Source organism: Arvicola amphibius, chromosome X (assembly GCF_903992535.2).
Source record: "Arvicola amphibius chromosome X, mArvAmp1.2, whole genome shotgun sequence".
NCBI classification, from domain to species: Eukaryota; Metazoa; Chordata; class Mammalia; order Rodentia; family Cricetidae; genus Arvicola; species Arvicola amphibius.
The window spans coordinates 22,360,304-22,432,392 of record NC_052065.1 but is presented as its reverse complement, the minus strand read 5'-3'; the positions used below and the strand labels follow the sequence as shown (position 1 = coordinate 22,432,392).

Genomic DNA, 72,089 nt, shown 5'->3' with positions numbered 1-72,089 from the left:
TCGGCTCAGCCATGGATGTATTTCCCCAGACTCACCTTACACTCTGAATTTTCTTAGAAGTAGCTATTGTACAGTTTTAGGGAGCTGAACTTGATGATGAACCAGAGACTTGTCTATCCTCAAAAGGAAACACGGGTGGTGCACGACTTTAATCCTAGCAGTCGAGAAGCAGAGGCAGGTAGATCTCTGTGAGTTCAAGGCCAGCCTCGTCTGCAGAGTGAGTTCCAGGACAGCCAGGACTGTTACACAGAGAAACCCTGTCTCAAAACAAACAAACAAACAAACAAAAGAAACAAATAAACAAAATGTTATTTATGGATACACAGATTTGATAAGTAAACTTTCATTCAAAGCTTCTGGTATTAACTGCTGAGCCATCTCTCCAGCCCCACGTTTTTTAAAATAATTAAAATATTTTATCATTACAGTTGTGTGTGCACGCACGCTCGCACGTGATTGAAGGTCAGAGGAAAACCTGCAGGAGTTGGTTCTGTCCTTCAACCATGTGAGTCCCTGGATTTGAATTCAGGTCCTCAGGTTTAATGGTAAGCGACTTTCTTCTCTGAGCCATCCCAGAAAACCTCAGTTTGGTTCCCACACACAGCTCAGGTGTCTCAGAACTACCTGTAACTCCAGCTCCAGGGAAGCTGAGGGCCTCTCCTGACCTCCACATATCTGCACATGCATTCACAAACCCACATGAGACACACATATATACATAATTATAAAAAGATAAGTTACTGGGTGTGGTGGGGGACACCTTTAATCCCAATATTAGGGAAGCAGAGACAGGCAGATGTCTGAGTTTGAGGCCAGCCTAGTCTGCACAGTAAGTCCCCAGGCTATCCAGGGCTAAATAATGAGACCTTGTTTCAGACAAACAGGTAATAAAAGTAAAATAAAATATAAAATCTTTTTTAAAGTATATGAAAAACATGTAGAGAAGAAAGCAAAAATTCCCCATATTAGGAGATAAGGAAGGACTGGATGCAGGTAATAGACATGAGTTATGTAAGAGGAGCGAAAGTTAACTGTTTTCTAGTTCTAACTCATCATGAGTTTTTTTGAATTTGGTGATGGATAAGTGCATAAAAATATATTTATTAGTGAAAGTATAAAATCCATTATGAAGTTCCACAGCTTCCCTTTCAAATGGCTACTCTGCCTGTGTAGAACTTCCCTGAGACCTACAGTCTTTGAATCTGGTTACTGTCAGAATGTAATTGTATTATTATTATCAGCGACCTCTAAATGATAAAGTTTAAACATTTTTAAAGATGCTCTGAGTAACCACATATACCATCAGTGAAATCTAAATTAAGAGAACAATGGCATACCTACTGAAATAACTGAACTCCAAAATGCTTCCGCCAAACGCTGAAGATGTGGCAAACCAGAACTTAGGTCCTCTGTCGCTGGTAGGAATAGTAAAACAGCACCTTCACTTTGGAAAACATCCTCTTACTGTGACTATCCAGCAGTTTCATTTCTTGATAATTAACTTGTGAGTTAAAACTTATATCCACAGGAAAATCTGCACACAGATATTGATAGCAGCCTTATCCTCAATTGTTCAAACTCGGGCCTGGTGGCATATACCTTTAGTCCTAGTACTCAGGAGATGGAGAAAGAATTACAAATTTGAGGCCAACCTGGGATACGTAGCGAGTGCTAAATCACCCCAGGTACTATGCCGGAGCAACGACACAAAAGTAAACACACTTTGAAGGCATGAAAGAATTCTTCACTAGGTAAGTGGATAAAGAAATTATGGCATATCCAGCCAAGAAAGTATTAGTTTTTTGATTAAAAAAAGAAACAAGCTATCTCGTCATAAGGAGACATAGAGCAACTTCCAGAATCCTCCCCCCCTCCCCCTGCCTCATCCTCCCGTCTTTGGGGCCACAAAATCCCACAGCTCAGCCTGTTTGGGCTCTGGGGACCTGGAATTGAGTGCACCCAGGCCGGTGGGAGGTCCCCTCCTTCATTTGACTGCCCGGAGCAAGGTAGGCCTTTGTCTGAGAGCTGCTTGGCCTGCAAGGGGACCTGAAAGTCTGCAGGAGGATCCATCATTCTTTGGGGTGAGTGAGGAGTGAGTGCCCGAACCGCGGCAGCTGCCTGGAGAGGGACCACCGACTCTCCACAACTCCCCCTGCCACCAGCACACTTCCTGCTCTTCCTGCAGGGGTTATTCTCCCCGGATACCGCCTCTCTCTCCCTGTCCCTTCCCAGCTTGCACCCAGAATCCTCCCCCCCTCCCCCTTCCTCATCCTCCCGTCTTTGGGGCCACAAAATCCCACAGCTCAGCCTGTTTGGGCTCTGGGGACCTGGAATTGAGTGCACCCAGGCCGGTGGGAGGTCCCCTCCTTCATTTGACTGCCCTGAGCAAGGTAGGCCTTTGTCTGAGAGCTGCTTGGCCTGCAAGGGGACCTGACAGTCTGCAGGAGGATCCATCATTCTTTGGGGTGAGTGAGGAGTGAGTGCCTGAACCGCGGCAGCAGCCCGGAGAGGGACCACCGACTTTCCACAACTCCCCCTGCCACCAGCACACTTCCTGCTCTTCCTGCAGGGGTTATTCTCCCCGGATACTGCCTCTCTCTCCCTGTCCCTTCCTAGCTTGCACCCAGAACCCTCCCCCCCTCCCCCTTCCTCATCCTCCCGTCTTTGGGGCCACAAAATCCCACAGCTCAGCCTGTTTGGGCTCTGGGGACCCGGAATTGAGTGCACCCAGGCAGGTGGGAGGTCCCCTCCTTCATTTGACTGCCTGGGGCAAGGTAGGCCTTTGTCTGAGAGCTGCTTGGCCTGCAAGGGGACCTCACAGTCTGCAGGAGGATCCATCATTCTTTGGGGTGAGTGAGGAGTGAGTGCCCGAACCGCGGCAGCTGCCCGGAGAGGGACCACCGACTTTCCACAACTCCCCCTGCCACCAGCACACTTCCTGCTCTTCCTGCAGGGGTTATTCTCCCCGGATACTGCCTCTCTCTTCCTGTCCCTTCCCAGCTTGCACCCAGAATCCTCCCCCCCTCCCCCTGCCTCATCCTCCCGTCTTTGGGGCCACAAAATCCCACAGCTCAGCCTGTTTGGGCTCTGGGGACCTGGAATTGAGTGCACCCAGGCCGGTGGGAGGTCCCCTCCTTCATTTGACTGCCCGGAGCAAGGTAGGCCTTTGTCTGAGAGCTGCTTGGCCTGCAAGGGGACCTCACAGTCTGCAGGAGGATCCATCATTCTTTGGGGACACCAAACACCTCCGCGCTCCTTTTGAAGGAAGAGATGGGCAGGCGCCAATGCAGGAGCTCCTCCAACAACATGAAAGGCAACATGACATCACCACAAGCCAGACATCCCGAAACAACAAGAATTGAACACCCTACCCCAGAAGATATAGAAGAAACCGACATTAAACAGTACTTTATAAAAATAATAGAGGACCTTAAACAGGAGGTAAAAAACTGCCATAAAGAAATGGAGATGACAAACAAAAAGGTAGACGAAATAAATAAATCTCTCAAAGATACCCAAGAAAAACAAGAAAAACAAGAAAAAGCAATCAAACAGGTAAGGGAAACAGTACAAGACCTGATAAATGAAATGGAGGTATTGAAGAAAACACAATCTGAGGGACGACTGGAAATGGAAACTCTGAGTAAACGAACAGAAACTTCAGAGACAAGTATTTCCAACCGAATACAAGAGATGGAAGAAAGAATCTCGGACTCTGAAGATACTATAGAGGAAATAAACTCACAGATTAAAGAACTAAACAAATCTAACAAATTCTTAACACAAAACATTCAGGAAATCTGGGACACCATGAAAAGACCAAACCTAAGAATAATTGGGGTAGAAGAAGGAGAAGAATTACAACTCAAAGGCCCAGAAAACATATTCAACAAAATTATAGAAGAAAACTTCCCCAACCTAAAGAAGGATGTTCCTATGAAGGTACAAGAAGCCTACAGAACACCAAATAGACTGGATCAAAAGAAAGCATCCCCACGCCATATAATAATCAAAACACAAAACATACAGAATAAAGAACAGATATTAAGAGCTGCAAAGGAAAAAGGTCAAGTAACATATAAAGGGAAACCTATCAGAATTACACCTGATTTCTCAATGGAAACCATGAAAGCCAGAAGAGCTTGGATAGATGTGCTACAGACACTTAGGGAACATGGATGCAAGCCTAGACTATTATACCCAGCAAAGCTTGCATTCACCATTGATGGAGAAAACAAGATATTCCAGGACAAAAACAGATTTAAACAATACGCAGCCACAAATCCAGCCTTGCAGAAAGTAATAGAAGGAAAATCACAAACCAAGGAGTCCAACAACGCCGACAATAACTCAGGCATCTAGCGACCCTTCACCAGCACAACTAGAAGAAGGGAAACACACAAACTCTACTACTAAAAATGACTGAAGTTAACAACCACTGGTCATTAATATCACTTAATATCAATGGACTCAATTCACCTATAAAAAGGCACAGGCTAAGAGACTGGATACGAAAACAGAATCCAACATTTTGCTGTTTACAAGAAACACACCTCAACCACAAAGACAGGCACCTACTCAGAGTAAAGGGTTGGGAAAAGGTTTATCAAGCAAATGGCCCTAAGAAACAAGCGGGTGTGGCCATACTAATTTCCAACAAAGTTGACTTCAAACTAAAATCAATCAGAAGAGATGGAAAGGGACACTTTATACTCATAACAGGAAAAATCCTTCAGAATGAAGTCTCAATCCTGAATATCTATGCCCCTAATATAAAAGCTCCCACTTATGTAAAAGAAACACTTCTAGAACTCAAGGCAGCCATCAAACCACACACACTAATAGTTGGAGACTTCAACACTCCTCTCTCACCAATGGACAGGTCAATCAGACAGAAACCTAACAGAGAATTGAAAGACTTAATGGAGGTAATGAACCAAATGGACTTAACAGACATCTATAGAACATTCCACCCAAATAGGAAAGAATATACCTTCTTCTCTGCGGCTCATGGAACCTTTTCGAAAATTGACCATATACTTGGTAACAAAGCAAACTTCCACAGTTACAAAAAAATATTAGTAACCACCTGTGTCTTATCGGATCACCATGGATTAAAATTAGAATTCAACAACAATGCTACCCCCAGAAGGCCCACAAACTCATGGAAACTGAACAGTCAACTACTGACCCACACCTGGGTCAAGGAAGAAATAAAGAAAGAAATTAAAGTCTTTCTTGAATTTAATGAAAGCAGTGCTAAGAGGAAAGTTCATAGCACTAAGTGCCCACTTAAAGAAAACGGAGAAAGCACTCATTGGTGACTTAACAGCACACCTGAAAGCTCTGGAAAAAAAAGAAGCAGACTCACCTAGGAGAAGTAGAAGACTGGAAATAATCAAACTGAGGGCAGAAATCAACAAAATAGAAACACAGAAAACAATCCAAAGAATCAATGAAACAAGAAGCTGGTTCTTGGAGAAAATCAACAAGATTGACAAACCCTTAGCCAAACTAATCAAACGGCAGAGGGAGAACACGCAAATTAACAAGATCAGAAATGAAAAGGGGGACATAACCACAGACACAGAGGAAATTCAGAAAATCATTAGATCTTACTACAAAAGCCTGTATGCCACAAAATTGGAAAATGTAAAAGAAATGGACAGTTTTTTAGATAAATACCATATACCAAAGTTAAACCAGGACCAGGTAAATGCTCTAAATCGTCCTGTTAGTCGCGAAGAATTAGAAACTGTTATCAGAAACCTCCCTACCAAAAAGAGCCCAGGACCAGATGGTTTCAATGCGGAATTCTACCAGAACTTCCAAGAAGACCTAATACCTATACTCCTTAAGGTATTTCATAATATAGAAACACAAGAGTCACTGCCAAATTCCTTCTATGAAGCTACAGTTACCCTGATACCTAAACCACACAAAGACTCAACCAAGAAAGAGAATTACAGGCCAATCTCACTCATGAACATGGACGCAAAAATTCTCAATAAAATACTGGCAAACCGAATCCAAGAACACATTAGAAAAATTATCCATTACGATCAAGTAGGCTTCATCCCAGAGATGCAGGGCTGGTTCAACATACGAAAATCTATTAATGTAATCCATCATATAAACAAACTGAAGGAAAAAAACCATATGGTCATCTCATTAGATGCAGAAAAAGCATTTGACAAAATTCAGCACCCTTTTATGATAAAGGTCTTGGAGAGATTAGGGATACAAGGGTCATTCCTAAATATAATAAAAGCTATTTACAGCAAGCCGACAGCTAACATCAAATTAAACAGAGAGAAACTCAAGGCTATCCCACTAAATTCAGGAACACGACAAGGCTGTCCACTCTCTCCTTATCTCTTCAATATAGTGCTTGAAGTTCTAGCAATAGCAATAAGACAACATAAGGGAATCAAGGGGATTCAATTTGGAAAGGAAGAAGTTAAACTTTCATTATTTGCAGATGATATGATAGTATACATAAGCGACCCCAAAAACTCCACCAAAGAACTCCTACAGCTGATAAACTCCTTCAGTAACGTGGCAGGATACAAGATCAACTCCAAAAAATCAGTCGCCCTCCTATACACAAAGGATAAGGAAGCAGAGAGGGAAATCAGAGAAGTATCACCTTTCACAATAGCCACAAATAGCATAAGATATCTGGGAGTATCGCTAACCAAAGAAGTGAAGGATTTATTTGACAAGAACTTTAAGTCTTTGAAGAAAGAAATTGAAGAGGATACCAGAAAATGGAAGGATCTCCCCTGCTCGTGGATTGGGAGGATCAACATAGTAAAAATGGCAATTCTACCAAAAGCAATCTATAGATTCAATGCAATCCCAATCAAGGTCCCATTAAAATTCTTCACAGAGATTGAGAGGACAATAATCAACTTTATATGGAAAAACAAGAAACCCAGGATAGCCAAAAAAATCTTATACAATAAAGGTACTTCTGGAGGCATTACCATCCCTGACTTCAAACTCTATTACAGAGCTACAGTATTGAAAACGGCTTGGTATTGGCATAAGAACAGAGAAGTTGACCAATGGAATCGTATAGAAGACCCGGATCTTAAACCACAAACCTATAAATTCTTTTTTTAATTTTTTATTTTTACATACAAAATTCTAAATGGTGTTCTGGAAAAAACTATGAGGACAATAAAAAGATGAGAAGGTGAAAGGATTGGCCAAGGATTTGGTGGAAAGGAAAGATGGGTTGGTGGAACACAGGACTTTTAGGGCAATGGAATTATTCTGTATAATGCTATAATGATGAAAATATTAATGTAAGTTTGTCAAAACCCATTGAATGGACTACACCAAGAGAAAATTCTTTTGGGGGTGGGGAGTGAGACAGGGTTTCTCTGTGTAGCCCTGGTTGTCCTGGAACTCTAGAGACCCTCCTGCCTCTGCCTCCCCAGTGCTGGGATCAGAGGTATGTACCACCACTGCCAGGCAAGAGCAAACTCTTAATGCAAACTACGGACTTGCCAGTGTAGATAACTGGATTTTAAGAATATGTACCATTGTGAGATTGAGATAGTGGGAGAGGTGGTGCCTCTGTGGGGACAGGAAGTATATGGACACTCTGTACTTTGTAAAGCTTACTTCAGTTTGCTGTGACCCCAAAACTGCTTTAGTTACTTATTCATTTATTTGTTTTCAAACTTTTGCGTGAGGTTCTTGCTATGTATCTCTGACTGGCCTCAAACTTATGGCTCTCATACTTTGGCCTCCTAAATTCTGGGATTACAGGTATGCACCACCACACCTAACACAATCCTGCTTTTAAAAAAATAAATGCTGGTTCAGTCTCTGAGCCCCTATGAGCCTGGTTAGTTGATTCTGTGGTTTTCTTGTGGAGAGTCTCTGACTCTTTCGCCTATTTTGGAGACCCTTTTTCTCCTACTAGGTTGCCTCATCCAACCTTAATATAAGGGGGTGTGGGTGTCTAGTCTTATTGCAACTTGATACGCCATCTTTGGTTGCTATCCCTGGGAGGCCTGCCTTTTTCTGAAGGGAAATGGAAGAGAGGTGGATCTGGGGGAGAAGGGAGGTCAGGGAAGGGACTGGGAGGAAAGAGGGAGGGAAAACTAGTCGGGATGTCATATATGAGAGAAGAATTTAAAAAAATTAGGCATCAGCGAGATGGCTCAGTGGGTAAAGGCTGACGAAATGAGCGCAATCCCCAGGACCTGTGTGGTAGAAGGTGAAAACCAGCCCCCACAAGTTGTCATCTGACTTCTGCATGCTCATTGTGACATACATACCCACACACATGCACACAAAATAAAATGAAACGATAAAAAATAAAATTTAAATTTGGCATAGTAGCTTATGCCTGTTGTGGTGGCATTTCATTTGTATTTTAATAAATAAAGCTTGCGGGCTGGAGAGATGGCTCAGTGGTTAAGAGCTTTGCCTGCTCTTCCAAAAGTCCTGAGTTAAATTCACAGCCATCTGTAATGAGATTTGGTGCCCTCTTCTGGCCTGCAGGGATACATGCAGGCAGAACACCGAATACATAATAAATAAATAAATCTTTAAAATATAAATAAATAAATAGAGCTTGCCTGAAGATTAGAAAGTAAAACAGCCACTCTAGTCAACCTTACAGACCAAGCAATGGTCTTTAATCCCAGTAGCCACACTAGTTTGACAAAGAAACAGGATGATAGTGGTGCACGCCTTTAATTCCAGCCCTAGTAAGGAATATAAAACGGGAGGAGACAGCTCTCAGACACAGTCTCATTCTGAGGTTCCTGGAGGCAGGATCGCCATTTCGGACTGAGGTAGAGGTAAGAGCCAATGGCTGACTGTTTTGTTTTTCTGATCTTCAGGTTGAACCCCAATATCTGTCTCTGGGTTTTTAATATTCGTGCTACAGCCTGTAATTTTGGTATAGGGCAGGCAGAAGCTCAAAGATTGCCAAGAATCCACGCTAAACAATTAAGACCATCTCAACAAAGCCCAAATACTAAGGTTTTAAAAGAAATGCATGCATTTATTTCAAGGAAAGGGGGATAGAATACAGGTAATATGAAAGGACAAGGGGGAATAATAGAACGGGGGGTTTTAAATGGGAGGGCAGTGTAGAGGAGGGTTATAGGGAGGGATTAACAACATTAAAGACATTTCAAAAAGCCATGCAGAGACCTGCTGCTGTAGAAGCTTCCTAAAATATGCACATATGCATATATAAGAGGGATTCAAATGGAGTCACCCTCTAAAAGGAGGCCAACGCCTCTTCCAGCCCTCCTGTAACAGAGTTGCTGGTGACCCACTAAAGGATGGACAAAGGTTTAATCCTACCTCAACATGATGTGCCATGCTTTGTTGACACCCATGGGAGGCCTGCCCCTTTCTGAACAGAAATAGGACGAGTAGATTGAGATGAGGGATAGAGGGGAGATGGGAGGGGGTAAAAATGCAGTCGGAATGTAAAAGAAACAAATAAATTTAATTAATAATAATAATAATAATAATAATAATAAAAGAATTGAACATGCAGGAAAGAAAAGAACAAGCTGAAGAGAAAGAGAAAGTACCAGCTTTTTCCCTTTGGGGCCCCAAGGCATGGAATCCACTCTGGCTTGGGTACTTCTCATGTTCCTGGATCCTTCCTTTTCTGTTATTAATCCTGTTTCGATGCCTGCCCCCATGCTTTCCTGACTTGTCTCTTCACAGTGGCTTTCACAAACAAGAAGCTGCCGTCCAGGGAGCTTCATTTTCCACATGTCCTTAGATCCTTATGTTATCTATGTCCCTCCGACTCTGCTTCAGGTCCCACTCTCAGAGATGAATACTGAATGCTGTCAGGGGGAAGAGGACCTTTCTAGATGCTTCATGCTGAGAGGGAGCTAGCAATCCAAGAGAGAAGAGATTCTAATGAAGTGGGCTCCTGAGACCCATCCAGGGGCCATGGTAAGATTCTGGTGGGAAGTGCCTCTTGGGTTTCATCTCCAGGACCATCTCTAGAAGCATAAGGGCTTATGGAGTATAGAAGTGAGTGCTAGGGGCCATTATAGGGTTGCCCAGAGTAAGCCAATGATTTCCAGAAAAATTCCACCAGCAATTGGTCCAAGGCTATCCTCAAGAGTGACGAATACAGCATGTGCTCTCAGGCTCCTTGGCAGCTGTTGGAGTGGCTAGAATCACAGTGTTTGGTCCCTTCCAGATGGCTTGTAGAGAGGTAGAGAGAAAAGAAATTTAACCATCATTTAATTTTTAGGAGAAAATAATAGTGGGCTTATCTCTCTTGGCTACAGATAGGCACTACAGTATTTAATTGAGCCAAGGTCACTCAGGAAAGGGGTCTTTGTAGGAATTTTGAGACAAATGTGCTTGGATGTAAGGTGCCAGATGACATCTCCAGAGCCTGCTTGCCAGTGAGCTCGAAAATCATATGACAGTTTACACAAAAGGCACTTGTTCCTCTATAGCGAAAGTCTATGGTTACACTGAACGGGGACTTGCTGTTGAGGGCAGTGACAACTGGCTGAACCAGAGCACCTGTCCTCCTACTCAGTGGCTCTCAATCTTCCAAATGCGGTGACACTTTACTACAGCTCCTCCAATGCCAGTGAAGGGATGGACTTGCTAGACAGGCAAGAACTAGCAAGCAAAGAAAACTTCCTTTTTCCATATTTTCTTTTGTCTTTTTTTTGGGGGGGGGGGTAATACCCCAACCATAAAATGATTTTCATTGCTACCTCATAACTGTCATTTTTGCTATTGTTATGAATCATAATGTAAACATCTAATGTACAGAACTTCTCATATGCAACCCCTGTGAAAGGGTCATTTGACCGCCAAAGGGGTTGCGACCCACGTGTTGAGAACCACTGTCCTGACTGCTGTAGATTTGTCCAAATGAGTCTTATCATGAATTAAGTCATGCACAGGGAACAGGGATTAACAAAATTTCTTTTTAGGGTAACTTTGTAAGATCATGAGTGAGTAGCAGTAAATACCCATAGTCAAGGAGGATCAAGCCAACAGAACTGTCTGCTTTTACCAGTTTCTAACCTGAGAATTAGAATTAGCAATCTCTAGAGTAACAGAATTTATAGAATGACTCTCTCTCTCTCTCCCTCTCTCTCTCTCTCTCTCTCTCTCATCTTAGTTTTTGAGACAGGTGTAGCCTCTGGTTGTCCTGGAATTCACTCTGTAGACCAGGCTGGCCTCAAACTCAGAGATCCTCCTGCCTCCGCCTTCCAATTGCTGGGATTAAAGGCATGTGGTGTCACTGCTGGGCCTTTTCCATGTTCTGATGTAGACTTCCCCAGAAGGCATGGCCCAGTTTAGAGGTGGGTTTTCCCAGCTCAAATGATATGGATTCAAGGTGTACTTCAAAGATTCAGATTAGAAGTGGATCTTGCCACTTCAAATTAAGCACAATTCCCTCACAGGTGTGCCCTCATTTGGGGTTTTAGTGAATTACAAATGTAGTCAAGTTGTCAACCAAGATTAGCCATCACACCCTTCCTGGCTAGATTTGGGGTGACCAACTACTTAGAAGCTTGTACCTTGTGACCTTAATGAATTATCCACCATCCAAAAACAAAACAAAACTCTATAGAGTAAACATCTCCTTTGACCCTTCTTCCTCAAATTTATCATCTGTAAGCAAGCACAATAAGCACTCAGGGTGAATAATTTGCCACATGTACCCATAATCTGGAGAATATGGGACACTCTTTTCCTTGGTCTGTTTATGTCACAACCCCTGGAAAATAACAACAAAAGCAGCAGGACCCAGACTACCATGGGGCAGAAACAAGAGCAGGTGGCAAGGAGAAAAAACATATCGTATCTCAATGAGAGCAAAACAGACTTAGAGATGCTGGATAGAAAGAGCCAGCATTAAGACCCAGTAGTGCCCTCGTCTTCAGCCTCCCAGTCTAGTGGTTACTAGAGCAGTTTTGTCTGAGCTGCTGCAGATTTATGTACCCTTCCGTAGAGGCACACGGCTGGGGAAAAGAAACTCTTAGCCGGGCGGTGGTGGCGCACGCCTTTAATCCCAGCACTCGGGAGGCAGAGGCAGGCGGATCTCTGAGTTCGAGGCCAGCCTGGTCTACAAGAGCTAGTTCCAGGACAGGCTCTAGAAACTACAGGGAAACCCTGTCTCGAAAAAAAAAAAAAAAGTTTCTTTTTTTTTTTTTTTTGTTGGATATCAGTTTTTTTTCTTTTTTTTTCTTTTTTTCCAGTTTATTTATTTTTTATTAAAAATTGCCATCTCCTCCCCTCCTCCTCCCCCCTCCCTCCCCCCCCCCCCCCCCCCCCCCCCCCCTCCCTCCCTCTTGAGGCCAAACAGCCATCAGGGTTCTCTACACTATGTTGAGTCCAAGGTCCTCCCAACTCCCCCCAGGTCCAGGAAGGTGAGCAACCAAACTGACAAGGCTCACACAGAGCCCGTCCATGTCGTAGAGACCAAGCCCATCGCCATTGTCCTTGGCTCCTCGGTCAGCCTCCACCATCAGCCACCCTCAGAGAGTCCGATTTGGTCGCATGTTCCATCAGTCCCATTCCAAGTGGACTTGGTGGTCTCCCATTAGTTCTGTCCTGCCGTCTCAGTGGGTGAACGCGTCCCTCATGGTTCTGACTTTCTTTCTCATGATCTCTCTCCATCCGCTCCTCATCAGAACTTTGGGAGCTCAGTCCGGTGCTCCTATGTGGGGCTCTGTCATTTTCTCCATCCAATGCCAGGTGAAGGTTCTATGGTGATATGCAAGATATTCATGAGCATGGCAATAGGATCTGGACATTTCTGGCACCCTCTCCTCAGCTGCCCAAGGACCTAGCTGGGGGCGTCTTCCTGGACACCTGGGAACCCCTCTAGAGTCAAGCCTCTGCCAACCCTAGAATGGCTCCCTTAAGATATATAATTCCTTGTTCCCATATCCACCCTTCCTATATCCCAACCATCCTATTCCCCCAAGCTCTTCCCATCCTCCACTTCACACTTTTCTCGCCCCATCCCCCCTCCCCCCATCCCACCCCACCTCTATGTTCCCATTTTTTGTCCGGCAATCTTGTCTACTTCCAGTATCCAGGAGGATAACTATATGTTTTTCTTTGGGTTCACCTTCTTATATAGCTTCTCTAGGATTTTTACGAATTATAGGCTCGATGTCCTTTATTTATGGCTAGAACCCAATTATGAGTGAGTACATCCCATGTTCATCTTTTTGGGCCTGGGTTACCTCACTCAGTATGGTGTTTTCTATTTCCCTCCATTTGCATGCAAAATTCAAGATGTCATTGTTTTTTACCGCTGAGTAGTATTCTAGCATGTATATATTCCACACTTTCTTCAACCATTCTTCCACTGAAGGGCATCTAGGTTGTTTCCAGGTTCTGGCTATTACAAATAATGCTGCTATAAACATAGTTGAACAGATGCTTTTGTAATATGATTGGGCATCTCTTGGGTAAATTCCCAAGAGTGGGATTGCTGGGTCCTGGGGTAGGTGGATCCCAAATTTCCTGAGAAACCTCCACACTGCTTTCCAAAGTGGTTGCCCAAGTTTGCATTCCCACCAGCAATGGATGAGTGTACCCCTTACTCCACATCCTCTCCAGCAAAGGCTATCATTGGTGTTTTTGATTTTGGCCATTCTGACAGGTGTAAGATGGTATCTTAACGTTGTTTTGATTTGCATTTCCCTGATTGCTAAGGAGGTTGAGCATGCCCTTAAGTGTCTTTTGGCCATTCGAACTTCTTCTGTTGAGAATTCTCTGTTCAGTTCAGTGCCCCATTTTTTAATTGGGTTCATTAGCATTTTAAAGTCTAGTCTCTTGAGTTCCTTATATATTTTGGAGATCAGACCTTTGTCTGTTGTGGGGTTGGTGAAGATCTTTTCCCAGTCAGTAGGCTGCCTTTTTGTCTTAGTGACAGTGTCCTTTGCTTTACAGAAGCTGCTCAGCTTCAGGAGGTCCCATTTATTCAATGTTGCCCTTAATGTCTGTGCTGCTGGGGCTATACGTAGGAAGCGGTCTCCTGTGCCCAAATGTTGTAGAGTACTTCCCACTTTCTCCTCTAACAGGTTCAGTGTGTTCAGATTGATATTGAGGTCTTTAATCCATTTGGACTTGAGTTTTGTGCATGGTGATAGACACGGATCTACTTTCATTCTTCTACAGGTTGACATCCAGTTATGCCAGCACCATTTGTTGAAGATGCTTTCTTTCTTCCATTGTGTGCTTTTAGCTCCTTTATCAAAAATCAGGTGTTCATAGGTTTGTGGGTTAAGATCTGGGTCTTCTATTCAATTCCATTGGTCGACTTCTCTATTTTTATGTCAATGTAATCCATCATATAAATAAACTGAAGGATAAAAACCATATGATCATCTCATTAGATGCAGAAAAAGCATTTGACAAAATTCAGCACCCCTTTATGATAAAGGTCTTGGAGAGATTAGGGATACAGGGGTCATTCCTAAATATAATAAAGGCTATTTACAGCAAGCCGACAGCTAACATCAAATTAAATGGAGAGAAACTCAAGGCCATCCCACTAAATTCAGGAACGCGACAAGGCTGTCCACTCTCACCTTATCTCTTCAATATAGTGCTTGAAGTTCTAGCAATAGCAATAAGACAAAACAAGGGGATCAAGGGGATTCGAATTGGAAAGGAAGAAGTTAAACTTTCATTATTTGCAGATGATATGATAGTGTACATAAGCGACCCGAAAAACTCCACCAAAGAACTCCTACAGCTGATAAACTCCTTTAGTATCGTGGCAGGTTACAAGATCAACTCCAAAAAATCAGTCGCCCTCCTATATACAAAGGATAAGGAAGCAGAGAAAGAAATCAGAGAAGCTTCACCTTTCACGATAGCCACAAATAGCATAAAATATCTTGGGGTAACTCTAACCAAGGAAGTGAAAGACCTATTTGACAAGAACTTTAAGTCTTTGAAGAAAGAAATTGAAGAGGATACCAGAAAATGGAAGGATCTCCCTTGCTCTTGGATTGGGAGGATCAACATAGTAAAAATGGCAATACTACCAAAAGCAATCTATAGATTCAATGCAATCCCCTTAAAGATCCCATCAAAATTCTTCACAGAGATTGAGAGGACAATAATCAACTTTATATGGAAGAACAAGAAACCCAGGATAGCCAAAACAATCTTATACAATAAAGGAACTTCTGGAGGCATTACCATCCCTGACTTCAAACTCCATTACAGAGCTACAGTATTGAAAACAGCTTGGTATTGGCATAAAAAAGAAACTGTTAAGGCTCCTCTAGCTACCCGGGCTGATTGTTGCAGGGCTGCGGATGGAAGCCAGGGCCTGTTGTGGCCTCCCAGCCAGCACTCTCGCTGTCGTCTTCTCCACTCACCCAGCAGCCCGGGAACCTCCACAGCTCAGCTTCTTCTGGAAGGCCAGCAGAGAGCTTCGTACTACCACAGGGACATGAGGGGAGCATAAAGACATGTGTGGGGTGAGCACGTGTCCTTACGGCTCCCCTATGTAGTACTTCAGAAGTAGCCATGTGGATTTTGGACAAACAGCTAAAGCCCTTCATGACCACTTCCGAGTCCTCCAAATTTTTCAGTCAGGTGTAGACCTGGGTGGAGGTCTTCTCAAATCCCAGATGAGAGAAATGTAATGGGGGTGCTGGGGGCTGTCTAGGGGATCATTTACCTCATTTCCTGGGATGGACAAAGAATTGAGCATCCAGGAAATACAAGACAAAACTACAGAGAAAAGGGAACTAACAGATTTTTCTCTTTGTATGGGAGGGGCCGTAATGCTTGGAGTCTGCTCTGGTTTAGATACTTTATAGGACCCCTGGCTCTTCCTCTTTCCCTGTTGCTCCCTTTTAGATGCCTGTTCTCATGAGGAAACAAAACAAAACAAAACAAGGAAACCTAAGTCCTAAGGGAGAACCTAATGCTATTATTCTCCTGGATGAGCATAATAATAAGCTTCCTCCTAAGTCCTTAACTTTTTACCCATAGATTAGGGCATTTTTCATCCCTCATCAGAGAAAATCTTTTTTGCAGTAGACGGTGACTTACAGAGACCTGTGTAGAGAATAAGAGTCTGTGGTGTGCTCAGCTCTACATGGGACATGCATATCACATCCCTTCCCTCAAGGTTCAGGGATCACCACGGAAGAGAGGGGAGAAAGACTGCAAGAACTAGAGGAGTGGTTGGCAGCAGCAAAACAGTATTTGCCTTGAACAGCAGTGATTGAACATATAGAACGAAAGCTGCTGCGACTACATGCTAGAGACCTAAGCAAGATCAAATTAGCAAAAATCTCAGCATGGAAGGAGAAGGGCTCATGAAGCCCCAGCCCTAACTGAAAAGCTATTAGCAATTGCCGGCTGATGTCAGAATGAGAATCGTTTTGTTTGTTTGTTTTTCCAAGAATGTGTCTTAGAGTTGCTCCCATGCTCCAGCAGATGCTCCCACACCTATGCCCATACAAGCTATACTGAGTGGACAAAGTGGATTCCAAAACAAAGTGTATGAAGTTGGGAAGGGAAGGTGGTGGAGAAATAGGAGAATGATTGGAGGGGGGAAATTAGGGATGAATTTGATTGATCCAAGCACACTAAATGCAGGATTATGAATTTCTTAAATACCAAAAACAATGAGACAGGTATGGTTGTGCACACCTTTAATCTCAGCACTTGGGAAGCAGAGGCAGGTGGATCTCTATGAGTTAAAGGCCAGCCTGGTCTACAAAGTGAGTTCCAGGACAGTTGGAGTTACATGGCGAGACTCTATCTCAAAAACAAACAAACAAGCAAAAAACACTTTTAGGGTCATCATTAGTTAATTGAAGATATAAGAAGCATCTTTTTGTTTGTTTCTTTGGGGTATTTTTTTTTTTGAGACAGGGTTTCTCTGTGTTGCTTTATTTAGAGCCTGTCCTGAAATTCACTCTAGACCAGAGTGCTGGGATTAAAGGCAAGAGTCACTAATGCCCAGCTGGTTTTGTTTTTTTCAAGATTGGGTTTCTCTGTGTAACCCTGGTTGTCCTGGAATTTACTCTGTAGACCAGGCTGGCCTCGAACACAGAGATCCACCTGCCTCTGCCTCCCAATTGCTGGGATTAATGGTGTGCACCACTATCATCCAGCTAAGAAACATCTTTATCACACACACAAAAAGTTTAAGTATGATCCTTATGCAGAGCTTAAGAAAAAAAAGTAAAAATAGGCAGAAGAAAACAATTTTGATACTGTAGTAATTATCGTTTAAAGAGGTTTCAGTAAATCTTTAAAAATTTGAAGGATGCTTAACAGTGGGAGTGGGGGTGTCTCTGACTCTTTAGCCTACTCATGGGACCCTTTTCCTCTTACTGAGTTGCCTTATCCAGCCTTGATCTGAGGTCTTACTGCATCTTGTTATGCTGTTTTGGTTGATATTCCTGGGAGGCCTGTTCTTTTCTGAATGAAAATGGAGGAACAGTGGATCTGGGGGAGAAGGGAAGAGGCACACTGGGTAGAGGGGAGAGATGGAAGATTGAGGTCAGGATGCATTGTGTGAGAATAAAGAAAAACAAAACAAAATAGATTTGGCAATCTTTCTCAGTCATCAAGACTGAGTCTTGAATGTCTCAGAAGTAGAATCCAAACCACGAGGGAGAAAACGTACACATATACACACAAATAATGACGGACTGAGAGGAACCTGGCATGGGTGGGAACTGATTCCAAATGAGGAGAAAGAAACATAATATTAGATTGAGCACAGCATTGTGTGTGTGTGTGTGTGTCATTTTAACAACTTTTGATTGTACAACTATGTGGCAATAGTTATTTTTTTTAAAGATTTATTTATTATGTATACAATGTTCTGCCTGCAGGTGTCCCTGGAGGCCAGAAGTTGGCACCAGATTTTATTACAGATGGTTGTGAGCCACCAAGTGGTTGCTGGGAATTGAACTCAGGACCTGTGGAAGAACAATCAGTGCTCTTAACCACTGAGCCATCTCTCCAGCCCCCTGTGGCAATAGTTATATTCAAAAAGTTTTGCATTCATCATTTTAGCTAGTTCTAAAACCTTTTATCCCTCCAAACAAAAACCCTCAAACAGAAACTGCAATTTTCCCACCATATTCCCAGGCTCTGGTAACCTCTAATCTATTTTCTGCCTTTGTGAATTTGCAAGATCAAATAATATCACTTAAGGGGCTGGAGAGATGGCTCAGAGGTTAAGAGCACTGGCTGTTCTTCTAAAGGTCCTGAGTTCAATTCCCAGCAACCTCATGGTGGCTCACAACTGTCTGTAATGGGGTCTGGTGCCCTCTTCTGGCCTGCAGGCATACACACAGACAGAAAATTGTATAATAATAAATAAATAAATATTAAAAAATAATATCACTTAAATGAAATCACATTTTTTTTTGTCCTTGGAATCTGGATTACTTCATTTAGAATATTTTCAGGGTTCATCTGCGACAGCCCCATCTCTCCCTGGAATCCTCGAGTATGCTGGTAAGCATTGTTAAACACTAGCAATACTGTTAAATGCTATTAGGAGTGTCGCGTCTTCCATTAAATCTTCATTCTAAAAACCTTTAATGTTTAACATTTTGTGAATTGTTAATACTTTCGAGATCAAGCTGTTTGAGAGGCCCTTCCTTCCCTTATACCTGGCTATGGAAAACAGAGGCAGCCAAACTCTTTGGCAGCTGGATACTTTACACACGCCTCAGCCTCTTTGCTTTGAAAACCCCATGGATGCCTAAAGGAACCAACACTGTAAGCACAGCCACTTACTATATGGAAAAACAACTCCAGCCCCAGAAGACACTGTCTTGTCCAACAGCTTTCAAATAGTTTGTGCTGCTCCTTTTATTATCACAAGCCTTGGGGAACTCCAGCAGTTATCTTCATCCACGCTAGATAGGGAGCACCTCTTCTAATGTCCCAAGTAGGCCTGTAATTTATGTCACACACCTCCTGTGCTTATTGCAAACTGTTTGGCTCATTTTTCAAATTAGCAGGGAGAAAACTTCCTGTGCTGTCCCTCTAATGTTGTAACATTAAAAGTAGTGGTATAGGGGCTGGAGAGATGGCTCAGGGGTTAAGAGCACTGGCTGATCTTCCAGAGGTCAATTCCCAGCAACCACATGGTGGCTCACAACCATCTATAATAAGATCTGGTGTCTTCTTCTGGTGTGCAGGCACAACACTCTATACATAATAAATAAACCTTTTTTTAAAAAAAAAGTAGCGTTGTGGTTTTTTTTGTTGTTGTTGTTTGGTTGGTTATTGTTGTTTTGGAATATCATCAGGAGAGTGGCCAATGTATATTGAACTAGGTGTATGCTTGTAATCCCAACATTTGGAAGACTGAGCCAGAAAGATCCAAGTCTAAGGCCAGCCTTGGATACACACAGCAAACTCCAGGGCAATCTGAGCTACACAGAAACTTCATCTCAGAAAAAGAAGTGTGTGTGTGTGTGTGTGTGTGTGTGTGTGTAGCACTAAGAATCTTTTTTTTTCCTTTTTTGGCTTTTCAAGACAGAATTTCTCTGTGTAACAGCCCTAGCTGTCCTGGAACTAACTCTTGTAGACCAGTCTGGCCTCAAACTCACTGAGATCTGCCTGCCTCTGCCTCCTGAGTACTGGGATTAAAGGCATGCACCACCACTACCCAGCTGACACTAAGAATCTTTTAATGTGCTTCTTGGTATTTTCATATCTTCTTTGGAGAAATACCTATTCAAATTGTCTGCTCTTTAAAAAAATTAAATCTATGCATGTAATGGTCTGCCCTGTCCCTTTAAGGGACAAGCCACCCCCCCACTCCTCACCCCCATCCACCCTGTCTCAAAAAACCAACCAACCAACCAAACAAACAAACAAATAAATAAAGACAGTTTCTCTGTAGCTTTGGAGTCTGCTCTGGAACCAGCTCTTGTACACCGGGCTGGCCTTGAACCCACAGAGGTCCGCCTGGCCTCTGCCTGCAAGTGCTGAGATTAAAGGTGTGCACCACCGCTGCCTGGTTCCAACTTCATTATTTCACACGTGGAAATTTCCAGCATCCTACGTGAGGGAGACTATTTTCTTCCTTACTGTATAGTCAGAAACTAACTGGTTGGCTGGGAGAATTTAGATGACTTCAATCTCCAGCATCATTTGTTCCTTTTCAAAATTATTTTGGCTATTTATTATATTGATCCTTTGCAAGTCCATGTGAATTTGAGGACTGGGTTTTCTATTTCTTATAAAAGCTGTTTGATTTTTCATAGGACTACATTGAATTTGTGGCTCACTTTGGCTAGTATTACATTTTAACATTGTCTTCCAATCCATGAATATGAGTGTCTTTTCATTTCTTTAGGTATTTTAATTTATCTCAACAACTTTTAAATATTTTTCACAAGATGCTTTTTGTATTAGTGTTCTGCCTGCATGTATGCCTGTACTTGCATGTTTGGTGCCCTTGGAGGCCAGAAGAGGGTACCAGATCCCCAGAACTGGAGTTACAGACAGTTGTGAACTGCCATGAGGGTGCAGAAACTGGGTCCTTTGGGAAGAGCAGCCAGCTCTTACCCAGAGTTCTCTCTCCAGACCTTAAATTTTTTCACTATGTATTTCTCCTCCATAATTAAGTGCACTCCTAGGCATTTGTTCTTTCAGATGCTACTGGAAATGGAATTGCTTTTAATTTCATTTTGAATCATTATTAACGTGTAAAAACTGATTTGCATGTATTACTCTTGCATCCTGCAACTTTTTGGAATGTACTAGCTTTACATCTTTCCTCATCTGAAATATATTTTCTGGATGAACTGAGGTGCTCATGTTTTTTCCTTTTGTTCTGTTAATGTTATTTTCTTATAACGAATCACTACAGCATTTCTACTTGTCATTGTTGCTCGATTTGACTGAAGATTTTGTTTTTATATTCATTAAAGATGTTTTGTAGCCATCTTCTCTTGTGATATCTTTGTTTTTGATACCTTTTAAAATGGAAATAGACATTAGAAATCCTATATACATTATACATATAATACTAAGTATACTTTATTAGTTGAAGCAGCTCTTATTTCTTGGGGCTTTTTTTTTACTATTTATTTGTTTGTTTGTTTATTTATTTATTTATTATGTATACAATAGTCTGTCTGTGTGTATGCCTGCTGGCCAGAAGAGGGTACCAGACCTTATTACAGATGGTTATGAGCCACCATGTGGTTGCTGGGAATTGAACTCAGGACCTTTGGAAGAGCAGGCAATGCTTTTTTTTTAAAAAAATTATTTATTATGTGTACAATATTCTGTCTGTGTGTATTTCTGCAGGCCAGAAGAGGGCACCAGACCCCATTACAGATGGTTGTGAGCCACCATGTGGTTGTTGGGAGTTGAACTCAGGACCTTTGGAAGAGCAGGCAATGCTCTTAACCTCTGAGCCATCTCTCCAGCCCTCTTGGGCCTTTTTTTAAAAAACTGTTTTTTGTTTGTTTGTTTTATTTTTCCATCCATAAATTTACACTTCCTCCCCTCCTCCCATTCCCCTCCGGCTCCCCCTCCCCCTTCTCCCTCCCCCTCCTGCCCTGTGGGAAGTCCAAGGCCCTCCCCACGACATCCAGGCCTATTTAAACTGGTTTTTTTTTTTTTTGTCGTTGTTGTTTGGTTTGGTTTGGTTTTTGTGACACAGGTTTCTCTGTAGCTTTTGAGCCTGTCCCTGGAATTAGCTCTTGTAGACTAGGCTGGCCTCGAACTTACAGAGATCCCCCTACCTCTGCCTCCCTAGTGCTGGGATTAAAAGTGTGTGCCACCACCGCCTGGTTCCTTGGGCTTTTTGTTTTATTTAGAAAGGGTCTCACTATGTATCTTGCTATCCTGGAATTCACTATATAGACCAGGCTGGCCTCAAACTCAAGAGATCCACCTGCCTCTGCCTCCTGAGTGCTGGGATTAAAGGTATGTGCCACCATGCCCGGCGCTATGAGTATTTCTAAAAATTGTTTTATTGGTTGTTCAAAACTTATGCTCAACAATAGTTTGTTAATGAGTCATTTTATTGGCTCAGGGGATTTTTCCAGTTTCTGGATACATTAAATATATACAATATACATGGCATAAAAGAAGAGAAGGGCCCTACAGGGAGGAACAGTCATTTTTCCTTTGGTGGTATAGCCACTTGTGGGTTGCCCATACTCCAGTAGTTGGCCCTACACCCATGCACATCCAGGCAGCACTAATTACACTCAATTGGTTGTTTTCAAAAGATAAGGTTGAAGAAACGGCTCAGCGGCTAAGAGCACTTAATGCTCCTGCAGAGGACCTGGGTTCATTTCCCAGCACCCATATGACAGCTTACAATTGTCCAACTGTCTGTAACACTAAGTTTGTAAAATGAAGTTAAGATGCCAAGACTTCTGTGAACAATGTAGAGAAATGCAAATGTTTAGGGCAAAAGAATCTTAGAGTTGATTAGCTATAGAAAACCACTCAACTCATTCACTACATTACCATCCCTTTCACAAGAACTGTGGAAAGTATGAAGTGTAGCTGAGACTGGCCTGGTAGCCATTAAGTCATTTTCCTCTCTTTCCTGAGGATAAATTCAGACTACACTTTAGTGTCTTCTGCAATTGGGTAGGTATGCCCAGTGTCTGACTTTCTAAAAACCTCTCCCTTAGTCATTTCCTCTTTTGAATGACTAGGATGTAGATGATAAAGACTACAATGATTGATGATTTCAGTGGAGACTATAAGATCACCTCCAGAGGCAGATTGAGTTTGGTTTCTTTAGTGGAAAGCAGAGCCATTGTGGTAACCAGAATTTATTGACCTGTGTAGATCTGTAGTAATAGTTAATTCAGTATGGTTTTCCTAGCACCAAAACTTATGGCAGCCTGAAAATGTTAGTCCTACTTGTGCTATTCTCTGCTGGTCCAGACTATCATTATGGTCCACCAACTAGAGTGGGATCATATTATAAATGAAGTTTTATCCTAAGTCATTTTATTGGCCCAGGAGATTTTTCCAGTTTGTGGATACTTTATTTAGATACACACAATATACATGATATAAAGAAAAAAAGGGCCCTGCTAGGGGAGGAAGAGTCATTTTTTGGCCACTTGTAGAAAGCTCATGCTCCACATCCATGCACATACAGGCAGCACTAATTGCACTCAAAAGTATTTTTAAAGACAGGGCTTAAGGGATGGCTCAACAGTTAAGAGCACTTACTACTCTTGCAGGGTACTTGGGTTCGAGTCTCAGCATTCACATAGTGGCTCACAACCATCTGTAGCTCCAGTTCTAGAGGATCAGATAGCTTTTCTGACCTCCAAGGGCTCCTGCATACATGTGGTGCACATACATAAAGCATACACATAGACATAAAAAAGATGTGGTTTGGAGGTAGATATATTGGGGAGGTTAGAAGTGGTAGTAGAGGTGGATATAATCAAAATATATTGCATACATTTATAAAATTCTCAAAGAATAAATAAAAATACTATATTTTAAAAAAAACAAATACAAGGGGCATGGCAGAAGAACAATTAGTGAGTTGAAAGATCAGACTAAGAACTTCTAGGAAATAACAGAAAATAAAGAGATACAACATTTTAAAATTATTTTTATTACATCTATGTATGTGTGTACTCACACACAGAGATCACGACAACTTGCACAAGTTGATTCTCTCATACCACATGGGCCCCCGGGATTGAAATCAGGTCACCAGTCTTGAGAAGCAAGAGCTTTTACCCATCAGGCCATCTCACTGGCCCAAGATACAACATATTTATTAGACAAAACAAACAAAAACAGAGGATAAAACTGCAAGTGGCAAGATCTCAGAAGCAAAGAAAAATAAAAATAGAAAAGCAGACCTATTTTTTCGAATGAACATCTGAGCATATGACATCAAACAGCAATGTGTGAACTGTTGTACCAGGTCCAGTAAGTCACGTGCAGTTCTGGAAGCTCACACCTGCAACATTGTCATCCTGTTCTCATCTGAGAAAAGGTCATCCAAGCCCTCTTGGGGGCCCCTCAAGGCCAGACAACTAAGGGATACAGTATTAAAGCTTAGCTTACAGATGCTCTGCACAACATGCTAGCATGTGCCAGAAGTGGCTAGTTTCGGAGTTATAGCTCCACTTAGGGCTGACTCTGAAAAATACAGTCAGGGATTTGGAAAGAACAAGACTGAAATGCTGAAAAGATATTTGTGGGAAAAGGCCTATGAGGATGGTAGTCCATCTTGGAATGACCACACCATGAGAATTTTCATGACCCACATAAACGAGCACCACTAGTGAGGAAAATCTCAGAAGAGATACTCCATTCTGGGGATGGGGCCAATCTCTCTATCCTGTCACCTTTACTCTGAACAGGTTCCTGAACAAAGTCACCACGATGGCAGGCGTGAGATCTAAGTAAGGGCTGCCCTGACGGCCAATCTGGTTTTAGTTCCTGCTATAATATTCTACATGCCAAAAACCTTCTAAGCCCTTTGTCTTGAACGGTAAACGATTGCAAGGACACTACAAGCCACTGGTCCTCCGAAATCCTGGCAAGGAACAGCAAAAAAAAAAAAAAAAAAAAAAAAAAAAAAAAAAAAAAAAAAAAAAAAAAAAAAAAAATTAAATAAATAAATAAAAAAAATTTCTCAGTTTCAAACATGTGCTACTGCTCATGAAAAAGGAAGCACAGGTGGGACCAAATGCCCAAAGAGCAGAGCCAGGAGGATGAAAACTCATCTCCAAGTCTTGGAATCAATGAAGAAACTTCATTTGCCCTGCTGGATTTGACTTGTTACAGACCAGTCATTCCTCCTTCCAACTGCCACAGGTTCATACATATCCTTCGCCCTTTCTGAACTGGAATGCTTATATGTGCCTTTCCCACCATATCTATTAGGAACTGGGAACTTGTTTTTATAAGTTTCACAGTTCTACCCATAGAGAAAAACGGTACTTGAGCTATATGTAGGGATTATGCCCATGGCAATTCATTCATATTTAGCACCTTGGGGGATGCTGTAATGGGATTTAAGAGAACTTAAGGAATGAATATATTTTGTATGTGGAAGAGATATGAGTTAAGTACCAGAGAATGAACCATGGTAGTTCATCTCCAAGATGACCACTCAATGAATGCCACCCTCTAGCATCTAGTCTTAATTCCTTCCTTCTGAATATAGTCTAGACTCCCCCTTTCCCTCCTACTGGCTTCTAATGAATATTGTCAACTACAAAAATCAATGGAATGTCACTTCTGAGATTAGATTATAAAGACTCATTTCTGTCTCTTGTCTTATTTTAATTGATCTCAAGAAGTAAGCCGCCATGTTGTGTGCTGTCCTGTGAAAAGATCCACCTACATGCGAGGAACTAAGTGAATTCTGTCCAACAGCCAGTAAGAAACTAAATCCTGCCAACATCCAATGACAGTTCTAAGTAGATTTTTCCAGAAATAAACCTGGAAATGACTGCAGTGCTCACACCTTGATTGATGCCTGTGAATGACCCTAGTAACTCAGCTAAATTGTATCCAGATCTCTAACCCACGGATATATGAGCTAAATGTTGCTTGTAAGAGTTTTAGTTGTTTTTGAGACAGGGTCCCACTGTACAACTTGGCATAGCTTCCAACTTGTAATCTTCCTGCTCCTACCTCCAAAGGTTTGGTTTTAGAGATATGTGCCAGGCAAGCTATTGTCTTAGGCACGGGAATTATTCAGAACCTTAGCCAGCATTGCTGAGTTTCCAGTTTACTAACAGTAAAGTTCCACCATGAACAATATTCTGGTGGTACACCAGTTATTTAGACCCCCTGTGATATGAAGAGTAGGGCTTTAGATTTACAGAAGATTAAGAATCACAATCCTAACCAGGTGGTGGTAGCGCACACCTTTAATCCCAGCACTCGGGAGGCAGAGGCAGGCAGACCTCTGTGAGTTTGAGGCCAGTTTGGTCTACAGAACGAGTTCCAGGACAGCCATAGCTGTTACATAGTGAAACCCTGTCTCGAAAACCTGGGTGGGGGGGGAGAGGGGGGTTAAAAAAAAATCACAGGTCACAGCCTATGCTCCTAGGGGTCTAAGAACTTTGCCAAAATCTCTTACATGGAGCTTAGTACCCAGGATTTAAGTGCCCCATAGACAAAGATTCTCTACTTTGTTTCTCTCGTCACTGTAATTTCTGGTCTTCTAGGACACATGATTAATGTTTCTCCTTTAGGGCTCTGATGAGCAAGGCCCAGACTTAGGCCCCACTTCTAGAGTGTCACCCTGGACCAGTGGACATCATACAGCACAGAAGGAACAGAATTCACATGCAATGTCAGGGTTGCAACTGCTGCTTGTAGCTGTCTCTTTCTCAATCAGCTATTCAAGACTGCCACCCCCATCCCCAGCCTTGAAGTAGCAGAGGACTCAGGCCTGGTTCTTGCTTTTTTTCCTTCAGGAACTCTCAATATAGGAAGTTTCAGGTAGGGGGAAGAGACTCACTAAAACTATGGTGTTTCAGCTATGATTTAAGGCACAATGGAGGCACTGAATAGCTAGCGACAGGAAGAAATGGACAGTTGGAACAAGAGAGGAATTTAGATGCTGGATGTGGTGGCACACCTTTAATCCAAGCACTCAGGAGACAGAAGCAGGCAGATCTCCGTGAGTTCAAGGCCAGCCTGGTCTACATAACAAGCTCCAGGACAGTCAGGACTACACAGAGAGACCATGTGTCAAAGAGAAAGGGTAGAGGATGAGAATAATCTGTCTTTAGTAGAGGCAGTATCTCTTTCCATCCCCCGAATACTCAGGTGCTATCCTGACAGGAATGGAACTGTCTGGTTGGATGTAGCAGCAAGGTGATTGACATCTGTAAACTAAATGACTATGAGGTAAACCTTTCCTACTCATTTTGTGCTCTCTTGAGAGAGGAGTGAAACCTCAATTGAGAAAATGCTCCCAAAAGACTGGCCTTTAGGCAAGCCCATGATGCATTTCCTTGATTGATGACTGATATTGAAGGCCCAGCTCACTGTGGGCTGTGCCACCCTGGGCTGGTAGTCCTGGGTGCTATATGAAAGCAGGTTGAGCCAGTCGGTAGCACTCCTCTACAGCCTGTGTCAGTTCCTGCCTACTTCTCTGGATGACGGACTATAAGCTCTAAGATGAAATCAACCCTTTCTTCCCCAAGCTGCTTTTAGTCAAGGTCTTTTATCACAGTAATAGAAACCCTAAGAGAGTTTTGCATCAATGACAGTTACATGTACACTCAAAGGGGCAGGTGTATGAGAAGGCTAAGACAGAAAGTGCTAAGCTGAGAAAGGCTGTCTGAAAACTGGTGAGGGACAGATCCATACCACAAGGAACTCCTACCTTGGCCTGAGCTAGCCTAGGAGCTGCTGTGGGATATAGGTACCATCTTTTCCTCTTTTGGCTGCCTCTTCTAGTACCTGGTTGCTTAGTAGAGTGGTAGTTAAATGTCAAGATAAAGCTCCTTTGGGTACTTGCCCCAGGTGTCTCTTTTGCTACCTCCAATCCTCACTGGAACCCATGATTAATTCCAATGGGCAGGCAAAGGCCAGCCTTTTCCCTTTGATTGCAACTTAGGATCAAAACGGACCCAGGGCAGGGGTATTTATTGTTCACTGGTTCACCTTTCAACATAGACTATAAGACCAGATGAGGCAGGTCTAAGCCATGCTCCCACCAGAGAGCCACCAAAAGAGGGTGAGATATCTCTTTAACACTAGATTTTTAGCAAGTGGAAATCCTGGAAAGGGGAGCAATGGACCAAAGTGATTCTCCTGAACATAAAATGAGAAAGGGCACAGTAAGAGTGCCGGTATGCTGAGTTCCTGAGCTAGGGATCAAGACTTGACTTTAGCCTAGAACACCTTATACAACCTTGAGAAGAGGAAAAACCTTGGAGAAGTCAGAGATGCCTGGAAGCTAGTTAGTGAAGCAGGGCCTCCAAGCTTTTTCTTCCTCCTCTATTTCGTAGAGTGTTAGAGAACACTCAGAACCACAAAAGAACGCATCTTAGTCTTTGGAGGGCTATGGCCCCTTTATAAATATGATGGGTCTTATCTGGGGGAAAATGCATACAGATACCCACAAAAAAAGTGTATAAACATACTTCAAGAGGGCAGTCCCTAATCAAGTACAGTCCCTTCATTTTTCAGGTTCAGAAGGGTGAAAATCTATATTGTAGGACTATTAATAGGCTTGAAGCTACTATGCCAAGTCAAAGAAGCCAGACACAAAAGGATCATATATTGTATAATTTCATTTATATAAAATGTCCAGAAGAGACAAATGGGAGAGGGAAAGGAACACCTAGGGAATGTGGGGTTTCTTCTAAGGGTCATAAAAACATTCTAAAATTTTTTTGCAATGAAGGTTCATTCAATGACTGAAATATGCTAAAAGTCACTGAATTGTATACTGAATTGGAAGAACTGTATGGTACTCAAATTTCATCTCAATAGAGCAGTTTAACAGTGACACAGAAATTACAAATTAACCACACATTCATTAGGGGCAGAAAGAAACAAACAGAGAAACATTAAGGATAGTCTGACTCACCAAATAACATATTTAAAACAGCTCAACTTTATAGCATGGAAACTATACTTCAATAATAAAGCCATGAAGAAAACGTCCCCTCAGAACAGGAAGACAAGAGCACAAAGCTAGGGGAAGCTGTTGTGCAAATTCCCAAAAGGGACCAGTGCCCACCAGTCGGGACCAGTGCCCACCAGTCTGAAGAAAGGGAAATGGCTTGGGGGAGGAGGAGATCGTTTCCAAGGTTAGAGAGAGGCTGGGAAGGTTCCGATTCAGAGCCCTGATTCCCTGGACTCGGCCCTGGTACTACCACTAGCACAGCAGCTGCTCCATTAATAGCCGAGGGAGGGTCTACTCTCCTTTTGAAGAGAAATGCACTTCAGAAACATGTTTCCAAAAAACATTCCTAAGGGTTTTATTTCTAATGAGGAAAATAATAAAATAAAATTAAAATAGGCTTTAGTTGGAACAAAGTTTCTTGTTTGCTTTTTCTTCTCCTTTTGAACAAATTAATTACACACCAACAATCTTCTTTTATTACAGCATGAACCCAGGAGGAGGAGACGGGGAGGATGGGCAGGAAGGGCTGAGGTGGGTGTGTGGACAAGCACCAAAAGCCTTCAGACCATAGGCAGCCCTGTTCAACCCCAACAAAATTAATTTCAAATAAAAAAGTGAGGACAGCTATGTGAAGTTTCCTCCTCCTGGGTAGAACAGTAAGGGGAAGGGAAGAGATGAAGGTGGGGGAGGAGTAAAAAGGAGGCAGGAGGTGAAAGTGTGTGGCTGGGGAGGAGGTTAGTGTAGCATGGCCTGACCCAGGGCCAGAACTGGGGAGAAGGGAGAGGTCCCCCAGTTTGCATGTGCCCTGCATTTGTCTCTGGAATGGTGCTGGCCTAGCCCCAGTCGATCCCCTGCCCACCTGTGTCTATCTGCCTCTGGTGTCTGGGAATGCTGGTTAGAGGTTACCAGGGACGCAAGACTCCAGGGGCCGGCCCCCAGGAGCTGAGGTCTGAACAATACCTTGGAGTCAGAATATAAAAGTCACGGTCTTGGGGATGGTGGTGAGGGGGGAATCTCTCCACCTACCCGCCCACCTCCAAGAAGCAGGCTTGATGGTCAGAAAGGATCCTTGAGGCCAAGGAAGGATCTTTGTTGGGGTCTGTGCTAGGCTCAGCCACTGTCACAATTGTTGCAGAGATGGCTGCTGTGGGCAGGACATCAACAGCCGGGAAGTCAGAGTAGAGAAAGGGGCTGAGGTGTCTGAACCAGCCTCTAACACTGGTTCTAAGCCATCCTGGTCCTCCTGGGTGCTGGGGCTGCCACTGGTGGGGAAGGGTACAGGAGGGACCTCACCCCCAGACTCCTCCTCCAGTTCTTCTTCCTCCTGGACTTCCTCGGCTTCTGGTTCTGAGCTCCGTACCCTCTTTGGCTCTAGCTCGTCTCTGGCTGGATCATCAGCCTCCCCACCCCGATCCACCTTCCTTCGCCGCCTCCTCTCTAGGGCTCGGCCTCGTGTCCGAGTCCCATGGCGCTCTGCCTTCTCCAGCTGTGAACACAAAAGGCCAAAAGGCAGGTTTAAAGTGATGCCTGGTGGCACATGACTGTAATCCCAGCACTTCCAATGCTAAGGCAGGAAGACCGCCATGAATTCAAGGCCAGTCTGGACTATATAACAAGTTACCAGGCCAGTCAGGGCTACAGAACAAGATCCCATCATGGCCCCCACCCATCCCAAAAGACAAGCACAGGCAAGTAGTCAGGGCTTGAGAGCTCTCTGCCTACTTGGCCTGATCTGGCCATGTCAATGACACCTATTCCTTACCTCCAGAAGTGTGTGGACTCTCTCCAAGTCTGGAGGCTGTCCAGCCTGCAGCAGCTGCCAAATGCTTTGATTCTCATCTAGGGTCACCTCAAGTAGATCCCCCTCCATCATAAGTTCCTCTAGCGGGGCTCGGGTTGCCTCAGGCAGTTCTAACACAGGGCCAGTCAGCTGTGGTAATAGTGAGGATAGCAGTTCCAGATCTGAAAATTGTGGGCATAGGCTGGATTAGAGGCTGTCCTTGATCTTATCCTACACCACTAGAACAGAGCTGAGGACATTGGGGGCCACACTGGTAATAGCCATTCAACACCCCACTCATACTACAGCTAGACCTACCTCTCTTACCTGAGCCCTCCTCTGTGGCTACCTTTTCAGGACTGGTCACACTGTCCCCATTCTCCAACAGCCCCTGGACCTATCAAATATCAAGATCAGGAAAAGGCAGGGGGTAACTGAACTGAAGAGCCAGGCCCTATTCTTCCTTCACCCACACCAAACCTCAGAGACTCTACGTCCTGGAGGAAGGGCAAGCATGGGGCACCAGCAGAGAGCAGGGTCTAGGAGTATGGACAAATATAGGATGGAACAAAAAGGCTGGGCCAAAATGTTAAAACTGGAGCATAGGGACAGAGCTGAAACCTATGTACAAGTTAGGGGACAGAAATTTGAGGCTAAGAGCTGGGCTAAGAAGCTCACCTTCGGCATATTGCCAGCGCCCTCTCCAGCTTCTGAAGAGTAAGCAAGGGATTCCTCAGGCTTGGATTCAGCCTGTAGCCGTTGGCGGAGTTCAGCCAGCCGTCCCAACAGAGCAGTCACTTCCTCAGAGGCCAAAACCTGTCTGGCACGGCCTTGCCAGTTGATGGCTCTCTCTGTGAGACACTGTAGAGCCTCACCCTCAGGCAGCCGTACAGGCAGTCTCTGTAGGGCTACCAGCAGTGCCAGGATGGTTTCCAAGCGTGGGCGCCGTGAGCGCATACAAAGAGGGCACAAGAATTTGGTGTCCCATTCCCACCAGGCCAGCAGTGGGGATGAGGTAAGACTGGGCCTCTGGGAGCCGAGGAGGCGGGGTACTGTCACACACCGCCCATGGAACCAGTCCTGACACAGGTCACACTGCAGAGCTCCCACCCCAGCTGGCACTTGCCCACACACGCAGATAGAGGCTGTAGTGGAGGCTGAGGTCAATGATGCCAGTGGACTTGGCTTGGCTGAGTTGGTGCGACGAAGCTGCAGGATCCCTTCCTTCTCCTTCTGCTCCCCCTCTTTGAAGGCCACGATCTGCCGTGCCCAGGAAAGGGGAAGAACATAAACAACCTGATTCCATTGCTCTCTGGCCTCCTCAACACCCCACTCCCAAAGCAGGAAAACTGAGCTCAGGGAGCAAGTGGTCTGCCCACGGTCACAAGGTTCAGACAATCATCACCAGGCTCTTTCCCCATCTGTATCTAAGCTTCTTACCACAGAGCCTGGGTCCCTGAGGTCCTGCGCAGACAGCCCCAACAGCTCTGTGTCAGATTTGTACAACCCCAGCTCCTTCTCCATCCACCGGCTGCGTTTGGTGCTGTCTGAGCCGGCGTCTGCACACGGGCAGAGCACCTGAGGCAGGCAGACAGAAGCAAATGACCAGGCTTCCCTACCTCCCATATCTTCTCCCCTCCCCCGTGCCCCCTCAAAAACTCTTATTCTCACATAAACTACCTCGAAACAGCCAGTCTAAAGAGAATATAGGTAAACATGTCAGGCCTTACCTCCAATAATGTGTAGCAGGAGTTCTTCTTGAGGAAGGTCTTGGAGGCCTTCTCTCTCCAGGAGTGTGCTGTCAATACCTGCAGTTCTAGCTGTCTCAGTTCCTCCAGCCCCACAGGGAGGTCCCGACCCACAGCTACTAGGCCCTCCAAGTCATCCAAGCAGGGGTAGTGGTCACCATTCTAAGCACAGGCGAGAGAGAAAGGCAAGATGAACTTGCAGTTATCTACTAATTCTCCATGTCTGACCTATGCTAGGAAGATGCTCTGTCCAAGTAGAAACAACTGACACTGTCCTCAGGAATACCCTCTACCATGCATGACACCTGCATCTACTAACTGGCTCGGTCAAAGCAGTAAGTCAGTCTTCAGAGATACTGGGCTAGCTATGCTTTTGTGGTCTTCCTTTCCAGGTACCTGTCCTTTTGTACTCACATGTTCTACCGTCTTCACCCTGACAAGACCCTACTTCCTTCAGGCCAGCCTCAGAAGTCCCTCTCTCATGAACAATTGCCTCCTCACAATATGTGGGGCCTCATTCCTCTCTAGACATGCAAACACAGCACAACCTTGTATGTCATCCCTTCCAGCTACAGGGAAGATCTAGGTGTGGATGGGGAGGTCCTTACTTGGATCTCATCCACATCAGCAATCCACGCCCGAGCCTTAGCAAGAGCCTCCTTGAGAGATTGGATATTGGGAAGGTGAACAGGGATGTTTTCTGCTTCATGGATTATGGCCTCAAGTGTGGCTGGTGGATGCTTCTGCCTAAAAACAACAACAAAAGAAGGGGCGGGGGAGCAGGCCAGTTTGGCACATAGCCTATGGATCAGAGTTCAGTCTGATCAGTAGCTATATACTGCTGGGCTCTTGTTATTCCCTCTTGTTACACTTCTGTGATTTTATGTTGGTAAAAACGGTTGCCAGGCTTCTGCCATAGTCCTTGCACCTATGTTTGATATTCTGTCAGCCTGCCAGAAGCTCACATACTAACCACTTGCGTATCCTGTGGCTGAAGTCACACCCCATGTGTGTGGTACCTTTTTACCTATATACACTTATCCACTTGTTTCCCGTGCTTCTGAGCATGTATACATGCTGGCCTACTGGTAATGGGCTACACACCCACATCTGTTCTCAGCTTTTCCATCAGCCTACCTCTGCCTCTACATATACAGACTTCAAAACAAAAAAAAACGAGACAAGGAACAAAAGAGCAGAGAAACTCAATATACCTACATAGGGGTAGGTGTGATGCCCAAGGCCACCCACAGCCATTCTCTTCAGACTCTCTACTAAATTTTGAAGGTAAAGAATGGCAGGGAAGGGAAGGGCTGGACTTACCTGGCCTCCAGGCAGAGGTGGGCTTTCTCTTCCCAGCGTTCAGCGATGGTCAGCAGCTCCTGAAGCTCTGCCTGGGCCTTATCCACAGCAGGGCTAGGGGCTACACTGGCGCCCGCAACCAACAGTCCCCGCATGATGGCCAGGGTACCCCTTCGGGCAGAGGGAGCCAGCGTGCGTTTTACCTCATCCAGCCACCGCGCCTGTTCCACTTGCCGCTGGAGCTGCTGGGCTTCAGGTACCTCCACCCCCAGTTGCTGCCCTCTCTCCAACAGGGTCTGAAGCAGCCCTGGACTGGAGGGTTGTGAGACCAGGGCCTCACGGGCCTCAGACTGGTAGGCTTCCACCTGTTCCAGAATACCCTACCAAAATAGAGGGTGAAGAACGAATCCTTCAGTTGAGGCCACTTAAGAGGTCCCACTATATAGCCTTGCTCCAGCATCTCCCAACACAACTTTCTGAGAAAAAGTATCTACCATGGACTGAACTCTGGTTCTCTGAACTCTAAAAACAGTAGGTTCCTGTTAACACTTAACTGCTCATTACGATGCCTGGGGGGGGGGTGTATTAAAATGGATATTCATAGGCAATTTTATACATGATTGATCAAAAAATCTGTATTTTTACTTTATCTTTACATGGGATTCTGTTCTCAAAGCACTAACAGATTCTCTACCTTAAGAAATACTATGCTATATAAACCCTCTTGCTCACTCTGGGGTCCCCTGTCCTCTCCATCCTTTTATTTTTATAAACCTTATTCACTGTTTCAGGCCCAACAAACACCCTTATTACTTTTCCTTTTACTTCCTTGAGCAAACCCTCTCTTGACTCAGCATCTTAGACTCACATCCCTGTTCCAAGTCCCAAATCTAAAAACTTGCTCATACTTCCCACTATTTTCTCACACATGCACTCTGTCTTACCTAAGCCCACCTCTCCTCACCTTGACATCCCCAATCTGGTGCATGGCACAAGGCAGGTTGTTCATCTGGCCCAGAAAAGCCCGTAGCTCTGCCAGGGTCATCTGTAGACCAGCCACCCTGTCGGGGCTATGGAGTTTCATGTATGAGATTTCAGATCCAAACCCAGGTCCCTCCTTCCATTTGTGCCAAAACCATTCCTCACCATATCTGCTCTACTTTGATCTTTGTACCTCAATGTTTCCACAATTGACCAGGTTACAGGGAGAGTTTTTAAATCTAAGCATATTCATGGGATGAAGGAATAGAAGGAGAGAGGAAGGAAAACAGCTAGAGGATGAAAGCGCTTATAAACTAACCAATGGTAACAGAAGCCAGACTTTACATCCTCCACGGACCCACATGGAGTCAGAGATAGAACCCAGGGCCTCATATACTAGGTAAGCATTAAGTTACATCACCAGCCCTTACAATCCACCCTCTACTGCAACTTGTTCAAGTTTTCTTGTCTGTGTCCTACTCCAGTCCCTAAACCTCCCACACTCTTCCCTGCCCACAAAATCCCTTAACCTACCTCTCAAATCTTCTAGACACTGATAAAATAAATACTTCTAAGTTTTCTTATTGCTAAGGCTCTCCTTTATGAAAAGCTGCCTGTCTTCCTTGCACTCCTCAGTACCCAGGCCATCTCACACTTGGCAATTTCCTGATAGTGTTCCATGGACTTAAGTCTATTTTGGAACCCACCCACTGTAACAAACTTTTCAGTAGCAGCAAGCTATCTGTGCTGCAACACCTCATACCAACATACCCAGCTTCCTGGCCACTGACCAGTCCCAGAGCCCGAGACACACAAGCCTCTGCCTCACTCAGGCAGTTCTTCAGTCGCTGTAGCAGCTCACTGTTAGGAAACCTTCGTTCACGGGCCTCAGATTCCAGTGCTCTCAGTTCTTCAAGGCCTAGAAGAAGAATGAGAGCAGCAAGGAATACACAGCATATGTAAAGGCAGAAGGAAAAAGTCAGGGATACAGAAGAATAGAGGAATAGAACTTGTCTGTAGAGTCCCTCCAACCCCAGTACCACCACCCTACCCCAGCCATCACTCACTGCGCTTCCGCCCATCTTCCACCTCCAGGGCCACTCGTACTTTGTTAGCCCACGTGTCAAAGGACTCAGCTCGAACTTTCAGTTTATGCAGCATGGCAGGGAGCTCATCCAAGGTGTATCGGTACCTGGAAAAGGACCAGAAAAAGCACATTTTAGCCCAACTTTACACTCTCCTACTTCCTTCAGGTAGACCCTGTACTTACCGAAGGTACTGCCGGCTACTGGAGCACTTGCAGAGATCATTGATGTGAGAAAGGCAGACAAGGCCATCTGGACAGTCATAGCAAGCCAGGGCAGATAGGAAACATGTGGTCTTGCACTTTATGCACTGACGTTCATCATCTGGAAGCAGCTCAAAAGCTTCTCGCTCAGCCTCAGTGATACCCTGGGGGTATACAACCCACACATTATTCAGAACCAGACAGGGTGGCAGAAACCCCCATCTCAGCTATCACAGAGTAACTTAAATCTATGATGATGGTCATGAAGACTAGAAGGCCAAATTTCACATCACATCTGCCCTCTGTCAAGTCCACAATCTCAAAGCAGGTTCAGAAGGATCAGGATTGATCAGATCAATGTGGATTTTAAGACAAAAAAAATGCATAAAGATAGAAAAATCTGGATAAGATTCAGATTAGGAGCTAGGCAACACGACAAATGCTTGTAATTCAGTCTTTAGAAGGCTGAGGCAGAAGGATTACTGTGAACTTGATGCCAGCAAGCTGTAGTTTCACAAAACCAAGGACAAGGGAGATGACTGAGCAGGCAAAGGCATTTGTTATACAAGTCTGGAAATCTGAATTCAATTCCCAGAACCCATGTTTTTAGGTAGAAGGAAAAAATGGACTCCCCAAAAGTTGTCCTCTGACCTCCACAGGCTCACCAATGCCTGTGCACCCACGCGATAATAAAAAAATTAAATATTTAAAACAAAAATAAACAAAAGATTAGACTAACAAAAGGCCTGTAAGTGAGAGAGATAAAGAATATGGACCTAAGCAGCAGAGAGATGGAAGTGTAAGGTTTGTCCTAGGAAAAAATGCTGGCTTTAGTCACTAACATTCACTATGTTCCAGACACGACTGCTTAGTAAATGGAAACACTATGCACCAATAGAACTTACAGAAACACAACTACATGGTTTTTTAATATATAAAAATAAAGCAATCCATGCATAAAATGAAGAAAAGCCAAATATACAAATATACTGAAGTCACTAAAAGACAAAATTATGAGCAAATTTTAGGAATTTTAAGAAGAAATGCTGGCTCCAATAAGTTTTGTCTTACATACCAACTTTAAAATCAAACTGCTGCTAATGTGGCTGTGATCCCCCATTCATCATGAGAAGTTATTTAAATCTTTCTCAATCTGTTTGCTTCTCTTGCCTGCAGTAACTATCATTCTTGTTCAATTGTTCTAAATATTTCAATTAAGGAATTGATATATTATAACACTCTGAATTATGAAATACTCAACAAACATTATTAGCTCTAGTTTTTAGGTAAGAATATTCATCTCATAAGCATATCTCATTTTACTAAAGGACAACAGAGAAAGCCAGCAGCTTGTCAAAGTAAGAATTTGACTACAGATAATTTTGAATCCAAAGCTAGAGAATGTTGGAAGGGTGAAGCCCCTAGATTTCTTCAGATCACAGATATATAGACATACTAAGTCATCTCCATAAAAATATTCAAAAACGCACATCATAGCTAAAAGATCTCAAGATTGGGGGGGGGGGTGGTGGTCCAGAACCCATCTCTGAGTTAAGTGCCAAATATACAAAATTCTGTCCAAATGGGAAGGTAGCCTCTTTCAATCTTGATTTCGTTTCTTTTCATATTGTAGTATAGCATGGGACCATCATTTAATAATAGAGTAAGTCCATGAAAAAGCCAAGCAATTTATTTACTAACAAATGAGAAGCTCCAGGCTTCCAATATTACTATAGCTGAAACTTGTCCTGTATCTAACACTCACACAAAGTTATGAGTATATATCTATGTGTGTATGTTCTAAGACAAGCCTTGCTACTTAGTCTGGGCTGGCCTGAAACTTAGGGTAATCCTCTTCTCCCTGATTGCCAAATGCTGAGATTATAAGCATGCACTACCATAGCCAGCCTGTATATGAACTTTAAACTAAAAAATGCATTATCCCCCAAAACAGCCCCTCAGGATCTCTTAGGACCAGCATTCTTTTGTGATCTTTTCTTTCTTTTGTAATGCTGGTGTGTTCCCCATGCTAGGAAGCACTCTGCCCCTAAGCTATAATACTAAACCTCCTACATCATCTCAAGAGGATCTTCATTATAGCAGTTCCCTAACCCAGCCACTCATCCACACACAACTGACACATGCTTATGGAGAATCTATTGAATAGGATCACTTTCTATTTGACATTATTTTAGTCAAGTTAACGGGACATTAGAAATTGAGAAAATAGCTAAGGGTGCCAGTGAGATGTCTCAGCAGTTAAGAGCACTTGTTGCTGTTGCAGAGAACCTGGGTTCAGTCCCCAGTACCCATATGGCAGCTCACAAATGTAATTTCAGTTCCTGGGGATCTAACACCCCTCTTTTGGCCTCCATGAATACTGCGTACACACAATACACTCAAATATGTGTAGGCAAAATACCCATACAAATAAAAATAAATAGAACTCGTTCCCCCTTTGAGACAGGAGCTTACTATGTAGTCTTGGCTGACCTGGAACTCACTATATAGACCAGGCTGCTCTCAAATTCATAGAAATCTGTCTGCCTCTGGCACTGGAATAAAAGGTGTGCATACACCATTACACTCTACCATAAATTACAACAACAACAACAACAACAACAAATGTTTAAAAAGGAAATTCAAGAAAATAGCTAGGTATGGTGGGGCAGACCTATTAATTTCAGGACTCAGGAGACTGAAGAAGGATCAAAAAATACCATCTCAGTAAGTAAATGAAATAAAATTTCCTAAAAAAAAATTCCATACTTCATTTTCTTTATGCATTAATACTAACATTAGCAGCTACCACACTGAAAAGTAATAATAGATTCTTTTACAAATATCAATTCACTCAAGCTTTACAACTACTATTACAAATACCAGCTTAAGCTGGAAGTGGTGGTCCAAACCTTTTCACTTGGGAGGCAGAGACAGGGATCTCTAGGTTAGATGCCAACCTGGTCTACAGTGTGAGTTCCAGGACAGCCAGGGTTGTTATACAGAGAAAGTCTGTTGTCTTAAAAAACGAACACATTGAAGCTTAGGAATTTATTACCATTTTACAGAGTGGGAAAGTGAGACTATCACTTAATTTTAAGTAATTTGATGAAGTGATCGAAATGATCAGCAACAGGGGTTTCATATGCCTGCCTATTTTAGTGGGTCATTTGTATAAGGGTAATAGCAACTATAACCATAGCCTGCAATTACTCAACAAATACCCATAACTCACAACTCATTCAGCTATCTAAAAAGACAAACAGAATTTCCATTTTTCAGATGAGGAAGTTTACCCTCAGTGAAGCAAACTAACCTGTGTAAGGTTGTCAGGCACTGAAACCCTGAAAATAGAATGTGGCTTTCAAGTCAGGTGTACCTAGCTCTTTTCACTACACTCCAAGAATAAAGGTTACATCTATCCTGGAAGTTACCCTTGTCTTTCCCAACCTTTACCAGGCTGATCAAAAGCACCGCCACTTACCTTTTCTAGTAGAGCCTTTCGTAGACGCCGCTCCTCCTGCACCATAATGAACATCTCTTTATGTACAGCTGCTGCTAGGTTCAGATCCAGCTTCTCGGGGCAGGCAGCCATCTTGCAAATAAGCTCCTCATGAGAAAAGACACAGTATCTTCGCAGCCGGCGGTAATGCTCAATGCACTGGCGTCCAGCAGGCAGCTGTGAACAGGTTCAAAGCTGAATTTGGTCAAGCCTGAAGAAAGCGGTACTTTGGCTTCCCTATAACTTTCTACTTCTCCCTACCAGCCGCCACACTCCAGACTCACCCAGTCAGCAGTGCAAAAGTTGACTGCCTCAGCAAAGTTGTAGCCTTGGTTGAAACCACTGTGGTAAGCACGAGGAAAAGTGATGACAAATTCTCCTGCACACTGGTTTGTTCGAACAACCTAAGGGTTGGGAAAAAAAAAGGCTAAGACCATTGAGATAAATCAAGGCTTTCCAGTTGTCAGCAACCTAACCTAAGAGTGGGATCCTAAAGGAGACAAAGGAAAGCTTCAAGAACAGAGTATAACAACAAAATCCCGGGCATCCGTTGAGTCACAAAAGGTAGGAAATATATGCATCAAATCATTTCAACTTTCCTGTTAATATTTTAATGCAATTATAAGAAGCACTTTCCACTAAGATGACCATGGTTTCACATTAATATTCATTTGTTCTATTACATGGCTTCAGGAGTCAAATGCTTCTATGATATTGATTACAAAACCAGCAGGTGCTGTTATTCTCTTTCCCAGGGCCAACCATGTTCATCTCTTCTGACTTTCGAATATTAACCTTAAACACTCTAAATAATATGGATCTGAGCTGGGCAGTGATGGCGCACACCTTTAATCCCAGCACCAGTACAGTCAGGGCTACAAAGAGAAACGTCTTAAAAAAAAAATAATAATAATATGAACCTGGACTATTGTGCTTGCTCTGGCAGCACATATACTAAAAAATTGGAACGATAGAGATTAGCATAGCCCCTGTGCAAGGATGACATGCAAATTTGGGAAGCGTTTCATAGGTTTTAAAAGGTCATTTAGACATTTAAAAAAAATAGCATTGTCAGCCAGGCATGGTGGTACACACATTTAATTCCTGCCTCAAAAAAAAAAAAAAAAAAAAAAAAAAAAAAAAAAAAAAAAAAAAAAAAAAGGTGCCCACATTAGTGGCTCATAACCAAATATAACTCCAGCTCCAGAGGATAGATAGCACTTTCTCAATTTGCTTAGTTTTGTATACATATAATAACTTGAGCCCTAACTTTCTGGTAGAAGCCCAAACATCTTTTCTACGCATTTTTTGCCTTTCTGTAAGTCTCTCAGCTTTTTTTTTTGGGGGGGGGGGTGCTTTTGGATATGGGGATATTACTACATACATAGCACAGGTTAGCCTTGAACTCAAACTCCTGCTTCAGCCACTCCACTGCTGGGATTATACGTGTGTGTCAACACATCCAGCTTCATGTAGATTTCTAATCTTTTTCATCTGAACCATGTATCTTCCCTAGATCTCATTTCCTAGATCCTATGCTCTTCTCTGCTGATTTATTCCTTTGCTGTGTTTGAACATGGTCAGAAACAGCTTATTTGGAAGAGAGGTGTTTAGTCTCTTACACTTGATTGCATATAAAATTCCAAAATGAAAATCATTTAGAAGGGCTTGCTGTTTAAGACAGTCTTACTACCCTAGCCTGGCTGGCCAAGTATTCGTTATGCAGTCCAGGGTAGCCTTGAACTTGAGGCAATTCTTTTTTTTTTTTAAACTCACTTATTTATTATGTATACAATATTCTGTCTGTGTGTATGACTGCAGGCCAGAAGAGGGCACCAAACCTCATTACAGATGGTTGTGAGCCACCATGTGGTTGCCGGGAATTGAACTCAGGACCTTTGGAAGATCAGGCAATGCTCTTAACCACTGAGCCATCTCTCCAGCCCAGAGGCAATTCTACTTGATTCTCACAACTACTGAGATTACATGTATCACCATGCCCAGCTCATTTGGAACTCTTTCTGAAGTCTTTTAGATTTCAGTGCTCTTAAAAAAAATACTGAATTAAAACTGTTTCTTCTTCAAGATGCTTTACAAATGCTCAGTGTCTGACAAAAATATATCTTGGTGTGGATCTGTCTTATTTGTATATTAGGTAGGCCACTTTGATTCAAGAAACAATCCTTCAAGAAAATTTTCTTTAGGGCTACAGAGATTGATCGGTGGTTACGAGTACTGATTACTTTTCAAGAGGAACCACGTTCAATAACCAACACTCACATGGTGACTAATAAATTTCTGCAACCCCACACCCTCTTTTGGCCTTCACAGGTACCCGTAATGCATATAGTGCACAGATGATATATATGCAGGCAAGGCACCCATTCATATAAACTAAAAATAATCTCATTCTTCAAAATTTCAACAATTTTGGGGCTGGAGAGATGGCTCAGAGGTCTTCCAGAGGTCCTGAGTTCAATTCCCAGCAACCACATGGTAGCTCAAAACCATCTGTAATGAGATCTGGTGCCTTCTTTTGGCCTGCAGGCACAAATACAGACAGAACACTGAATACATAATAAATAAACCTTAAAAAAATTCAACAATTTTATTAATAATTCTACCATTCTGTCTATTCTTTGTAATTTCTATTATTTGAATGTTAAACTTACTATATAGATTCTATAACTTTTCTACCTTTTCTCATTTTTATCTTTCATTCTATTATTTCAACTATTTATTCTTAAAGCAGTAAATCTTGAAACATTCCTTGCTTTTATTATTGCTATAGTTTCCATCAGCAATCACCAGAAATGTTCTATTTAAAAAGAAAATCTAGCTCTGAACACGGTATGCCTCACCCATGCCCCTCTGGAATAAACTCCATGACTACATGGGTAAAGAAGCCATGAGTCTGGCAGACAAATTCTTACTCTTTTATGAAGGACTATGCATTGGGCATTGAATACTGAATGTTCATCTTTAAAGCTTTTGTGAAACTTCTTGTTTAAGGAAACAAATAAACATATAAATAATTTTACAAACCTGGTCCAGATACCCCAGTCCTAAATGACCCAGTCTGTTGTTCTATAATGTCTCTCAACTTATTTTATTTGTTTAATGTTCTTTGTCTTCCACTCATGGGTACACACCCAGGGCAGGAATCACTTTATTGATCTTCAGGGTGGTGACCAGTGGCCTTGCACACAGAAAGAACAATCAAGCAATATCTGTTGAACAATCTATTCCCAGACTTTCTAATTTCATGGATGCAAAAGCCAAATTCCAGAGAAGCAGCAGATAGTAGACCCAGGAAAATAATGCTCCTGATTTCCTCTGAAGCTCATTTTGCTAGTGTTACTTTACTGTTTCCTAGATGGTGGTTTAAACAAAGGACCTCTATCCGGATGTGGAGTTAACATGCCTACAATCCCAGCATCTGGAAGGCTGAGGTAGGAGAATCATTGAGGCCACTCTGAGCTACCTGACAAATTTAAGGACAGCCTGGGCTACTACGCTATCTCAACAACAAAACAAACAAGAAGCAGTTACTCTATTCTACAGCTATTAAAAAGGAGTAACATGGTTCTTTTCTTCCACCATGTAGGCTCTGGGAATCAAACTCAGCTCTCTAGGCCGGGTAGTTAAGACCCACTGAGACATCTCACAGGCCTGAAAATGAGAAAGATGAATAAATAACAACAACAAAAATTTAAACTCAGAGTGAAGTGAAAATTATTGAGCCATAAAGAGAATGAACTTCAGATACATGCTGCAACATGGATGAACCTTGAAAACACATTGAGAAAAGCTTCCCATGAAATACCAAGTGAAGTATTCTGCTTGTATGAACTAACAAGAAAGGCAAATATAGAACAAGAAAATACAATGAATGGATGCCTAGTCCCTATAGGCTAGAATGGAGAGTGACTGTAAATGAGTATAAGGGGTTTTTCTGGGGTGGCAAAATGTTTTAAAATTGGATTGCAGTGACGACAGCAAATCTCTGTAGGGACATCCAGATTATATAATTAAAATGGGTGAATTTTACAGAATGTAAACCATATTGCAATAAAGCTGATTTGAAGAAAGACAATGGCAGTTATAAAACCATACTAGAACAGCACTGTCCAAGAGAAATATACCAGGCTCAAAGGTGCTTAGAAAAAAATTGTTCTTCCTTTTCTGGTACTAAGTACTGACTGGATCCAGGGCCTTGCTAGACAAAGTTCTACCAAGATGTAGGCCTTGAACTTAGGATCCTTCTGACTAAGCTTGTCAAGCAGCTCAGATTATAGGGACATAATTTCAGGTAAAGCCTGGTCACTTGTAAAATTTTTAGTAGCTATATTAGAAAAGTAAAAAACAAAACCAGTAAAATAACTTTAATTTTGTTATGTGACAAACCTAGAATGTTGTCATTGCAGTGTGTAGGTGTTATATAAAAGTATTCGTGAAATACTTTACATTTTTTGTTTAATCCTAAGTCTCAATTTCAACATTCATTTTATACTTGGTATATTTCATCTGGGACTAGACATATTTGAAATGCTCAGTGGCCACAGGTGACTAATGGCTATCAAATTGGACAGTACAGTTCTAGATCATACATACAAGAATTATAAAATTCAGTTTACTGCTTTATCAAACTTTACATAAAAAAGTAACATGGACATATAGCAAATGTTTAGGATATAGGGATTAGGAAATGACCTATTTTCCATTTTTTGGAAAGGAGGTATGCTTCCTTAAAAGAAATGGCATTTCCCAAAGGGAGCACAGTGAAGGGGGGAGGTATATGCAATACACACAACATGACATGACACCACAAAGACCTAAACATAGCTTACTTACTAAACTGTAGCCTGGCAAGTAGGAACATGAAGCTCACAGGTAATTTGGACTGGAACGTATACTGACAATCCAAAGAGCCTAGAGATACTGAGAACTATTCAGTCTAGAAGAAGGGCAGGATGGTCAGAGACAGCAGTGAAGCAACAGCTGGTCAGAGACGCTGGTAAACCATGAGCAGGAAAAATACTGTGGAGGTTGAAATAATGTGCATAAGCCGGGCAGTGGTGGCACACGCCTTTAATCCCAGCACTCAGGAGGCAGAGGCAGGAGGATCTCTGTGAGTTCAAGGCCAGCCTGGGCTACAAGAGCTAGTTCCAGGACAGGCACTAAAACTACAGAGAAACCCTGTCTCAAAAAACCAAAGGAAAAAAAGAAAAAAAAAATGTGCATGTTTGAATGTCTGTGATAATGTTTTAAAAAGAGGTTAAAAGGGGTCAGCTCTGACTCCTGTCCCACTCTGTATCTTAGTTGCCCTAATCCTTAAGCGAATTCTCTTTTACTCTATAGCTTTCCTGTATATTTTAGACAAAGAATATGCTATGAATGAGGAAGAAAAAGTCTGAGGAAAGGTTAGACACAATACCTACTTGTGAATCAGCAGAAATGAAGGGCCCACAATCATTTTGTTTGGTGGTGTGGTATTTCATGTATACCATAAACCCAAACTTTAAACTATATCCCCAGTCCTTCTTTACCACTTACGAGTCCCGGAATCTTTAAGTAGGGTCAGGTAAAGAAGAAAAAGGAGAGCCCCAAGTAGAAGAATAATATCTGTACTACTGTAGGATGCCCTTTTTCATGTCTAGTTCCCTAGAAATTCCGATTCTTGGTTAAAAGCTATAAAATATCATTCAAACATACATGAAAATAAGGTAAGGAAATTCATGTGAGAAAGCTCTTCTCTACAAATGTCCTAAGATACCATCAAGAAGATGGTCGGGCAGCGGTGGCGCATGCCTTTAATCCCAGCACTCGGGAGGCAGAGGCAGGCGGATCTCTGTGAGTTTGAGGCCAACCTGGTCTACAAGAGCAAGTTCCAGGACAGGCACTAAAACTACAGAAAAATCTTGTCTTGAAAACCAAAAAGACATGCTTGAGGTTTTCCAATTATCTACCACATCCTACTATAGCTACCACAAATACCTATCACATTAATTTGAGATTTACCAACTACCTACCACAGAGCAGGTAGAAAAGAATAGGAGGAATAGTAGAACAGAGTCCAAGCAAAGTGGCACATCTCTATAATCCCTGCACCCGGGAGGTAGGAGTATTAGGCACTGAAGGTTATCTTGTGCTACATGAGTTTGTCTGAAATAAAAATTAGTAATACACCAGCACTTGGGAGGAAAAAGCAGGCATATCTCTGAGTTCGAGGCCAGCCTGGTCTACAGCTCAAATTCCAGGACAGCCAGAGCTACACAGAAAAACTATTACGTCTTGGAGGGGGGAGGGGGAAATAATAACAGAGTTAAAGTAAAGATAGAGGATACACTAATTCTTTAAGATCTACACCAGGGGGCTGGAGAGATGGATCAATGGTTAAGAGCACTAGCTGCTCTTCCAGACAGAGGTCCTGAGTTCAATTCCCAGCAACCACATGGTGACTCACAACCATCTGTAGTAAGATCTGGTACCCTCTTCTGGCCTGCAGGCATATATGCAGACAGAACACTATAAACATAATTGTAGGCCCATATTTCATACGAGATATTTGCAGCAAGGTTCTCTGGCCATGCTTAGCTTCCAAGGGCAACTGCTATCCTGCTATCCTGCCAGACACCCGTAGCCACCTAACAAAAGACTCAGGTTGGACTGCTCCTTCTCTTTGTTATTATGTAGATCGCCTGGGAAGAGGTGTTGATTCCAAGCTGGTGACTAAGTTACAGGTGAGAGGGGTACTCCTGAGTCCCCGGAAAAAGAATATTAATGAGTTTCCACCTTGGTTTACCTGGGGGTAATAAAACGTTTAAGGAATAAATGAGGGTAGATCCTCAGGAATGCTGTGGGAACTGTCTCATTATTTCCTGTGCCTCCATATCGGTCCAGTTAGGGAAAAGTAGTTTTTATGTTGGGGCTTCAGACCCCGACACATAATAAATAAATTAAAAACAATCTACATCAAAGGTCAGGCAGTGGTGGCATACAACTTTAATCTCAGTACTTGAGAGGCAGAGGCCTGTGGAGCTCAGTGAGTTTGAGGTCAGTCTGGTCTACAAAGCATGTTCCAGGACAGCCAGGACTGTCAGTCAGAGAAATCCTGTCTCAAAAAAACAAAACAAAACAAACAAAAATCTACACCAAAAAACAAAACAAAACAAAACAAACAAAAATCTACACCAAAAACAATGACTGAGGCTACTAAATGCTAAAAATTCCTACGATATAAAATAGGTCTTAGCCAGTTTATTTACCCAGCAGAAAGTTTTACAGGATCAGAGAAAGAGGACCGACCCAGGACCCTAGGTTCAACTTATAACCTTTCAATAAGTAAAAAACATAACTATTACCCCAGGTTATCAGTATAAAAATTAACAGACAAGCTGAGTGTGATGGCGCATTCTTTAATCCCAGTACTCAGGAGGCAGAGGCAGGCAGATCTCTCTGAGTTCAAGGACCGCCTAGTCTACACAGCAGCTCTAGCTAGCCAAGGCTACATAGTAAGCTCCTAGCCAAGGCTACATAGTAAGTTCCTGCCTCAAAAAAAAAAATTAAAAAAAAATTATGGACAGGCATGACAGCACGCACCTTTAATTACAGCACTCAGGAGGCAAAGGTAGGTAGATCTCTGAATTCAAGGGCAACCAGACCTACATAAAGACCATCTCCAAATTCCCCAAAACAATTAATTAAAAATAATTTATGCACATACATTCAGTTAACTGTCCTGACATTTAATACCTTCTTTCATAAAAACATGACCTCCAATCTGTTGGTAGTATTTGACAATCCAGAATAAGAATCCCATTTTCCAGTATTCTTTTTTTCCTCTTTCTTTCTTCTTTCCTTCCTTCATTTCTTGTTTTGGAAAGATGGCTCAGTGGGTAAGAGTACTTGCTGTTGTTGCAGAAGATCCGAGTTTGGTTCCTAACACTCACATAGTGGTTCATAACTACCTACAGCTCCTGTTATAGGGGATTTAACACCCTTTCTTTGGACTCCACAGGCAATGCATGCATGTGGTGCATATACAGATACGCAGGCACACACATACACACATAAAACAAAATTAAAAAGAAAAGCAACACTTTCTAGTTCTGTCCTTCTTCCACTTCCCTTTTCCACTAACTGGAACCTAGATATGATGAGGCATCCCTAAGGTACTTCCCTCAAACACATAGCCCAGAGAACTCTATCATATTGTATATTTAACCAACCATGACCATGGACTTCAGAGCAATTAGACCTACAGCCCCATCAAGGCAGAACAGGAATAAGAAAAGGCAGTGATACTACCACAAAAGTCACCAGTATATCATTCCTATCCCTTGCTTACATTCCTGGGTACTCACCGGCACACCATGGGACATGAGGGTGTTAGGATTCATGAGGGTGACAAGTTGGTGAAGGAGATCAGGCTGGCTATCAAAAAGCTCAGGTGTCAGCTTCTTCATCACTTCTTCTAAGTGTTCTGCTGCAAGTGATGGGACCCCATACCAGGTTTTTGGCTCACCCCTGCTCAAGTTAAAGGGGATACAGAATGGTCATATACATGGTTATGTAGAGAGCCCTGACTGCCTCCCCAGCTCATCATGGCCCCACTTACCAGTGGAGGTAGTTAATGGAGTAACTCCAGTGATCCTCAATATGCCAGCAAAAGGCTGAGAAGACCATGCCTACATAGAGCCATGGTACCTTCATGCCAGATATATCTGCATTGATGTGGCACAATACAGACTGCTCCAATACAGGCATCACGTTCAGGTTCCAACCACTCTTAGCATACTCCTGTCAGATCAAGTATTTGTACAGAAAGATGAGGATTATGCTATGGAACTTTGTTTTCCCCTCCAGTACTGAGGATTAAACCTTGGGCCTCACAAAGTCAAGGCAAATGTTCGGCCACTATATCCTGAGTCTTTTTTACTTCTGATTTTGAGATAGGGTTTTACTAAACTGCCCCGGTAGGCCTTGAGTTTGTAATCCTCTTCCCTTAATCTCCTGAGTAGCTGGGATTATACGCCTAAATTACCAAACCCAGAATTTTTTTTTGTTTTATTTACTGTGTGTGTGTGTGTGTGTGTGTGTGTGTGTAGTGTATTGTGAGTGTATGTTTTTGTAGGTGCACATGTGTGAACACACACGTGGAGGTCAGAGGTCAGTATCAGGTATCTTCGTCTATTACTCTTCATGTTAATTTTTGAGACAGGGTTTCTCACTGATTCCAGAGGCTACCACTTGGCTAAACTGGTTATGCTGATCTCCCTGTCTCTGGCCACTGTTACTCAGCACTAGAGTTCCAGAGGCAAGCTGGCACATCTATAATTACTACCACAAAAGTCATCAGTATATCATTCCTATCCCTTGCTTCCATTCCTGGGTACTCACTGGCACACCATGGGACATGAGGATGTTAGGATTCATGAGGGTGACAAAGCATCTCATACATGCACATTTCAGATACTACCTAGGCTGTGTTCTTTATATATAGCACTTCATCTAATCTCAAAGCAACTACTTAAGGCAGGTATAATTATCCCTGAAAGAGACAGGTCTTTCAGAAACTAAATGACTTGGCCAAGCTCACACAGCTGACATATACAACCATAATAACCCACTCACCTCTTCTTCTGGAGTTAGATGCCGCTTACTGTCACTGACAGGGAAACCGCTGCCAAATTCTTTGGAATGGATGTCAGCCCCATACTCAACAGTCACATCTTCCTCAATGCTATTCACCAGCCGCCAGAACTCTTTCTCTACAAGTTCTGTGGGTACCATCTGGGGGAACAAAGATAGTAGATGATCAGAGCCCATTTTATCCTGTCACATTAACTTAGGGGAGGTACAATACCAATGCCCATGAAAATAGCCTCAGCACTACCCCAGCCCTCCATCACCTACATGTACAGGCATGTTGAAGTAGTCAGCTTTAAAGGAGTCAGCCATCTCCCCAAAGCTCTGCAGAGTATATTCCCGGGTAGCCTGCTCAAAGCCAAAGGCTTCAGGGGGCCGCTTACACTCCTAAAACCCAAGGGAGACAGAAAAAGTTATAAAAATAGAGGCGAAGACAGAATCATCTAAAGTGAACTGGAAACATGGGATAGGAGCAGGGAGGGAGACCAGCCCTAGGTATGCCTTCAAGTCTCCTGAGAAAAGCCTTCCTTTACAGTGCTACCTTTTCCTTCTTACCATCTCAACTTATCAAATCTACTCATGTCACACTGCATTTCAGTCACACTTCTGCTCCCTGTTAGGGTTTGGGTATGAAGGGTCCTCCCCAAAAAGTTCAATCATGCATTAAAGAATTGCTCCCAAGATGGTGGTGCTACTTTGGAGAGCTCTACAGACTTTAAGAGAAGTAGGTCAGGAGTTTTGTTCTTGGAGGCAGTATCTTTGCCCAGCCCAACACAGTCTTTCTCTCTGCTTTCTAGCTCTCCTAATGTTAGCTGTACCCTAAACACTTCCCCACCACATAGTGTTCCCAACCACCTGCAACTCCAGTTCCAGAGGATTCACAATCCTCTTCTGACCTCTGTGGGCACCAGGCATGCACACGGTGCAAGGTACACACAGGCAAAACACTCATACATATAAAATAAAGATAACTAAATAAATAGTAAATTGTTTCTCTTAGGTACTGGAAAGTGACTAACATACAGAGTTCATTCTCCATGGGAATGTCTTCTAATAGTACTTTTTTTTGGTGGGGGTGCTAGGGTTTGAACTCAGAGCCTTATATATGTTAATCAGAAACTCTACCACTGAGCTATACTCTTAGCCCCTTTCCTCCTTATTTTTACTGACTTCAAAATACAACTTTTAGAACACTTGCCCAGAATATGAAACTCTTGGTTGGATCACTTCTCAAGACTGAAACAAACAACCAAACTCCAAATCAAGTACAGTCATATAAGCCTATAATCCTAACTACTCAGACCCTGAGGCAAAAGGATCGATCACTTGAGGCCCACAAACCCAAAATTAGTCTGAAAAATATAGCAAGATACGTGTTAAGAAAATCTTGTCTCCAACAAACAAAAGCCAACTTGAAGGTACTCTGGCTCACATCTTAATTTTAGCACTTGGAAAACCCAAGACAAAGGCATTGTGACCTGGGCTACTTAACTGATTTTGAGAAACCAAGTGCTTACAGCAATCAGGAAACACAAACAGGTGTATCTAAGTTAGATGCCATCCAGGTGTATATGATTTTTACAAACCAGCCTGGACTACACAAGACACTATCTCAAAAAACCAGAACAATAAAAAAGTTGCTGGGTGTGGTAGTATATGCTTTTGATCCCAGCACATGGGAGGCAGAAGCAGGAAGATTTCTATGAGGACTGCCTGGTCTACATAGAGAGATCCTGTCTCAAACAAACAAATAAAACAAGAAAAGGACTAAGGAAGGGAGGGAGTGGGAACTTGGATTGGTATGTATAATGAAAAAAGATTGTTTTCTTTTTTTTTTCCCTAAAATAAATAGAGGGGGCTGGAGAGATGGCTCAGTGGTTAAGAGCACTGACTGCTCTTCCAGAGATCCTGAGTTTAATTCCCAGACACAGCCACCTATAATGAGATCTGGTGCCCTCTTCTGGTGTGCGGGCATACATGGAAGGAATGCTGTCTACATAATAAATAAATAAAAATAAATACAAGGAAAGAACGAACAGAACTGTGGGAGATTACTTTCCTAGTGTGCACAGAACCTAATTTTGATCCCCAGTAACACAACCACTATACCCCCCCCCCCCCGCAAAAAGAGAAAACACAGAAACTCAGTGTCAGTCTCCTAGCCTGTAAACAGTCCTCCCTCATCACTACAGTTCATGATCTTCTCCTAGGACTTTACTATCTAAAGTAAACCATGAGCTCTAACTTCTACATGCTCTTCTGTCGCTGTATTACCTCTCCAATAAAATGTGACTTGATGTAGATTGCTCAGGGAAACTTTTCCTTAATGCCTAGGCTGGAACTAGTACAGTAATCTAGTCCTTTTTCACCCTTTGTATGTATGCATGTGCACACCTGTCTTGTCTAGAATATGGCAGGACCACCAATGTATGACCTCCAGAAACCCAGAGGGAAATATAGATGAGTATGGAGAATATGGATGAAGGTAGGCAAGACATGAATGAATCTGTCAGATATCCTGGATACTTAACCCTCACTGCTGCTCTGTCTCTTCCTTACTACACTACACTTACCAGCCCTAGGCACTTTCTCTCCTGAATATCTCTGTTCCTACAAAATCCTGTTTCCCTATCTGAAATACCAATGAACCTCTTCTACAACCAAATCTAAGTACCCTAACAGGAGGAAAGTAAGTAATCATTATACTCATTTGATGAAAACTTTGTATTCTTTACTACAGAAAGGGAATGAGGTATAAAAGTCTTTATAAAGTATGGAACAAGACTTTAAGTGTCTTAAAGGTAATTATATATATGATGGAGAAAAGAAAATACTTGAGAATCAAAAGGACATTGATTTTATTTTATTTTATTTTCTAGCCAGGACTGATAGTGAAAGCCCACAATTCCAGTTAACTTGGGAGGCTGAAGGAGTACTACAAGTTTAAGGCCTGCCTGGGCCACAAAGTGAGTTCAAAACAAAAATTAAATAATAGGACACAGGCTAAAGATAGAGCGCAGTGGTAGAAAGTACTTCCTTAGCACGCTCAAAGCCCTAGCTTTGAGCTATATGGTCTATCTACAGATAGTTAATTCTGTCATTTAATGCTCATTCTTGAGATCTTCCATAATCACTACTCTTAATTTTCCTTGATCTGGGCATGGTAGCTCATACCCATAATCCCAGGTTCTGGAAGACTGAGGAAGAAGAATTGATCTGAGTCTGAGGCCAGTCTGTGCTATAGAGTGAGATACTATGTCAACAAAATGACAAACCAAACAAGCAAACAAAAAGCCACCTTTCCTATGTATTTATTATGTATATATAGTGTTCTGCCTGCATGTGTGCCTAGACGCCAGAAGAGGGCACCAGATCTCATTCTAGATGTTTATGAGCTACCATGTGGTTGCTGGGAATTGAACTCAGGACCTCTGGAAGAGCAGGCAGTGCTCTTAACCTCTGAGCCATCTCTCCAGCACCAACTCAGGGTTTCTAATATGTTTTAACATCTGCTTAAATGTTAAGACACATAGTTCATCATCACAGTCCATCTAATCATAACACCCCATAAGTAGTCTGGTAACTCCCACAGGACAAGAGTATAAATTATATTTTCTCTTCTTCTTTCTCACAAAGCTCTGCAAAGCCTCATCTCACTCTAAAGTTCCAAAACATAATACTATAGGCTAAGGTAGGAGCCTCCCCTTAGATTACACATAGGAAAACAAGGTATCTCATGTGGACTCGGGAGGCCTTACCGCCATGACACATTTTGGACACCTCCAGACACCTTTCGGGATCTCAGGCAAAGGAGGCAGCAGGCAAAAGATGTGGTAATTGTCATCACAACCATCACACAGCAGAAGTTTGTCATCTTCATCTCCTCGGGAACACATTCGGCATACGTATGACTCAATCTGCCAGAGAGAAGCAACAAGTTATATCAATATAGGCCCTGCCCAGCCTTCAAACAAAGGCCCCTCCAGATAATATCCTATTCCAGAGAGTTCTCCATTGGAAGTCAGAGGTGTTTGCTGGCTTGATTGTTCATGGCCCTATACAAGGTCTGGAGTTCAGCTGCATGCATGCACTATTTCCTCCAAACAAGAAGAGATGAGAAAGCAGTCTTTTTCTTTTTTTCTTTTTCTTTTCTTTTAGGTTTTTCTAGACAGGGTTTCTCTGTGTAGCCTTGGCTATCCTACAACTAGCTCTGTAGACCAGGCTGACCTTGAATTCAGAGATCTGCCTGCCTCTGCCTCCTACAATTAAAGGCTCATGTCACCACTGCCCTGCGAGAGAAGTCTTATTAGTCTTCAATCTTCTCATTTTATTCATTCAATAAGCATTGCATTCTATGGCACAGAGATGTGGAAGAGCTGGTATCTGCCTTCAAAGGGCACACAGTACTAGAATGTTCATAAAAACTGAAAACTGCCATAGTAGCCAGTAAGAAATACTATGGGAACATAGAGAAGGAAATAGCACTCATATTATTTAGAGGTGAGGGAGGACTTCCAGGAGGGAATACTTCATTCTGAAGGGGACAGTTTTTTTTTTTTTAAAGATTTATTTAGTATGTATACAGTGTTCCGTCTGCATGTATGCCTAATCCCCAGAAGAAGGCATCAGATCTCATTATAGATGGCTGCAAGAATTGAACTCAGAACCCCTGCCAGTGCTCTTAACCTTTGAATCCTCTCTCCAGCCCCCCTGAAGGGGACATTTGAAGCTAACTGAAACTTGAAAGGAAACTAGTGTTTGGCAACTGAAGCAGAGCACAAAGAGAAATTCCTTGAGGCAGAAGGAACCATATGTGCAAGGAATGCAGGATTACAAAAGAAATAAAGGCTCATCTCTTGAATAAAAAAAAAAATGAATATACCTACAAGTAGTTCAGAACAGCTACAGCAGAGAAGTGAGGTAGGCAGTGCTGGGCAATGAGGTTAGAGGTCAACAGGGACTGGACCATGCATGATAATGAAAATAATGAAGATTTTAGCTCTTATCCTGAAGCACTGGACAATAAGAGTCATCTCTGGACCCCTCTAGCACTTTATGTGGACAGTAGCTGTGTACTCTTTCTTGTTCTTTGTTCCAAATTATCTGGCCTTGTTTTCCCCAAATAAGTAAGCTACCTGCAGACAGGGTTCTCTAGACCCACTTTTCTACTTAATGCAACCTAGTCCAGTGCCACGCTGGAGAAATGCTCACTGAAGGGATGAGAAGCAGAGCTCTAGGAAGTCAGGGCTGGGTCCTTACAAACTGGGCATTGCTGTGGTTCCTTCGCAGCCTCATGGTCATCTTGGTGCAGGGCTCAGGACTATGACTCAGTTCCTCCTTGCCTTCTAGGAAGGTCTTGGGTGAGGCTGATTCCATCTTCACATCCCCACCTAATTCTTCCTTTACCACCACAGTGGGGGGACACTCAAGTCCTTCCTTATCTGTAGAGAGAAAAGTGGTTCCAAATTTAAATCTGAGACATTAACAGTCCTGAAATCATCCCTAGTATCTTAGGCCTTACCTTTTTTCCGAAGAGTCTTATCCTTGGCCATAAGACCCAGCCCCATCATCTTTGGACCTGCTCCATATATCTGTAGCTTCTTTAGTTCTGGATTTTTCTCAATGTCTTCCTCTGTGGGTTCCGGCTACAAAGAAAGCAGGAAACGAAATGAATCAAGAATACTATCTGGAACAGGCTGCCCAACACTAAAAGAAAAGTTCAGACTATATCTATAGTCTATATATCTGTATCAACACACACACACACACACACACACACAGTTTGTGCCAAGAACTCATGCACAGATGGGCCACAGCAAGAATTCCAAGTTACTCTTTGAAGACTAGGGATAAGTCCTAAGTTAGTTTGTTTGTTTTGCTTTATTGGTTTTTCAAGACAAGGTTTCTCTGTGCAACAGTCCTGGCTATCCTGGAACTCACTATGTAGACCAGGCTGGCCTCAAACTCACAGAAATCCATCTACCTCTGCCTCCTAAGTGTTGGGATTAAAAGCGTGCACCACTGTCTGGCTCTAAGTCTTATTTTTAAAGGGTTAACAAGATGACTCAGAAGGTTAAGGCACTTACTTGCCATCAAGCCTGATAATGTGAGTTGAACCTCTGGGAGCCAGGTGGTAGAAGGAAAAAACCAACTCTAGTAAATTGCCCTCTAGTATATGTTTGCCAAAGCAGGAATATACAGATATGTACACACACAAACATACACACCCCCCAAATCTAATAATAATAATGATGATGATGATGATGAAATAAAATTAGGGATTTATGAGGTCCCATCTCTAGCTGAGGAGTTATTAGTAGTTGACAGTTGCCAAGGAAAAGAGAGAGGCAACTGGTAGGTTCTTCATGGATGACCACACACCCATGTACAAATGAGCAACACAAATTTTACAGAACTCAAGCCGGGCGGTGGTGGCGCAAGCATTTACTCCCAGCACTTGGGAGGCAGAGGCAGGCAGATCTCTGTGAGTTCGAGGCCAGCCTGGTCTATAAGAGCTAGTTCCAGGACAGGCTCTAAAGCTGCAGAAACCCTGTCTCGAAAAATCAAAAGAAAAACATTTTAAGAACTCAGAAGATCAAAAAACATAATTAATTAATTAAAAAGTATAAAAGGAAGATATGAAGTTAGGAGATATGATAAGTATCCTAGAGGAAGTGGGAGGGTTGAGAGGTGTATATGATCAAGATATACTGTATATATATATATATATATAAAATTTTCAAATAAATAAATATAAAAATTTCAGGAGCTAGAGAGATGGCTGATTAGTTAACAGCACCCATGCAGGCAGCTCACAATCACCTGTAACTCCAGCTCCAAAGAATCAGACTCTTCCTTCTGGCCTCTGTGGGCAATTACACTCACATGTTCATATGCCTCCACGAAAACACATGTGCATACACATAATTAAAAAACAAATCTAGGGGCTGGAGAGATGACTCAGTGGTGAAGAGCACTGGCTGCTCCTCCAGAGAACTCAAGTTCAATCCTCAGCATCCAAATGGCAGCTAACAATCCATCTACAACCCCAGTTCCAGGGAATCTAACACCCTCTTCTGGAATCCACGGGTACCAGGCACACACATGGTGCATATACACACGTGCAACTAAACACCCATACACATAAAATGTTTTAAAACTCTAAAAAGAAAAAAAGGGTTTTAAAACTTTAAAAGAAAACCGAAAAGGAATTAAAGGCAGACTCTCAGTGTTGCCAACTTTAAAATAAAAATTAATTTCTACCTCATAACTTAAGGATAACATATTTAAAGAAGCAGAGTGGTACTCCAACCACTTTTCTCAAATAGTTATTCAAAGAAGCTATTCATCCCTTATCAAGGAAGCTTCTCTTTACAGCAAATGAAAACCATCTCAGAAAACCACAACTGGACATAATGAAAAAAGGTCAATGGACTGTGGGGAGCCCAGCCCCAGTGGATAAATCTACATCACAGCTCAGGGAATATTGTGAAGGAGGGATGGAAAGATTCTAAGAGCCAGAACAACAGGAAATCTGCTGTGAAAGTCTCTCCTAAAAATGGCTGCATAAGCCAGGTGTGGTAGTGCACGCCTTTAATCCCAGCACTTGGGAGGCAGAGGCAGGCAGATCTCTGTGAGTACAGGCCAGCAAGGCCTACAGAGTGAGTTCTAGGACAGCCAGGACTACATAGAGAAACCCTGTCTCAAAAAACAAAGCAAAAAAGACTGGTTAAGACCAGAATGATAATATCAATGAACATGTTAACATGGGGGGGAGGGTTGTCTCATGGTGAACCACTCCTAGACAAAGAACTATGTTAAACCCAAATCCGTGGGTCCCCATGAAAGCCAACAAAGGAGACCAAGTCTCATGTAAAAGCAAAGAGCCTTTATTTTAACCAAGTTTGCAAACTTGGTCTCTCCGCATGTTCAACGTATTAGAATATCTGGAGAGCCCGAGCTCAATTATAATTGGGTTTTTATAATAGTAAAGGTAGAGGTGAGGGGTCTCTGAGGTTCAGGACCCCTGACTGGCTGACATTTTCCTGGTGAAGTTCTGGGAGGTGTTTCTATTTACAGTGCTTGGAATGCCAGGAATTTCCTTTGAATGGTCTGCTCTTGGGTGGGGGTCAGGTAATCTCAGCCTGCCAGGCATTGTCTCAGAGTAAACTATTGAGACTCTAGGCTCCATTAAATTTATCGATGGCCAGAGTCCCAGGTGATAATGGTTGGAGGAAGTAAAGAACTTCCTTTCTGCCCAGACTTAGATTATCATGGCTGGCCCTCACAAACTACAGGCGAATGCTGAGTGCTAGGAGGAGAATTAGCTTCTCCCAGGGATGAGCCCCTTTATCTGATTTTCCAATGCAAAGTGACCAGCTTTGATGTCATATATTTATATGTATATTTATTGCATATATGCATGAACATACACAAAAAATATAATCAGGGGGCTGGAGAGATGGCTCAGTGGTTAAGAGCATTGCCTGCTATTCCAAAGGTCCTGAGTTCAATTCCTGGCAACCACATGGTGGCTCACAACCATCTGTAATGAGTTCTGGCGCCCTCTTCTGGCCTGCAGACATACACACAGACAGAATATTGTATACATAATAAATAAATATTTAAAAAAACAAAAAATATAATCAAAGAAAAAGAGGCTATCAACTTGAGAGGGGTCATAGTTTGAAGGAAGATACCTGGGAGAAGATGGAGTAAGGGAAGGGAAAATTTATGTAAATAAGTCAATTTCAATTAAAAACATTAAAAAAAACTTTCAAAAATAAAAGCGTAGCATTATTGATAGATGTGGGAGGTACATGCCTTTAAACCAGCACTTGGGAGGTAGAGACAGGTAGATCTCTGAGAGTCTGAGGCCATCCAGGTCTCAGCAAGTTTTAGGCTGGTCAAAGCTACAAAGTAAGACCCTGCCTCAAAAAAAAAAAAAAAAAAAAAATTTTGAGAGCCGGGCAGTGGTGGTGCACACCTTTAATCCCAGCACTTTGGAGGCAGAGGCAGGTGGATCTTTGTGAGTTTGAGACCAGCCTGGTCTACAAGACCAGGACAGGCTAGTTCCAGGACAGGCTCCAAAGCTACAGGGAAACACTGTCTCAAAAAAAAACACAAAAACAAAACAAACAAACAAAAAAATCCTCAATGCCTCAATGAACACATAATGTATATATTCTCTGTTATCCCCTTAATGCCCCAAAACAAAAAAGTATGGTACATAATTTTCTCTGCCTGAAGGTAGGGTATAGAAATAATAAGACTTCTATGAGCAGACTGGAAGAAACGAAGAAAGGAAGAAACCAGATACACAGAGCAGACATAAAAAAAAAAAGTACAGTACAGGCCATGTAGTAGTAGTGCACCTTTAATCCCAGCACCTGGGAGGCAGAGACAGGTGGAGGAACTGGTCGAGGTCAGCCTGGTCTACCAAATGAGTTTCAGGACAGGTTCCAAAGCTACAGAGAAACCCTGTCTCAAAGAAAAAAAAAAAAAAAACAAAAACAAAACAACAAAAAAAAAAGTACAGTACAAACAGATCTCCAAATGCTTAAGAGCACAAAAGAGTGCATAGCTTCAGTCAGCAAGCAGCATTCTTCCTACTCCAAAGCCCCTGTTAAGTGACAAGAAGAAAAGTACTCACATCAGGCTGTAGTCTCTTTGCCCGTCGTCCATAACTGTTGAACTTGGAAGGCTGTACAGACTGTCGAAGGGGGATGCTGTGGGGTTTATATTCCTTGTCTTTCTCCTCATTATCAAATGGGCGTGTGTTACACTGCTAGGGATAAGTGAAGAATAAGGTCCAGAGCATGGAATTTCAGTCCCCCAAGCAAGACCGTCCTTTCACCTTCACCCAATGGCCAAAGTTGTAGCCTAGACTCCTGACCAAACTAATAGCCCCAGTTCAACTGGTCTTTATCACTGACACCTTACATACTTTCAGAATTCCTTTTCCTTTTCTTTTTTAACATTCCCTTGTATGTGTAGCATTCATGCCGCAGTGAGTATGCGAAGGTCAGAGAGTCAGTTCTCTTTCTACCATGTGCATTCCAGGTCAAACTCAGGTCACTAGGCTTGGAAAGAAGCACCTTAACCCAATGAGTCATCTTCCTGCCACTGACAAGGCTTCCCCCCCCCAACCCCCCGCGGTTGTACTCAACTCAGGGGTTCAACAGATAACTAACTATAGGACTTGACAATACACACTATAAAAACTATAAAAAGGCAAAAAAATAAAATAAAATAAAGTACCACTAGGAAAGAGTAAGGTCTAGTTTCCCAGTCTCCAGTACATGGAACCAGTCCTACTAGGAGTATTAGTATGGGGGCTAATACTAATTAGTAGATGGCTAGGGCTGGAGAGAAGACTCAGAGGTTGCGCTCCCAACCAAAATAGTTAAACTCCTAGCAACCACACGGTGGCGCACAGCCATCTATAATGAGATCTGGTGCCCTCTTCTGGCATGAAGACAGAATGTATACACAAAAAATAAATCTTAAAGAAAAAAAGCTAAGATATATGTTATATATAAGATATGGTGGTACACATTTGTAATCCTAGCACTTGAGTAGCTGAGAAAAAGAGGATCAAGAGTTCAAGGCCAAGGGACCAGCAAGAGGTATCAGTGGGTACCTGCTGTCAAGACTGAGAATAATCTTAGTTCAATCCCATGGACCCACATGGTGGAAGAAGACAATGAAATCCTGAAAATCATCCTCTGACCTCCATGTGCATGTACGTACATACATAAATGTAATTTATAAAGTTCAAGATAAGGATGTGGAGACAAAACTCAATTGGTAAATTACCCAACATGGACATAGCCAGAGTTTGATCCCCAGTATTGCTTAAACTCAGTATGGTAGTGCATGCCTGTAATTTCAGTGACCTGAAAGGTGGAAGCAGGGGGATTAAGAGTTCAAGCTCGTCCTTCCTTGCCTACAAAGTTTGAGACCAGCTTGGGCTATAAGAGAACACTGCTTCAAAAGAAAATAAAAGAGCCGGGCGGTGGTGGCGCACGCCTTTAATCCCAGCACTCGGGAGGCAGAGGCAGGCAGATGTCTGAGTTCAAGGTTAGCCTGGTCTACAAGAGCTAGTTCCGGGACAGACTCTAGAAACTACAGGGAAACCCTGTTTCGAAAAACCAAAAAAGAAAATAAAAAAGAATCTAAGGGGTTGGAGATATGGCTCAGCGGTTAAGAGCACTCACTGGCTGTTCTTCCAGGAGACCTGGGTTCAATTCCCAGCACCCACATTGCAGTTCATAAGTGTCTGTAACTCCAGTTCCAGGGCATCCGACACCTTCACACAGATATATATGCAGGCAAAACACCAATGCACATAAAATAAAAATGAATAATTTTTTTTTTAAAAAGATTCTAAGACAGCAAGTGCATGGCAGTTGAAATCTCCTACTTGGGGGGACTGAAATAGGAGGACTTATTAGTCTGGACTTCCCAGCGGAGGAGTTTTAAGTGCAGTCTGAGCTACATGGTAAGCAGGCTAGCTGCGTGGTAACTTCTAGGTCAGCCTGCCACACACCAAGACCCTGTGTCAAATATAAACAAATAAATAAACAAAAAAAAAGAGAAGTGTACCAATATGTGCCTGGGGATAAAGACTTTTTTACTTCACCACAGCCTGGCATCCTTACCACAAGGTTGGCTCCAGACTGATACATTTCATAGGGATAAACAATGCGTTCATAGTGAGAGCGTAGCAGGGAACCGATGTTTTTGCCAGGTGGGTAGTTGAGGCGCTGGGCCACACGAGCCCACCGACGATCCTTACAGATAGTTTCATAACCACCTTCTTCCACCACAATCTGCAAGGAAGAGCAAGAAGGGCCATGATGGATGTGAACATGCAGAAGCAGGCCTACAGAATGGTAAGGAAGACAACTGCAGCCTCTCGCTTCTCCCAATCTCAAACTGCTGCAAGAGGTGGGAAAATATTCTGCTATGCTACCAGTCCACCCCTTCCACACAGCCCAGAGACCCAACATCCAAACCAGAAGGGGTCCTAGCATAGCAAGGGTTTATTGAGGATTGAGATAGGGTTGGGAAATATTTGAGAAAAACCTGTTCTTACTTTGCTGAGGCTATAGAGGTCCAAGATCCGCCGTTCTACATTAGGAATCTTTAAGGATGAGCCCTGGATCTCCCAGAATTTGGCAATCTGGTCCAAATAGTTCAGTTTCACTCTTGTCTGGGCCTAAAGAAGAAATGGCTCAAAAACACTGGCCACCTCCTACCACCACCATCCATTACCACCAACACTTCATCCCACCCCCACACTCTGCAATGTCCCATTTTCGGGCTCAAACTTAGGGGAGGAAGGGAACAGAGTAGACTTCAAGTGAAATGAGCTCTGGGCTCAAGACAGTGCTTGGCCCCACTTTTTTCTCATTTTCCAAAAGGTCATGATAGTCTTTATACATATACTCTCTCATTCTCTTGACAAGGTTGTTTGTGCATTATTATGTCTTATACAGATGAAGAAATGAGGCCAGAAAAGAGTTAAGTCACATAACAAGAACTAAGATACATAAATAATCAAGTAACTCTAAGCTTAGCCTTCTCTCCGCTGATTTGCTGATTGAGCAAATGCACACCACTCACTGCACCCCATATATTTTTATTAGAAAATAAGTGCCAGGTTTGGTAGCTCACACTTGTAATCCAGCACTTGAAAGGCAGAGGCAGGAAGATGAGGAGTTAAACTCCAGACTCCATTACATAGCAGATTTGAGGCCTGCCTGGGTTACTTGAGACACTGTCTTGAAAACAAAAAAGGGAAAAGGAAAATAGTACACTTACCCCACAGATATGGACTTAATTAAGAAGAATGGTTAAGACCCTCTAGAAACTTCAGAAATGCTGGGCAGTGGTGGCGCACGCCTTTAATCCCAGCACTCGGGGGACAGAGGCAGGCAGATCTCTGTGAGTTCGAGGCCAGCCTGGTCTACAAGAGCTAGTTCCAGGACAGGCTCTAAAAAAGCTGCAGAGAAACCCTGTCTCGAAAAACAAAAACAAAAACAAAAAAAAAGAAACTTCAGAATTATATCTAAGTTCTTCATAGGGCTCCAAAAGAGCATATTCATCTCCTTTTGTTTCACAAAAATTGTTTAGTGTGGCTGATTATAAGAATGGCATGAAGAACTAAGATGGCATACTGAAACAGCAATGGTACCTGGCTAACTCAAGACCTGATATGGGTAAAAGTTCCTAGAAACAATGCTTCCTCTGCTTGCCTAAAATCTCACTGCCCTAAGAAAGGTTCCTAAAGGTCCTAAGTCCTTTAACTTAATCACTTGAGACAGAGGCCCTTTTCTAGTCAGTCCTCTGAGTCCTAGATAGTGAAGAACTAAGGTGTAAGGTAAGAAATGAACTAAAGTTCCTTGGCAGTAAAAATCCTAATGGGGCTAAGAACACCTTCCATACGAACCCACCCCCCTTACCTTTACAAACTTGGCCTCACCCCTGCTCCTCCTTCCCTTATTAACTAGCAGGAAAACTCTAGAAGACCTACCCTTGTTCAGTGCTAGGTAATACCTGGCCACAGCTATAACAGCCATAAACCTGGTCAGATTTTATTTCTCTAAGGAACTCACACTACTCACAAGAGATTAACTCTGGTTCTGACTTGAACAATATCTAGACTGAGTTTAGGGCAGTTATTCTCAATGGAGAACAATTTTTTTTTTTTTTTTTTTTTTTTTTGGTTTTTCGAGACAGGGTTTCTCTGTGGCTTTGGAGCCTGTCCTGGAACTAGCTCTTGTAGACCAGGCTGGTCTCGAACTCACAGAGATCCGCCTGCCTCTGCCTCCCGAGTGCTGGGATTAAAGGCGTGCACCACCACCGCCCGGCTGGAGAACAATTTTATGCTCCATGTATATCCACATACAACTACCCCATGACCAAAATAAATAAATACATAGATCAATCGATCGATTGATCGATCTGATCCAAATTGTCAATAGTGCCAATGCTGAAGAATTCTGGTCTTAAAAAGAAGCAAATTTTGGGGTACTGGTATTCAGCTGGGCCCAATACTCCACTAGAATACTGAAAAAGGCTCAAAGACACATATTACTGGAGGAGTGGGAAGGGAACATGCATTTAACTTGTATCTTCTATGGAAAACTCCAGGACCGTGCCTAAAACCAGCTTTAGGACACTCACTCTCACCATCCCAGGGCATTCTCAAGCTCCAATGAAAAATACCACCTGTCCTAGGAGCCCAGACATCCTGTACAGAACAAAAGGGAGGGAAAAGGCTACCTGCCTGACCCCTGTCCATGTCTCTAACCATTCCACTCTACAGAGACGAGTTCTTGTGCTGTTTTTGCTCTTCTACCCCACCATCCACTCTACTAAGTATCAAAAAAAGGCAGGAAGCACAAAGCCATGGATAAATTAGATATATGAGGCCACACTGAACTGATCAAGGAAGAGGTTTCAGCCAGCCACACAGCTACCTTTTGTTGACCCAGGTAGGTAAGACAGGTATTGACAGGGAAAATTCTTAAGTAGAAAAGTTTTATGGGAAAAGAACATCTCCAGCCTTTGGTCTTACACACTTTTAATCCCAGCATTGGAGGGGGGGGGGGGTGGTGGCCAAGAAGAAGGCGAATTTCTGTGAGTTCAAGGCCAGCTTGGTCTACATAGCAAGTTCTAGGACACCCAGGGCTACAAAGAGAAACCTTGTCTCAAAAAGACAAATTTAAAAAAAAAAGTGAATTGTCTTACATCTGGAACTCCAAAGCCTCTTTTATGTCCTGGGCACACTTAAACCCTCTCCAAATCTCACCTCCAGTTCATTCAACCTCTGGATTCGGGGCGTAAATCTGAAGTTGTCCACTTCCACAGCAAAGGGTGGCTGCCAATCCTAGGAGAATAAAAGAGGAAAGGAACTTGGGTTATCTCACTTTAATATATGATCAGAAGGGAACCTAAACCAGCTCAGTGCTCCATTAATATTTCCTAAAATTTCTTGACACCTCAGATCCATCAACCTGGCAAACATATAAATGGATCCACTTCCAACTCTCCCCAAGACTTATAACAGGGCATAAGAACCCCTCAAGCCCATGTACACACCCTTGTAAACTTCTTCTAAGTCTTTCCCAACTGTAAAGCGTTAGGATTTTGAGAATTATAAAAAGCTCAAAACAGTTAACCACAAACCTTCTATACATCCGCATCGCCACCCTTCCCTAGGCAGGACATATAATCCAGAGTTCTGGCAACCACACAGGACTTGAAGTCAAAAGTCCTGGGTTCACATTGTAGCTCTACTAGTTACTAGCTATGAAATCTTATTACCTTTCTTTCTCAGTCTGTTTTCTTACCTGTAAGGTGGGCATATGAATTCTGGCCCTGACTTATTAACAAGACATTTGATCTCTAAGTCTGACCCCACCAGTGAATACCCATACAGGGTAGCTCAGCTCTGGTTCTGGCAAGGACTAATAGTTTAGGCTGTCAATGTCTGTTCTCTCAGTTAAAGAGTCACAGAAGACACTGCAGGAAAGACAAAGGAACATGCATCTGCATCTCTTATTCACTCACCAGGTCTGAAAGGCTGCCTGTGGGTTCTCTCTCATATACTTGCATGGTATAAGAGACAAGGAAGGAAGCCTGGAAGTGGGACGCCCAATAGTTGTGGCAAAGAATGCAAGGATTTACAGAGGGGAAACCAAAAAAAATTAATGAAAGCAGGGAAAGCTTTACCATGCCAAGTTGAAGCTTTTTCTGTTCTACCCAAAGAACAGCTAAAGACTTCCCTTCCCAACAGAGGCATGAATACTTCCCCAGACAGTCCTCTCTTTCCTGGAGCTCTGTTGTGTAGGAAGTGAAGAAAAAAAAAAAAAAGACAAAAGACCCTATAATAATCTACATCCATGTCTTCATTTTACATTTGGGGAGAAGAAATTACATGCTAGTTAGCAATAGAGCCAACACTAGAATCCATGTCCTCTGATCGATGATTCTCTGCACTACACCAACCTACCAGCATCCATACACATATGAAAGGAGGGTAAAGGAATGGGAAAAGAAAGAAGGCTGTTGATCTCTTCTGCATGCATGCTCGCTCTCTTAGGAAAAGAGCCAGTGGATTCTTAATTGTAAGTACACATGTTCTTCCCCAACCCACAGTAGTAGAGAGAGAGAGCACCTGAGGCTGAGTAAAGCAGGAGAGAAAAAAAAATTTAGGCTAATAATGGTATAGCTTAAGCTCAGTGGAGCTCCCCATACTCTCTTACCGTCTACCAGACTACAACACTCCCATCAGCACAGATAACCCAGACAGAAAGGTGCTCAAACACAAAATTTCAGGCATCTTTTTTCCTGCTCAGCCAAATTCTAAAGAATCGGTGCAACATCAAAGCACCTGACAGGAGATTGCAGAACTGAAATCCTAAAGCAGGAGCTACAACAGAGAGATGGGGAAGGTCCAGCAAACCTCTCATCTTCAGTCCCATACTAGTACAAAATGCTCAGGATGAAGGCATTTAGAGTGTGGTGACAAACAGGATGGCTATCTAATTCAAGAAGCTGTGAAGCTCCCTATCATATGGCCTATCCATCTATACCAAGTGTAGCAGTCATATGCTCTGAAATTCAAACCCAAAACCACCCCTCTAAGACAAACTCCAATACCTACTCACACACAGATTTGCATCCTGAACCCAAGCATCACTTGTGTGAGTAATTCAAGTTCCAAACAGAAAGCCAGGTGCTTTAGGGCCTAAAGGTGTTTTAAGGGGGGATGGGAGGAGGACACGACACAAAACCGTCAGCAACAAAAACAGAGTCAGGTCTCTTGGACCGGAAAGAAGCAAGCTTTGGAGCAGAGAAGAGAAAAAAGAAACCTACCAAAGGACAGTCCTTTCTGGCCACACACGGACACACATGACTACTACATACACACACCATGGACTTGTCATTCTTTCCCATCCTGGTCCCCCAAAGCAAGGTAATCGCACCTATCTAAGGCCAACCTGCCCAAAAGCCCGAGGGAGAAAAAGGGAAATTCAGACCTCAACTACTTCTAAGGTCAGAGGTGCCTCTCCAGACTACTTCAAGGAATTTTCCTCAAGGCGATCCAGGCGTCCAACCTTTCCTTTCTGTTGACCTTCCAGGCCTGTTACTACCAGTAGTGACTACCTCACCAGAGAAAAGCATCCTCAGACACTGTAGCCAGGCTCCAACAAGGAAAAAAAAATTAGCTTCCCTAACTCTTCCTAGACCCTAGGGCCTAGAGGACCCCCATCTAAAGCCTGCCAATGGAAGGGCACCAAAAACATTAGGTCAGATAAGGAGACCTGTGGTGGTCTCCTCAGGTGGGAATGAGGCTTCACATCCTGGATCACCTCCTCAGAAACTCAGTGGTGCAAGCAAACTCAATCCAACCCACCAAATCCCGTGTGGCCACTGAACACTGATTGCCATTTCTCCTCCAGTGTCAGCGAGGCAGCAGCCTGTCCTAGCCTTTGGAAAACTTCTGGTCAAGTCACGACTAGTACCAAAGATATGGTCCTTTTTGCTGACGTTTGGGAACCAAGAGAGATTTCCATAGCTCTGCTCTGTTTCTGGGGACCCAAGAAAGCCTTTTCTTATAGGATCACCTACATTCTGGGCCAGAGGTAGAGTAGAAACCTTCAGAGACGGGACATACCAAGCTAACTGGTCTAAATTTCTTCATAGAAAATCTGTGGAGACCGTGTGCAGGAAAGTTCTGACATTGCCTTCAACTAGAAAACGGAGCAAATTCCTAAACCCATCTCTGAGGAGGCAGAAAGAGCACCCAGTGTGAGAATGATTTCCTCACTGGTCCATCAGGCCAGGATATTATCATAGATGAATTGGCCTGACACGGTGTGAGTAAACATGAGTCAACACACACAGGAGCAAACCAATGACCACATCAAGCACCTCCAGAGTCACGGTAATTACCACTTACCAGAGTGTACTATGTTACCTAGTTTAATCTCATTATTCCCAGTACACAATTCACAGGCTCAGAGATTACTTTACATGCCCAAGGTCATACAGATGCTAACCTTCTAAGTAGTTTTAAATTCAGGTCTGTCTCCCTGAATTTAACAGTGTGATCTTTCCACTACACCACACAGCCTGCCTTAAAGAAAATGACACAGTAGTCATTACTCAGTATAGCCTTGATGTAGAGGACACAAACTACCAGATGTATTTTCCGTGCCTCCCTGCGAACTCTCCCCAGTCCACTAGCATCTCAAGAGCAGGATGGGTGGGAGTGGGCTCAGACCCCAGGTCTCTGGCATGCCACAAAACGAGAGAACCCCTGACTCCAGCAGCCTTTCTACGATGAGCAAGGCACCCACAAGATCCCAGTCAATCCATCTTCCCACACCTGCTGCCCTCCGCTCGGGACTTCACCACTGGCTACCCGGATCCACCCACAAGCTCGCCGCCGGCGACCATCAGCTCCCGGCCTTACCGCAGGTGGACGGATCTTGCAAATGCCGGACTTCTCGGCGATGGGTCTGATTTTCGCGATGTAGCCAAGAGGGTCTCGGAACTCGGCCCAGCTAGGCTCGAACACCGGGCACTCCGGCGGCGGTAGGAAATCGTCGGACCCCAGCTCCATGGTGGGCCCGAGGGCTCGGCCAGAGATCGGGAGGGCTCAGACCGCCCTTAAGGACTCATGGCGCCGCCGCTCTCTGAAACCGAGGCACTTCTCGGAGTCTAGGCCCTAAGCAGGACGGCCACCGCCCGTCAGGGCCTAGGGGGGCGGGTGCCGTACTCTAAAAGTCTCAGGCTGAGGTTTCTATTACCGGCCCTTAATCCTGTTCCGTTTCTTCCACACCCTGCCGCTGCCTACTAACTATTGCAGCCTTTGCTACTACAGTTAAGTCCCACTCGCCGCAGGTTTCATCGCCGCCACCGCCATCTTGGTTTGTCAGCGTCTCCTCCCCCCCACCTCTGCACCTCACCACAACAAATCGGATCCCTCCGCGAGGTGTCTCTCCGACTTTTGTCTACTTTGAGCCAGAATAAACCCTAGGAAGCTTTTATTCTGTGGTGACTGAGATAAATCGGGTGGTATATACTCCTTATTTGGAGGTGGTTAGTTAAAAGTATTTACCAGACTGAGAGAAAATAGTTCCTCTCAGTGGCGGAGGAACAAACTCGTAATTTGTATGCCGGATCCTTTTACCGGATGGACCGGCGGTGCACGTTTAAAGGCCAGTGATGCGCATGCGCAATCTCTAGACAAACCGGAAGAGGAGATAGTGTTCATAGATAGTGGCCCCCGAACTGGTACGCGCCCATGCGCGCTCGCAACCACTCGCGCACGCGCACGCACACACCCTAGTTCTCAAGCAGGCTTTTAGCTCCTCCCCAATGTCCTTTGCTTCTTCTCCCAGGTCTTTCTGTGAGAACCACGCCACGCAAGGCGGCGTTTTCTAGGAATCTCCGCCCCCTCCCGCCTCCCCCCACTACCCCCCCCCCCGCCCGTATTCTGTGTGCCCGCTGCTTGAGGAAGACTTAGCTGATTTACACCTCTGGGATTTTTTTGTTGTTGTTGTTGTTTTGTTTTTAAAGGAAAACAGGAAACTCCTCACTCCCTAGAGAATGTGGATTTTTAGAAGCTTCCGTCCCACTTAGAGTAAAAATACATTGTTTACCCCAGCATCACTGGCCATCAGCATTTTAATTAATGCTTTCAGCTGTTCTGTATGCATTGCAAATGTATAAACACTGTGTATGTGTGTATATACTTTCGTGGCAACTGCTACAAAAAAATAAGGCCTGGATGTTTACATTTTTGTTTATTCCATGTATATGCACCACATGTGTGCCTGGTACCAGTGGAGGTCAGAAGAGGATGTCCAATTCCCTGGAACTGGAGTTATGGATGATTGAGACCCACCACATGGGTGCTGGAAATGGAATGTAGTTCCTCTGCAAGAGTAGCAAGGGCTCTTAACCACTGAACCATCTCCCCAACCCGTTTTTATATTTTAAGCAACAATGCATTTTATCCATCACCCACCAGTGACTTCTCTGCAAAACACCTATTTGCCAATTTGTGAGCCTGTAGTGTACTGCTTTTCAAACATTCACATACATAAAGGTTATAATTATTGTGATACCTGCTACATGTACATGTACCGTGTGCAGGTTCCCTAAGCTGTTTCTCCATAGGTTCATTGGTGACAACTATGTATTGAACCAGTACTTTGGAACTTCAGCTCAGTGGTAGACATTTGTCTAGCATATGCAGGGCCCTGGATTCAAATCATAACACCACAAACAAGGAAGTTCTTGGGAGGGGGTGACATATAACTGTATTTGGGGATCATCTAAATTATTCATCAGGTCTGTACCTATATGCACAGATTGTGTGTCCACTGCTTGAGTACCTGTGCACATGCTAATTAAATTTATATTCTCACATCGGACTGAATTAATTAAGCGCAGAGACCCTTTGTACCTTGTATAGTAAGCAATACATGTTGAGTAAACAAAAGAAAAATGAATGTGTTTGATAACTGGTAGCTCATATTGACTGAAAATAATGTACACTCTTTGCAAACATTTCTTGTATACCATAAAGCATCTACCATAGCTTGAAAGTGCCTGAAGAGGATGAGGAGTGTTGTTCCTCCTCTAGTGAACTGCTCCTAATTATATACAGAGACAAACTAAGTAGATTCTACTTCAGGACTAAGCTTCGGTCATCCTAGCAGGAGTAGGTTACTGAGCAGGAAGTGCACCCTGCAGTTCCACAGACCTGCCTTCTCATCTCTCTAGCTCTGCTATTTCTAGTCCTACCTGAAGCTGAAATGAGGATGGAAATGCCTGCCTTGCAGAATTGTCCTACAGTACCTGGTGCGTAGCAGTCCCTCAGTTATTTGGTAGGTTTTGTTTTGTTTTGTTTTGTTTTGTTTTTGAGGCAGGGTTTCTCTATGTAGCAGCCCTGGCTGTCCTGGAACTCACTTTGTAGACCAGGCTGACCTCCAACTGAGATCTGCCTGCCTCTGCCTCCCAAGTACTGGGATTAAAGGCGTGTGCCATCACCACCCAGTTTTATCTTTTGTTTCTTAGAATCAGCATGTCATTACAAAGTAAAGCTCAATGAAGATCTCACTGTTGTCGAAGTGTGATGGCTCCTGGCGGCAATCCTAAATTGAGGAAGAACTGACTTCTCAGGCCAACTTGAACTACACACCAAGTTCCAGGCCAGCCTGAACTTCAAGAGCCTGTCTCAAAACAAAAAGAATAACCCTTCTGCCCAGCTAACATTTCATATGTTTTTAATTGTTGTTTGGGTATTCGTTTTGTTTTTGAGACAGGATCTGACTACGTAGCCCTAGCTGGCCTGAAACTCACTATACAAATACGACTGGCCTCAAACTCAAAAAAGATCCTCTGCCACCTGTAATGTTGTGATGACAGGCATGAGCCAACACACTCGGCAATAGCCTTGGGAAAGATGTAAGTCAAGTTTCCATTCTGTGGAAGAGAAATCAAGTTCTAGGAAGATTTAATAACTTGCCAGTGTTGCAGAAGTTGCAGATTCCTGGTCAATATTTTTCCAATCATTTGCCCTGCTTAGGTAAATTTGCTCATAAGTCAAGTAAGGATAAGTATTTAAGGTAATATTAAGATTCAAGGATGGGCGGGGGTTGGTGAGATGGCTCAGCAATTGAGAACACTTGCTGTTTTTGCAGAGATCTGGGTTCTATTTTCAGCACCCACATGGTAGTTCACAAACATCCTCAACTCCAATTCCAGGAAGATCTGGTGCCCTCTTCTGGCCTCCATAGGCACCAGGCATGCACACAGTGCACATAACACGCAGGCAGGCAAAACACTCACACATGTAAAATAAAAATAATAAATAAATAGTTCAAAAAAATTTTTAAAGCTTCAAGGCTGGTGAGATGGTGTCATGGCACTTCCTACCAAGCCTAATAACTCCATTTTGATCCCCAGGACCCATGTGGCAGAAGAACAGAACTGACTCCTACCCTCTGCCCTCTACATGCACAGTGTGGCACAAACATGCCCAGACACAAAATGCTGCACACAAATAATAAGTACATGTGATTTTAAAAAAAGATTCCAGTCCAGAGAGATGGCTCAGTAAAAGCAATTGCCACCAAGCCGGAGAACCTGAGTTCAATATTCCAGGGCCCACAAGATGGAAAGAAAGAACCAACTCCCATAAGTTGTCCTCTGACATCAACACGTGCAACTCAATGTGTGGTATACATACACTCAGAAAGATAAACAAGTGTACTAAAAAGTTTTAAAGATTCAAGTGGTTAAAAAAAAACTTTTTAAAAAGTGGCTCTGCCAGCAATCCTAGCACTTAGGAGGTTAAATAATGAGGATTTTGAGTTTGAGGCCAACCTGAGCTATAAAGCAAGATACAGTGTATAATGACGCTATAAAGAGGAACTAGGCCAGGGAAACATGAGTCAAATTAAGGTTGGCGAGTTTGCTGTTCCTCAGCTAAAGACAGTTTGGCTTTTCTACCTGGAGGAACTCAATAAGTGGTAAAGAACATCAGGCTTTTGGTCTCAGCACCACCCAGTCTTCCCACAGTCTTCTCTAATGCCCTTAGCCCAGACACATCACTGGGCAAAAGGAAACTGCACACTCTTTTAAGTCAGTGAGACCGCATCCACGAATTCCTATTTGTGAAAATCATACTGTTACGGCTTTGGTCCCTGGTCCCTTTAAGAGACAAGCCACGCCCTCTCCCTCCCTCATCTGCTGAGGCAGGCTGATCTTCAGCTTCTGGCCTTAGCTCACTCTCTTTTCCATCTTCCTCTCAGAGAGGCTGCTTTGCTTTGCCTCTCTCCCCACTTCTCTGCTTCCTCCTCCCCCTTCTCCCTTTCCCCTTCATAACCCCCTGAATAAATATTCAACCTCACTCTGCAAGTTGTGTCTATCCATGTCTCTGTCTGCTGCCACATGGCCTGCCCGCTCCGGCCACCGCTCTGGGACCAGCAACTGTCTCTGCCTGGGACTGGCTGCTTGCAGAGTCCATGGCCTGCCTATAGCTACCGCCAGGGACTTTATAGCATTTGCTGCCTGCCTACAGCTGCCGCCTGGGACTTCATAGCATTTAGAAAAAGAACAACACATACTACACACCAGGAAGTTTGTGAGCATGTGGAAACACAAAGGCATGCCTTCCTGGAGCAGAA

General features: G+C 43.2%; 1 protein-coding gene and 1 non-coding gene across 5 annotated transcripts; one reads left to right on the top strand and one right to left on the bottom strand.

Annotated features, from left to right (window-relative positions):
* Positions 1–28,259: 28,259 nt before the first annotated feature.
* Kdm5c (lysine demethylase 5C) lies at positions 28,260–67,830 on the bottom strand. 4 transcript variants are annotated; one of them, XM_038316063.2, is made up of 26 exons: positions 67,361–67,830; positions 63,689–63,766; positions 60,968–61,090; positions 60,531–60,701; positions 58,520–58,654; positions 54,389–54,512; positions 54,127–54,308; positions 52,626–52,784; positions 49,135–49,254; positions 48,853–49,011; positions 47,837–48,018; positions 47,583–47,745; positions 39,501–39,620; positions 39,199–39,393; positions 35,697–35,878; positions 35,494–35,618; positions 35,198–35,345; positions 34,410–34,515; positions 33,467–33,825; positions 32,752–32,890; positions 32,126–32,305; positions 31,836–31,973; positions 31,074–31,655; positions 30,714–30,792; positions 30,378–30,577; positions 28,260–30,101 (listed from the first exon to the last, which is right to left on the bottom strand). In XM_038316063.2, the coding sequence occupies exons 1-26, from the start codon at positions 67,508–67,510 to the stop codon at positions 29,736–29,738; spliced, it is 4,665 nt and encodes a 1,554-aa protein (XP_038171991.1). In that variant the 5' UTR covers positions 67,511–67,830; the 3' UTR covers positions 28,260–29,735. The 4 variants fall into 4 exon arrangements, with proteins under 4 accessions (XP_038171991.1, XP_038171993.1, XP_038171992.1 ...); XM_038316065.2 differs by having other exon boundaries at positions 30,723–30,792; XM_038316064.2 differs by having other exon boundaries at positions 58,520–58,651.
* LOC119805601 lies at positions 40,147–40,250 on the top strand. Its single transcript, XR_005283926.1, has one exon. It is a non-coding gene; the product is annotated as a U6 spliceosomal RNA (small nuclear RNA).
* Positions 67,831–72,089: the final 4,259 nt, after the last annotated feature.

Coding starts and splice junctions, on each gene's coding strand:
- Kdm5c (XM_038316063.2), bottom strand. CDS start 67,510: ATGGAGCTGGGGTCCGACGATTTCCTACCGCCGCCGGAGTGCCCGGTG. Junction 58,655..60,530: donor AGTCTGGAGCCAACCTTGTG/GTAAGGATGCCA, acceptor ACTTATCCCTAG/CAGTGTAACACACGCCCATT. Junction 35,346..35,493: donor GGAAGATGGGCGGAAGCGCA/GTGAGTGATGGC, acceptor TTCTTCTTCTAG/GCCTTGAAGAACTGAGAGCA.